This window comes from Hyperolius riggenbachi, chromosome 10 (genome assembly GCF_040937935.1).
Source record: "Hyperolius riggenbachi isolate aHypRig1 chromosome 10, aHypRig1.pri, whole genome shotgun sequence".
Taxonomy (NCBI): Eukaryota; Metazoa; Chordata; class Amphibia; order Anura; family Hyperoliidae; genus Hyperolius; species Hyperolius riggenbachi.
The window spans coordinates 199140747-199212835 of NC_090655.1; the positions used below are offsets into that span (position 1 = coordinate 199140747).

Genomic DNA, 72089 nt, shown 5'->3' on the forward strand with positions numbered 1-72089 from the left:
CACTACCATTAGGTTTGCTACTAAAAGTGACATTTACCGCATTTAAAAGTATACGTTTTTTCTTCGAAACTTTAAAATCGATTTTCTCAAAAACTATAAGGTCTTTTTGGATTGTTGAAATTGTTTTTTCCTCTTATTCTTAATGATCTCCTTAACATATCCTGCAAATTTAGGGTTTCTAGCATGTAAGGTGGATTTGCTATCAACCATTAAAGTCGGCAGGTTTTTAAATGTGTATATTTTTACTTTGAAACTTTAAAATTGATTTTCTCAAAAACTATAAGGCCGATTTGAAAAAAAATGTTTTCCTCTTGTAGCCACTGGGGGCCCCTACAAGCTCTGGAGCCCTGGGGCAGCTGCCTCCTTTGCCTCTATGGTAGCGCTGGCCCTGATGGGGGCACATCAGGACCTACTAAGAAGTAAACTCGCTCTAGCCTGTATATCTTACCAAGTGGTGGGCAGCACAGTGGCATAGTGAATAGCACTCTCACCTTGCAGCGCTGCGTCCCCGGTTCGAATCCCAGCCAGGGTCCCATCTGCATGGAGTTTGTATATTCTCCCTGTGTATGTGTGGGTTTCCTCTGGGCACTCCAGTTTCTTCCCACATCCCAAAAACATACATATAAGCTAGACTGGCGCTTTGAGTCCACCAGGATATAAATGTTATTTGTCTTGTCTTGTCTTGACAACAACGGACACATTACTATGGTACAGATTAGATTGTGAGCTCCTCTGAGGGATCAGTTAGAGACATGACTATATATACTCTGTAAAGTGCTGTGGAAGATGATGTATTAGCAATAATAGTGGGATGGGAGGAAGGCAGCACTAATGTAGCACCAGTTGGTCTCTCTACACACAGGAGAAGCAGTCTGGATAAAGCAGACAGCAAGAGATTGACAGAGGTGACAAACATTCAGTCACCTCTCTTGTAAACAAAGACTCTACACAAAAGGCTTTCCTTAGACAATTCTCAGCACCCCATGGGGGAAAGCAGTGGCTGCACAGATCTTCCATCTGCTGAAGTATTCCAGCTCAGGGAGGGTTAAATGTTTACTGAAAGGACCATCACCTCTGGAGAAAGAACAGATATTTCTCATCAACAAGATGTGTGGGCTCAGAGGAGAGGGCAGATAAAGAGAGAGGATGTGTCCATACCAAATCAAATCAATGTTATTGATAAGGTGTGAAAATATCACCTAGGAGAGAACTGAGGAGAAAAAGTGAATTGACTAAGGGCCAATTTATCTGAAATGAGTGGACTCTGTAGATCTTCAAGTATGTGATTTACCAATGTGCAGAGGTGTAACTAGAAATCACTGGGCCCCCCTGCAAAACTTTGTATGGGGCCCCCCTACCCCCCACCCCAGTTATAGGTGCCCGCCCCTAATATAGCCAGGTATAGCTGCCCCAGTATAGCCAGGCATAGGTGCCCTCAGTATAGCCAGGTATAGGTGCCCTCAGTAAAGCCAGGTATAGGTGTGCTCAGTATAGCTAGGTATAGGTGTCCTCAGTATAGCTAGGCATGTTTGCCCCCAGTATAGCTAGGCATGGGTGCCCACAGTATAGCTAGGTATGGGTGCCCACAGTATAACCAGGCATGGGTGCCCCCAGTATATCTAGGTATGGGTGCCCTCAGTGTAGCTAGGTATAGGTGCCCTCAGTGTAGCCAAGAATGGGTGCCCACAGTATAGCCAGGCTTGGGTGCCCACAGTTTAGCCAGGAGGGGACGCAGCGCATGAAGGGGGAGCGATGCCCACACACAGTGGCAGGGAGAAGGACCACTCCCCCCTCTCTCCCCTTGGGCTCCCCCATCAGCGCTTCCTCCTCTGGCATTAACTAGCAACAACAGCGGCAGTGTAAAGGGAACGCGGACTTCTGTGTTCCACGCCGGAGGTTCTTCTCTGTTACAGCGCCCGATGACACTATTTCTTGTTTATCAGGAAGTAGCGTCATCGGGCGTTGATACAGAGAAGATCCACGTTCCCTTTACACTGCTGCTGTTGTTGCTAGTTAATGCCGGAAGAGGAAGCACTGATGGGGGAGCCCAAGGTAAGAGAGGGGGGAGTGGCCCCCCTACCCGCCGCTGTGTGTGGGTATCGCTCCACCTTCATGCAATGCTTCCCCTCCTGGCTCCTGCCCCTGGGCCCCCCGTGGCTGCATCCCTTGCAGCCCCTATTGTTACGCCACTGCCAATGTGACACTTTAATATTTAATTACCATGTACTTGTTTTCAATGCCCCTTGAGTAGCGATTACTTTACCTCATTGTTACCTTTAAATCTGTTCATCAAAAACATTTATGATATTAAAATGCAATTTGATGTGGCAAAGTGCATATATTTAACAGCATAGATAAAGAGGAATTTGCACATAATTATGAGCAACATGAGGAGTTTTTACTTTTTTTAAAAAAAAAAAGCTGCAATTATTTTAAAAATCAATACAGAACTACAAAGGCTACTTTTTAAATCCTCTGGACATTGTATAGGTAACAAACATTATTTTTTACTGGCTACAGAATTTCAAGCACTGTTTCAGTTATAAGCCCTGCCCCTCGTTCTAAATCCTACCCTTGAAGAATACCCCCAGTATAGGAGAGCCGGTCATGGCAGACTGAGAGACAAAATAATATAATAGATTTATACATACTTGGGGCTTCCTACAGCCCCATCCGCATGGATCGCTCCAACGATGCCATCCTCAGCCTTTTCTGTCGCTGACACCGGGTCCCGTAACCTCGGCCAGTCGACGCAAGTGCAGTGCGCTCCCTCTGTACTGCGCAGGCGCATGCATAAGGCAGGCACCGGAGAGACGGAGGGAGTAAAACTGGCTGAGACTGGCCGAAGTTACGGGACCCGGTACCAGCGACAGAAAAGGCTGAGGACAGGGGCGTGGGTGGGAGTGATCCAACGGATGGGGCTGGAGAAAGCCCCAGGTATGTATAAATCTATTATATTATTTCGTCTCTGAGTCTCTTTAAAGTGAACCCAGGGTGAAAATAAACTGATGAGATAAACAATTGTATTTATTCTCCTACTCCTAAAAATGACCTTTTTTGATATCCCATGGTTTTATTTTATATTTAATATTCCGATAATTTGTATAGCGCTTTTCTCCTGTTGGACTCAAAGCGCTCAAGAGCTGCAGCCACTGGTACGCGCTCAGGAGGCCACCCTGCAGTGTTAGGGAGTCTTGCCTTGAACTCCTTACTGAATAGGTACTGGCCCTAGCCAGGATCAAACCCTGGTCGCCCATGTCAAAGGCAGTGCCCTTAACCAGTACTCTATTCAGACATTTACAAAGTAGATTGAATGTTTTATTGTCTGTGCTCAAAGGCAGTCAATTAAGGGTCTCAGAACTGTTGACATTTTTCTGCCCGCATAAGTTGTATTCTGCCAGGAAAGCTTTTATACCTGTAGTCTGCTTATCAGTGAGGTTTACTAAATTCCTGACAAGGTACCAACAAGACAGAAGCTGTCACTTGCATGCCTGAAAATGAACTCTTTCAGGCAGCAAAAAAATAAAACAAGAGAAACAGCCTGGTTATAAATATGTTTTGCGCTGTACATACACGTTTATCTCATCGCGTCACCTGTTGCCTCGGGTACACTTTAATCTTAATCATGGTCTTAACGATGGAAGATTGTGGGAGTCTCAGGGTTAATTACCTACCCGATTGGCTGTAATTCTTACTCAGGTGACGCTCTGCCCCCCCCCCCCCCCCCCTCAGCGATGCAGTCGTGGCCATATTTCCAAAGTCTTCAGATGCTCGTTGGAAACCTCCACCTGCATTGCCATGGCCCGCCCCCTGCATGCAGATGGGAGTGGCCAGAGCCTTTGGCAGAAATCTGCCATGGCTGCATTTCCGAGGGGGTTGTAGCACTCACCTGAATAAATGAATGAATGAATTATGGCCTTTCGGGTAATTAATTAACCCTGAGACACTCCCCCCCCCCCCCCCCCAATCTCTTCCTGAGTCCGGCATCATTAAAATAGATCATGACATAATAGATCTTTTACCCTGGAGGTACTCTTTAATTATTGTAGCCACCACATCCCAAACAGTTTATAGGAGATAGAGCAGTGAAGCCAGTCCTACATCAGCTCTAAAATCAAGGCCAATACCGGGGAGGTGAGGAGGCGAGGTCAAATATCATCTAATATCATGTAACTCCCAGAGGGCACCACATGACCCAAGAGGAGCATCTTGTCTTATTGTAGCAACAACCAGGTTTGTTAATGATCAAAGTCTTCTCAATAGTATTCAGGAGCGCAGATCATCTTCATTGCCGCTTTCAGCCCCATGGTTGAGTTGGCTTATATATGCAGATAAATGGGAGCTTCTGGGTACAGCTCAGCTGGTTCCAAAAAGTATCGCCTAAAAAGAGAAAGGATTTAAATAATACGTACACACCTTGGAAGGGAATTGAAACTGTGGGCCAACCTGTGAAAACTTTTAGAAAGAAAGGATGCCTTACAAACATAAAGGACAAATGAAAGTGGCTTTCCCCTTCAGTTCCCTAAATTAAAGAAACCGTGAGGATACATCTGAGCAGGCTTATTGTAGCCAAAATGCTGCCTCACTAGCCCTTCTACTTGTGAGGAGGCTGCTGGGAGAGTGCCTGGATACAATGCATGTGTGGCGTCACATTGGAGAACAGCCAGAATTGCCAGAATTTTTGTGTGGGGGAGGGCCCAGCACCTATCAGTCAGAATAAGAGAATGAAGGGAGACAGAGATACAGGGATACAGAGCTACAGACATGGATAGGTAGTTTCACCACAGCAGCAATAAGGAAGCGAAGCAGGAAAAAAGGATGAAGTAATGCTCTCTGCAAATATGCCTCCCCCTTCTTTGCCGCAAATGGCGGCTTTTATAATGGCCGCAATATATGGCAATCAAGGTACATTTCTAGTGTTAGTGATTAGAAATATCTGCGTTGGGTCTTGTGGAAATGCAAATAGCAGCATTGCATTTCTGCATTGCAATGCCGCTATTTGCATTTCCGCTATGCAATGACGCTATTCCGGAATGAAATACCGCTATTTGCATTTCTGCAAGCTTTTCCATAATGCAATGCTGCTATTCCGCAATGCAATGCCGCTATTTGCCTTCCCGCAAGCCCCGGCGCCCAGGATTATTTCAACTCACTGCCGCTAATCGGACCCCTCCAGGCACAGAAATTTACCGTACCTAGATTGCCACACATAGCGGCTTTGCAGTAGAGGGGGAGGAAAGCTTTAGGGGTGTTTAGGGTTAGGCGCCACCAGGGGTGTTTAGGGTAAGGCATCATCAGGGAGGGTCTTAAGGTTAGGCACCACTGGGTGGGGGAGGCTTAGGGGTTAGGAACCACCATGGGTGGTCTTAGGGTTATGCATCAATAGAGGGAGGGTTCTGAGTGAGAGTAGGGTTAGGTTTAGCTATAGTATTGCTAAATATTACCCATATTTTACCATTAAAATTCAGTAGTAGAATATTGGTAAATTTATTCTATTATTCTAGAAATTATTTCTACTTGCAGCAAACTCCTACCACCTTTTTAGCAGGTGCCTTTTTTACATGTATGCAGAAGGAAGATGGGGTAGAACCTTTAAAGGTGATTAGATTTTTCATATTGGCACTATAGTCAAATTTCCCCTGTACTCCAATAAATTAACCATACTATAAGAACTTGCAGAGACAAACAATAATTTGCTGGATAGCTGCTGAAAATGATATACAGTGGGTTAGGGGTCTAGTCCTGGAAAAAGAAGTGAGTGGACTCACCCTAAAAATCTAGCGCGGCGCGCCAAAAAATGGGCGTGGTCAAGCATAGCGTGGGCGTGGTCATGGGTGGGGCCAAATATACATGGCCTTAGCAGTGGTATAAAAGGTTTGCCAGGGGAAGTTTGAGCTCTGTCGTAGTGTATCCCCAAAAAGTAGATGTAATCTGACAGCATTTCACCAAAAATACACATAATCTGGCAGAGGTTCCTCCAAAATACAGATAATATGGCAGTGGTTCCCCCAAAATAGACAATGTGGCAGCAGCAGTTCCCCCAACATACACATAATCTGGAAGCAGTTCCCCAAAATACGCGAAACCTAGCAGTGGATCATCCAAAATACACGTAACACCCAAAATACATGTAATCTGGCAGTAGTGGTCCCCCAACATACACAATCTGGCAGCGGTTCCCCAAAATACACGTAATCTGGCATCAGCGGTTCCCCAAAAATACAGATCTGACAGCAGTTCTGCCAAAATAGGTACCCCCAGTATAGCTAGCCAGGTCTATAGGTGTCCCCAGTATAAGTAGCCATGTGTATAGTTGTCCACTGAATAGGTGGCCAGATGTAGAGATGTCACCAGAATAGGTAGCCAGGTGTATAGATGTCTCCAGAATAGGTAGCCAGGTCTATAGGTGTCCCCAGTATAGCCAGGTGTCCCCAGTATATGTAACCAGGTGTTCAGGTGTCCCCAGTATAGCCAGGTGTATAGGTGCCCCCAGTATAGCCAGGTGTATAGGTGTCCCCAGTATAGCCAGGTGTATAGGTGTCCTCAGTATATGTAGCCAGGTGTATATGTGCCCAGTATATGTAGCCAGGTGTATATGTGCCCAGTATATGTAGCCAGGTGTATATGTGCCCAATATATGTAGCCAGGTGTATAGTGGCCCCAGTATATGTAGCCAGGTGTATAGTGGCCCCAGTATATGTAGCCAGGTGTATAGTGGCCCCAGTATATGTAGCCAGGTGTATAGTGGCCCCAGTATATGTAGCCAGGTGTATATGTCCCCAGTATATGTAGTCAGATGTATAGGTGTCCCCAGTATATGTAGCCAGGTGTATATGTCCCCAGTATATGTAGTCAGATGTATAGGTGTCCCCAGTATATGTAGCCAGGTCTATAGGTGTCCCCAGTATATGTAGCCAGGTGTATAGGTGTCCCCAGTATATGTAGCCAGGTCTATAGGTATCCCCAGTATATGTAGCCAGGTGTATATGTCCCCAGTATATGTAGCCAGGTGTATATGTCCCCAGTATATGTAGTCAGGTGTATAGGTGTCCCCAGTATATGTAGCCAGGTGTATAGTGGCCCCAGTATATGTAGCCAGGTGTATAGTGGCCCCAGTATATGTAGCCAGGTGTATAGTGGCCCCAGTATATGTAGCCAGGTGTATAGTGGCCCCAATACATGTAGCCAGGTGTATAGTGGCCCCAGTATATGTAGCCAGGTGTATAGTGGCCCCAGTATATGTAGCCAGGTGTATAGTGGCCCCAGTATATGTAGCCAGGTGTATAGTGGCCCCAGTATATGTAGCCAGGTGTATAGTGGCCCCAATATATGTAGCCAGGTGTATAGTGGCCCCAGTATATGTAGCCAGGTGTATAGTGGTCCCAGTATATGTAGCCAGGTGTATAGAGGCCCCAGTATATGTAGCCAGGTGTATAGTGGCCCCAATATATGTAGCCAGGTGTATAGTTACCCCAGTATATGTAGCCAGGTGTATAGTGGCCCCAGTATATGTAGCCAGGTGTATAGTGGGCCAGTATATGTAGCCAGGTGTATAGTGGCCCCAGTATATGTAGCCAGGTGAATAGGTGTCCCCCCCAGCTGGAGGGGAGCAGCACAGCAGAGAGGAGTATTGTGCGCAGCGTGGGGAAGGGCGGACGTCCCCCCCCCCCCCTCACCTTGGGGCTCCTCTCCGTGGCTCTCCCCTCCATAAAGAATGTGGCGGCGGTGGCTGGCGGCGGTGACTGGCAGCGGCATCAGTGGGCGGAACTTACCTCCTCCAGCGTTCCGGCAAGTGGACGCTGTTCGTGCAGCTACTCTGGTCTAGTGAAGACCAGAGTAGCTGCACGAACAGCGTCAACCCAGAACGCTGGAGGAGGTAGGTAAGTCCCGCCCACTGATGCCGCTGCCAGTCACCGCCGCCGCATTCTTTATGGAGGTGAGAGCCACGGAGAGGAGCCCCAAGGTCAGGGAGGGGGGGGAAACGTCCACCCTTCCCCACGCTGCGCACAATGCTCCTCTCTGCTGTGCTGCTCCCCTCCAGGGTGCTAGGGGGGACGGCGTCCACTGTCCAAAAAAAGTGGGTGAACGCCGTCCCCCCGCGTTCACGCAGGACTCGACCCCTGGGTTGCAAAAGTATTCGGCCCTCTTGAAGTTTTCCACATTTTGTCATATTACTGCCACAAACATGAATCAATTTTATTAGAATACCACATGAAAGACCAACACAAAGTGGTGTACACATGACAAGACAAGACAAATAACATTTATATCACGCTTTTCTCCTGGCAGACTCAAAGCGCCAGAGCTGCAGCCACTAGGACGCGCTCTATAGGCAGTAGCAGTGTTAGGGAGACTTGCCTAAGGTCTCCTACTGAATAGATGCTGGCTTACTGAACAAGCAGAGCCGAGATTCGAACCCAGGTCTCTTGCGTCAGAGGCAGAGCCCTTAACCATCACACCATCCAGCCACATGAGAAGTGGAATGAAAATCATACATGATTCCAAACATTTTTTACAAATAAATAACTGCAAAATGGTGTGTCCATAATTATTCGGCCACCTTTGATCTGAGTGCAGTCAGTTGCCTATAGACATTGCCTGATGAGTGCTAATGACTAAATAGAGTGCACCTGTGTGTAATCTAATGTCAGTAAAAATACAGCTGCTCTGTGAGGGCCTCAGAGGTTGTCTAAGAGAATATTGGGAGCAACAACACCGTGAAGTCCAAAGAACACAAAAGACAGGTCAGGGATCAAGTTATCGAGAAATTTAAAGCAGGCTTAGGCTACAAAAAAGATTTCCAAAGCCTTGAACATCCCACGGAGCACTGTTCAAGCGATCATTCAGAAATGGAAGGAGTATGTCACAACTGTACACCTACCAAGACAAGGCCATCCACCTAAACTCACAGGCCGAACAAGGAGAGCGCTGATCAGAAATGCAGTCAAGAGGCCCATGGTGACTCTGGACGAGCTGCAGAGATCTACAGCTCAGGTGGGAGACTCTGTCCATAGGACAACTATTAGTCATGCACTGTACAAAGTTGGCCTTTATGGAAGAGTGGCAAGAAGGAAGGCATTGTTAACAGAAAGTATAAGAAGTCCCGTTTGCAGTTTGCCACAAGCCATGTGGGGGACACAGCAACCATGTGGAAGAAGGTGCTCTGGTCAGATGAGACCAAAATGGAACTTTTTGGCTAAAATGCAAAACGCTATGTGTGGCGGAAAACGAACACTGCACATCACTCTGAACACACCATCCCCACTGTCAAATATAGTGGTTGCAGCATCATGCTCGGGGGGTGCATCTCTTCAGCAGGGCAGGGAAGCTGGTCAGAGTTTATGGGAAGATGGATGGAGCCAAATACAGGGCAAACTTGGAAGAAAACTTCTTGAAGACTACAAAAGACTTGAGACTGGGGCGTAGGTTCACTTTCCAGCAGGACAATGACCCTAAACATAAAGCCAGGGCAACAATGGAATGGTTTAAAACAAAACATATCTACGTGTTAGAATGGCCCAGTCAAAGTCCAGATCTAAATCCAATCGAGAATCTGTGGCAAGATCTGAAAAATGCTGTTCACAAACGCTGTCCATCTAATCTGACTGAGCTGGAGCTGTTTTGCAAAGAAGAATGGGCAAGGATTTCAGTCTCTAGATGTGCAAAGCTGGTAGAGACATTCCCTAAAAGACTGGCAGCTGTAATTGCAGCAAAAGGTGGTTCTCCAAAGTATTGAGTCAGGGCAGGGGGCCGAATAATTACGCACACCCCACTTTGCAGTTATTTATTTGTAAAAAAAAATGTTTGGAATGATGTATGATTTTCGATCTACTTCTCACATGTACACCACTTTGTATTGGTCTTTCACGTGGAATTCCAATAAAATTGATGCATGTTTGTGGCAGTAATATGACAAAATGTGGAAAACTTCAAGGGGGCCGAATACTTTTGCAACCCACTGTAAGACTGTGCTTCACTTTGCTGAGAAGTTTATTAGCTATGTTCTTCACTGTTGCACAGCTTCCCAGATTGTCCTTTGATCACCAGTTGTGGTTGACACGTGTGACCAAACATAGCAAAAATGTTTTCTTTTTGCAGAATTCAATATCACTATAAACAGAGAAAAGACAGTTTTCCTCATTGTAAGAATGCTCTGAACTGTATTTGGTGTAATATCTCTATTGCAATGTCAGCTCCTAGGCCTGTTGTACTCTATGCTGGGGAATTTGTGATTTTTACACAGATGACATTACTTTGGCACAAAAGCAAATAGAATAACTGTGGGTGAGAAAAATCAGGGAAACAATTATGTTATTCTATTCTTTAATTTAGCTTTAAAGTGAAGCCAAGCTCTTGCAAAGAACAGACTGAAAAATGTTCACTCCACATAAAAATGTTGTGAAAATCAGCTGCACTGAGTTGTGTTTATTTAGCTACAGTTCAGTGTAACAAGTGTGTAATCAGTAGGCATGACTCACAGTGCCTCAGAGCTTTTCATACTGTGCTTAATCTTTTAGCGCAGAGAGGAAGTTCTGACCTCAGATCCACTTTAAGCAGTGGCGTAGCATTAGGGGGTGCAGAGGTTGCAACCGCATTGGGGCCCTTGGGCTAGAGGGGCCCTAATGGGCCCACCCTTAACAACAGTTTTAGCTCTTTATTGGTCCTTTGCTGATAATATTCACTTCTATAGATGCTTTGAATAGTAGTGATCATTAACACACTGTTTCCCATCCTCTTCTTGCACCTCTGACACTAAGGTTTTCCTTGATTGATTTTGGTGTGTCGTATGAATTGTAATATATAGAGTGCTTGGGGGGGCCCAATGTAAACCTTGCACTGGGGCCCACAGCTTCTTAGCTATGCCATTGACTGTCAGTATTCTTTTTAACCACTTCATGGCATATGCTGAAGGTTTCAAATGCACAAGTGCATGTATGTGCGCTTTAGTGGAATAGTTGGATTTTATAAACGTCCTACTTACAGTAAAAGTGCAGAAATAGGACATTTATAAACCTTCCTTTTGCATGAAGTTGTCGATGTGAACAATGCGCACACACACACACACACACACACACACACACACACACACACACACACACACACACACACACACACACACACACACACACACACACACACACACCACACAGACACACATACACACACACACACACACACACACACACACACACACACACACACACACACACACACACACCTTCCACAGATAAAACTTGTTTTGACTTGGAGTTGATGTGAGTTTTTTATGAACAGTACAGTATGTACAGTTATAAGGCAAATATTTACCTCCAAGTTTGAGGCTCAGGCATAGTTTCCCCCCAAATATTTTGTTAAGGATGTTGCCCGGTAATTTCAGAAATTTGAGTGGTGACCCATCAGCCCAAGAGTTTGAACCCTAAGAAGAAATAACAACAAGCAAATAAAATTAGAGATAATTATGATGTTAACAGTAACAGACCCTATACATAGATTTTGTTTGTTTAAATGGTATTCATCAGAAACTTAGTGAAGGTGAACATTATTTCCAGTCCTTCCTACATCAAAATATACATCAGGACAAGTACCATACCTTTTTTCAAGAAGACTAAGCCTGAACTTGAGTTTTAAGTCAAGTTTTTAGTGTAAAGGATATCTGCACTTTTAAATGCAATCCCTGTTTACAAGAGCCAATGCTGCAGATAAACTGATGTACCAGGCCTGCAACTGCAAGAATCTTTGTTTATGCCCACCCACTCCTACTCCTTCTGTCACTAGGGATCATCATTGGTAGACAGCACACAGGCTCATCCAGCGAAGCCTATCAGGAATTTCTGCATTAGAAACTGAAGAAGTCTTAGAAGACAAAAATCAGGAAAAGAAAATACTCAGCCTGGAGAATATTCATGGTGTCTTGTGAAGTGTCTTCCCCCAGCTGTCTCCCTTTCTAATCTACTGCGCCTCCAGGGTCCCAGGAGAGTAGCGTCCCCTGCGTGAAGCGCTCTCACCTCTCCAGTTGACATGCTCCGAGTCCTCCTTGGGTTGTGTCCAATCAGGGGCGTAACTAGAAATCACCGGAACACACACAGAAATCCGACAGACGAGTGTGCTCCCAGCCTTAACTAATTACACTCACTCTGACCACCTCTTATGGAGCAGAACTGCAGCATCACTGCAGTACACAGCACTTGGTGAGGGGTAGAGAGGTTGGGAGTTATGCGCTGTACACAAGACCTTGCTGCACACTGAATAGGGACTGTCTACAAATCTTTGTATGATGCGTTATCAGTGGCTGAGAAGATGCAGTCATTAGAACAATTGTGCAGGCAGCAGAAAGTTTTTCTCTCCGTGCTCTTAGTTGTCAGTCTCTCAGGACAGGAAAAATAAACTTCTCCCCCATAGGGCCCCCTGCAGCTTCTGGCCCCCCTGCATCTGCATCCCTCGCAGGGTCTTTTGTTACGCCCCCTGTGTCCAATCTCCTGGCTTGTATTGTCGCTGGCATCCCCTCTTCGTGACCCCTGTGCATGTTTGCCCCGAGGGTGCCAGTGATGATGCAAGTTACAAGCCAGGAGATGGGACACAACCAGGGAGGACTCAAAGCATGCTAGCTGAACAGGTGAGGGTGCTCTGCTGCGGTTATGCTCCGCAGGGGCCTCAGGTGTCACTGTAACCTTGGACAGGAAGCAGAGATAACCCATGTATTATTTGGGCCATAAGATGTACAGACTCCCCTTGTCCCCTACACACAAACAAATTTGGGGTTGAGGGAAATACGGCAATTTTATGAAGGCCATAAACTGTAAACATGACATTAGTTATACCAACTTTAACCACTTCCCCGCCTGGGTAAAGTATATCTAAGCCCCTTTAAACTTCACTTCCCCACCTGGAGTGTAGATATATGTACCCCCGCCACTGTCCACGCTCCCCCTCGCTCCTGCGCATGCACAAGCGCTCCTTCACGTTTCCGCCTGCTCGCCTGGAGATCAATATATATGAATTCATTGATATATGTCCCCAAAGCAATGATCGGCGGCTTCTAAGAGAAGCCGCATGATCATTGTGAAAAAAAAAAAGTTTCCCAGTGCATTTCCTGTAAGTGTACATAGTATGCTTACAGGGCACATTAAAAAAATGACTGAGGCCATCTTGTTGCAAAATAGTAAAATCACATCAATACACTTTTTTTTTACATTGCAAGCATTTTTTTTTTCATTTAATGTTAACTATTTCCCTCCCACACTCTCCCCAAGGTAATAAAAAAAATGTTTTATAATTTAAAAAAAATGCCAATAAAAAATACATAAATAGTTATCTTAAGGACTGAACTTTTTTAATACGTATGTCAAGAGGGTATATTATTGTTATTTTTAAAATTATGGGCTTGTAAATAGTGATGGACGCAAAACGGAAAATAAAATATATAATATAAAATATTGGCACCAGACATTGTGATAGGGACATAATTTAAATGGTGTAATAACCGGTACAAACGGGCAAATAAATTACGTGGATTTTAATTACAGTAGCATGAATTATTTAAAAACTATAACGGCCGAAAACTGAAAAATAATGATTTTTTTCCAATTTTTTTTCTTATTTGCCTATTAAACATTTAGAATAAAATAATTCTTGGCATAATGTACCAACCAAAGAGAGCCTAATTGGTGGTGAAGAAAACAAAATATAATTCATTTCATTGTGATAAGTAGTGATAAAGTTATAGGCGAATGAATGTAAGGAGCGCTGAAACGTGAAAATTGCTCTGGTGCTCAAGGGGTAAAACCCCTCAGTTGGGAAGTGGTTAAAACTAAGTCATGGTTTTGTCTCTAATACTATTCAAATTTTATGGGTACCCGTCAAGGATGCCCATTTTTTTCCTAAGTTTTTTTTTACTGGGCTAGAGCCTTCCTATACTACCCTTTAAAAATGGAATACATTTGGGGACTTAAACTGTATAGAATGCATAAAAAAATATTTTCAATAAAAAGAAGGCATTTTGTACTTTGGCAGAAATGATTTAGCCATTGTATAAAATGCATGGATTTTAAATCATGCCTATAACACACGTCCGTTATATATACCTTATGCAAGCATAATGCTTATAACACACGCACGTGTTATACATACCTTATGCAAAGACTGTGTAAAAGCCTTTAAAATGTGAGAATGTTAATCCCAAAGAACACAGATATGAGAAGTCCTCGTTCAAGCAATATCATAATTCTGAAATAAAATACCGTATTTGTCGCCGTATAAGACGCACTTTTTCTCCCCCAAAAATGGGGAGAAAAAGTCCCTGCGTCTTATACGGCAAAGGCAGGGAATCCCCAACTTAATAACGCCCGCCGTTCCGAACCGCCGAACCGCCGCCATGTTGGGGATTCCCTCCCTGCCTTCCCCATGCCAGGCCGAGTCTCCTGCCCCCCCCCCCCCCCTCCCCCAGATGGAAGTGTCAATAGTGGCGGCAACTTACCTTTGGCAGGCTCCTGCGCTGATCCTAGATCATTGCGCTGCCCCCCGCTAGCCTCCTCTGCCTCCCCCTGCTTTTCTGGTCCCCCCGGGTGAAGGAATAAGTAGCGGTAGCTTACCTCCGCAGTGCGCCCGCGATGACTGCAGACGTCCGTCTTCCAGGCACTTCTCGCTCTAGTGACCGGCTTTGAACAGCGTGTCATCAGTTCAAGCCGGTCACTAGAGCGAGAAGTGCCTGGAAGACGGACGTCTGCAGTCATCGCGGGCGCACTGCGGAGGTAAGCTACCGCTACTTATTCCTTCACCCGGGGGGGGCAGAAAAGCAGGGGGGAGGCTGAGGAGGCTAGCGGGGGGCAGCGCAATGATCTAGGATCAGCGCAGGAGCCTGCCAAAGGTAAGTTGCCGCTGCTATTGACACTTCCATCCGGGGGGGCCAGGAGACGCAGGTGGGAGGGAGGAAGGCTGGGGGGGGGGGGGAGAGGACATATGGGGGGCACAGGAGGACATATGGGGGGCACAGGAGGACATATGGGCGGCACAGGAGCACACATATGGGGGCACATTAGGGCACACAGGACACATGGGGGGCAAATGAGGACATATGGGGGGCACAGGAGCACACATATGGGGGCACATTAGGGCACACAGGACACATGGGGGGCACATGAGGACATATAGGGGCACAGGAGCACACAGGAGGACACATGGGGAGGCACAGAAGTACACATGGGGGGCACATGAGGACACGGGGGGCACATGAGAACACACAGGAGGACACATGGGGGGCACAGAAGGACACGTGGGGGGGCACATGAGGACACAGGACACATGGGGGGCACAGAAGGACACATGGGGGGCACATTAGGACACGCAGGAGGACACATGGGAGGCACAGAAGGACACATGGGGCACAGGAGGACACATGGGGGGCACATTAGGACACGCAGGAGGACACATGGGAGGCACAGAAGGACACAAGGGGCACAGGAGGACACATGGGGGCACAGGAGGACACATGGGGGCACAGGAGGACACAAGGGAGGCACAGAAGGACACACAGAAGGACACATGAGGATATGGGGGGCACAGGAGCACACACGAGGACACACAGAAGTACATGTACAAGACGCTCCTGGAATATGGACGCACCAGGTTTAGGGCCTGTTCAGACTATCTGCGTATGAAGAATGCGTTTAAAATCAAAGAAACGCAAGTTGAAAAACGCATGTGTTTTTCTTGCGTTCTAATGCGTATTCTATTGCGTTTTGCACACACACGTGACCCAGGGAAAAAAAAAGAATTATGGGAACCGCAGAGGAAAACGGACGCTAAGAATGCAATAGTACGCGTTTTTGATACGCGTCCATAGACTTTCATTGCGTCCGTTTCTATGCATATCGCACAGAACTGCGTGCAGCAATGCGGATGAGAAACGTATGCGTCTCATACGCATACATGTGAACTAGCCCATTCAAATGCATTAGGAGCCGTTCCTATGCGTTTTTGGTACCCAGACACGTTCCCTGAAAACGTTCAGGAACGTGCATAGTCTGAACAGGCCCTATTTTTTTTTCCCCTGGTTTTTGCCCTCTAAACCTGGGTGCGTCTTATATTCCGGAGCATCTTATACGGCGCGAAATACGGTAATAACCCATTTGAATCCTTACTAAAGAAGTCCTCTGGTGGTTATAATGCACGGAACCATTCCCTTTGGCAGCCTAGTTGCTGAGAGTTTACCTTCTCACTGTTGGCTCCAGTCCAGAAGTTATCATCACGGGATCCTTTTGACTCAGCAAGAGCGATGAGGAACTTGTTGTGCATTTCACTCTGGACACTGGTGAGATGGGCACGACTGAACAGAGACTGGCAGTGAGTCTAGATGGAGGGAAATTTAAAGTCACACAGGCGTTGACATACTCCATACTATTATAAGCTGTAGTATTTATCATTATAACCTCTTTAGGACCGTACGGTTCTGGGCTCTTAACCTCCCTGGTGGAATGATTCCTTCAGATTCTAGGGTCTAAAAGTGGTATACATTTTTCATGTGCTTTTAGACCCTAAAAGCATTAAAAAATCATACCACAAGAGAGTCTGCAGCAGCCCCAGCACTTACTCACCTCCCTGGGCTCCAACACTGCAGTTTTCTCTCCGTCCTCCGGGTGGCGCTGTAACCCTATAGTGAGGTTGCTGGCTGTCGTCATGATAACAGACAGCAATCTCACCGGGGGAAGCAGAGCCTCGGAGGAGAGGAAGACAAATGGCGGCCGACATCGGGATCCCCCAGGGGGTGAGTTGAAACGCCCGCTGCGCGCATTGCTCTGCATAGAACCTCTGGCGGCTACCCCAAGTGTAGGTTGCGGTTACCGCTTTGAGCAGAAGTTTTCCGCCCAACTGTAGCTCTGGGTTACCGCCAAAGAGATTAAAGAGGAACTCCAGTTAAAATAATGTAATAAAAAAAGTGCTTCATTTTTACAATAATTATGTATAAATGATTTAGTTAGTGTTTGCCAATTGTAAAATCTTTTAAATCCCTGATTTACATTCTGACATTTATTACAAGGTGACATTTTTACTGTTGGCAGGTGATGTAGCTGCTGCATGCTTTTTTAGCAGTTGGAAACAGCTATAAACAGCTATTTCCCACAATGCAGCAAGGTTCACAGACAGGAAACTGCCAAGAGTACTTACTTTTCTTGTTTCTTGTGGGAGGGGTTTCACCACAATATCAGCCATACAGCGCCCCCTGATGGTCTGTTTGTGAAAAGGAATAGATTTCTCATGTAAAAGGGGGTATCAGCTACTGATTGGGATAAAGTTCAATTCTTGGTCGGAGTTTCTCTTTAAGGACCAGAGCTGTCCTTATCCTTTTTTAGCCTGTGATTACTGTGATTGGCTCACAGTAATCAGGGGGTCAGGAGCCAATGAAATTGTAGTGACTGCCAACACACTTGATATAGCTAAACAAAAGTGCTATTTGTTTGGCTACATCAAGTGTGTTTCCACTACGATTGGCATGAGGAAGTGGGCTTAGAACCACAAAACGCATAGCCAATGTACTGTATAATAAATGTCATTATTAAAGTGAGCCACCACTTACCCTTTATTTTTAGTTGTTTTTAACTCAGTTTTATAATCTCAGCAACCCCCCCCCCCCACACACACACACACACACACACACACAATCTAGTCACAGTATTGAAAAACTTGTTGATCAAAATTGAAGGTGTGTACCAAACTTAAAGAGATCCCGAGGTGGCCTCATATAGGTGGATCAGGTAGCCGCCATCCATGCCACTCTCCACCGCTCCTGAGGCCCGCACTTTCCCACTTTCACTTTGGTGACCTCTGGGTCGCGGCACTGGAATGAGAAAGATCTCTCTCTCCCAGCTTGCAGGGGGGCGGGGGGCGGCCAGGGAGCGATAGCTGCCCAATGGCAGCTCTGGAAAGCCTGCAGGAATGTCCCTGGTGGACAATTTGAGCAGGGAATCCCTCTCCTCCCATTACCCTCCGAGAGAGTGACAAACATTTTCGCTAATTTTGAGGGGCTATAGTGCAGTGGGGGGATTCAAGATCAGCTAAAAAATAAAGACTATAGACACAACACCGGTAATAATGTTGTCAGAGAAAAACACGTTACACAGAACCATGGGCCCTTCAACGAGCCCACTAACGGGTGCCGTTGTTTTAATACATATGGATATGGCTTAAAGTGTACCAGAGCTGTGAATAAAATCAGATTTGATACTTACCCGCGGCTTCCTCCTGCTGCATAAACACATCTGTGTCCCACACCATCCTCCCGCGGTCTACCGTTCAGCCGTGATCAGTCCCGGTAACAGGCTCAGTCGGGTCCAGTATGTGTCTTCTGTGCATGCGTAGAACTCCGGCGCATGTGCAGTAGACCCAGACTGATGCGACTGGGTGTACTGATAGACCTAGGGCTTGATTCACTAAAGGCAGCCATACACTGGTCCATTTGCCATCAGATGGACCAACAGATAGAACACTCGCTGATCAAATCTGATCAGAGAGGGATCGTATGGCTGCCTTTACTGCAAACAGATTGTGAATCAATTCGCCAGCTATACATTACCTGCTCCTGCTGACACGAGTCCCCGCTGTCACCGCTGCTCCTTCTCCTGCTGGGCTCCAGGTTCCGGCTGGCTTCACTTCTTTCTGTCCGTGGAAGTTTAAACAGTAGAGGGCGCTCTACTGTTTAAACTTCCAGCCGGAACAGGAAGTTCAGTGAAGCCAGCCGGACTCGGAGCCCAGCGCGGAGAAGAAGACAGTGGAGAGAGCGGGGACACGCGACGGCGGAACAAGTAATGTATTGCAGCTAGCGTTGAGCAAAATCTTTCGCACGGACGGATCGATGGGAACGATTAATTTCGGACGGAAATCTATCGTTCTGTCAGCTTTTGCGCAACGATTTCGCAGCAGATTCGATCACAGTGATCGAATCTGCTGTATATCGGCAGGAAAATCGTTAGGTGTATGGGCTCCTTTAGACAAATAGCATGCCTTATCAAAGTTAGCACACCTTATCCAAGTTAACATGCCTTATCAGAGTAGCACAGCAAGCGCTACAAACCCGCAGAGGCTCAGGGCAGGACAAGTGGAGCTCTCGTCATTGCCAATTAGCAGGCATAAGTTCACTATGCTACTCTGATAAGGCGTGTTAACTTTGATAAGGCGTGTTATCTCTGATAAGACATGCTATTAGTGAATCAAGCCCTAGGTCTACCAGGTGTTTTAATTTGTAGCATTACACATTGTTTCCACTATTTTGTTTCATCTGTCCCAGCCTCTTTACCTGCAATGAACATCCAGTGGTCCTGTGCACAACTCAGATAAATATGTAAGGTTATACATGCAACATTCACAACACCTGTAAAATCTTGTAAAATGGTTGCACCTTCCCCAGGAATGCTGCACAGTTTTGCCTGATCACCTATTTATTATCCCACATCTCTATAAAAATCTGACAAGCTTATTAAAAGGCAAAGCAAAGTGCAGCGAAAAAAAAACAGCCCATAACAACCAATCCAATCTAACCTCTCCCAGGTTTACAGCAGTCATTGCACTATGAGGTGAGTGAATCATGCTGGTCACGGCACTCTGCACAATGCTAAAATCGCATAACCTTTCACAAGAAACGGTTTCTCTAACATGTTGGAAAATATCTTACTTTTGAACTGTTTGCAATGTGTAGTTTAGATGAATTCTATTTTTTTCCCCTAGTTGAACTTGATGGCCAAGGCGCAAAATAACTGCCCATGAACTGAGAAAAGTCAAGCGTGCAGCTGCCAAGATGCCACTTGCCACCAGTTTGGCCATATTTCAGAGCTGCAACATCACTGGAGTGCCCAAAAGCACAAGGTGTGCAATACTCAGAGACATGGCCAAGGTAAGAAAGGCTGAAAGACGACCACCACTGAACAAGACACACAAGCTGAAATGTCAAGACTGGGCCAAGAAATATCTCAAGACTGATTTTTGTAAGGTTTTATGGACTGATGAAATGAGAGTGAGTCTTGATGGGCCGGATGGATGGGCCCGTGGCTGGATTGGTAAAGGGCAGAGAGCTCCAGTCCGACTCAGACGCCAGCAAGGTGGAGGTGGAGTACTGGTTTGGGCTGGTATCATCAAAGATGAGCTTGTGGGGCCTTTTCAAGTTGAGGATGGAGTCAAGCTCAACTCCCAGTTTCTGGAAGACACCTTCTTCAAGCAGTGGTACAGGAAGAAGTCTGCATCCTTCAAGAAAAACATGATTTTCATGCAGGACAATGCTCCATCACACGTGTCCAAGTACTCCACAGCGTGGCTGGCAAGAAAGGGTATAAAAGAAGAAAAACTAATGACATGGCCTCCTTGTTCACCAGATCTAAACCCCATTGAGAACCTGTGGTCCATCATAAAATATGAGATTTACAAGGAGGGAAAACAGTACACCTCTCTGAACAGTGTCTGGGAGGCTGTTGTTGCTGCTGCACGCAATGTTGATGGTGAACAGATCAAAACATTGACAGAATCCATGAATAAAAACTACACACATCTGATTTTTCTTTCAAACAACAAGATTTGACTTTATTCGAGACCTAATAAAGTAAAAGATTTGAAAAGGGAAGAACTTCTAGTACCAAGAGAAAGGCAGGATGAGGTGGGGGGTAGAAACAAGCGAATTGTTAGCACCTTCTCACAGGAGTCAGAAGAAATAAAGAAGATCCTGAACAAGCACTGGACGGTCCTCCAATTGGACCCTCAATTGAAAGAGATCCTCCCAAAAAGGCCCCTGGTTACTTACAGGAGAGGAAGGAATATTGGAGACTAATTGGTTCATTCCTTCCTACCGATAACAAATAGGCCAATTAAAAAGACATGGTTGGAGAGGCCATTGAAGGGGATGTATAAATGTGGCCGGTGTAAAGCCTGTCCAAATGTGAAAATATGTAAGAACTTTGTGGCCCCCAAGGATGAGAAACTGTACCAAATTTTGGATTTCTTTAATTGTGATACAGAAGGGGTGGTGTATGGTATAGAATGCCCCTGCCCAAAACTGTATATTGGTGAAACAACAAGACAGGTGAAACAAAGAATCCTAGAGCACCTGGGAAACATAAGGACTCCCGAAAGATATTCCGGTATCGAGACACTTTAGAGAGGTTCATGATGGTAATGTAAATTGTGTAAAATTCTTTGTTTTGCAACAATGGAAGATGGGACCAAGAGGTGGCAATCTAGATTTAAAACTACGCCAATTGGAGGCTAAATGGATATACCGTCTGGGAACCATGAGTCCCAGGGGACTCAATGAAGGTTTTACTTATACCCCATTTATATAAAGGTCCCCTATTAATTCATGATACCTCCTTTCTCCTTCTCTTAAAATAAAATAAATGAGTCTCCCTCCCCCCCACCCGGCCCTGAGGGACCGTTGGAAGGAGTGTAATCTGCATATTTCCCCCTCACTCAGCATTCATTTGCCCCACAATATCTTTCTTTCCTTGTAATTAAGGATTGTTATAGGGTTTTGAGATGTATCTATAAATACCTAATCATCTTATGAGATTTATTACAATTAGTTGACTCTTATTTCTTCCTGCTAGAAGATAGTGACAATTGATAGCTTTGAGGTGTATAGAGTGTTGACATAAACCTGGTGAAGCAAAGTTTATTTGTATTCCAAGATATACTCCCTTGCACCTGTTATAATATTATATTAATCATAAAGGTTATCTGGCTTTCTGTTATAAATGTAACACTATCTAAATATAGAATAATCAGCAGGCTTAATGGCACTGGGTATCTGTGAATAATATCCCAAGCTAACTGTAATATTGTAGAATGATTAATAATGAAAAATTATGAGGATGAAGAATTTTTGGGTGAATAGAGAAATATTAACATACTTCCATGTCAAACAGTGCGCACTGTGGATAGATGCACCCCTCAGACGTGTATTAGAGAAAGCGGAAGAGATTGCGTCTGAGAGGCTGACATGGAGACATACAAACACACAGGAGATACTCACTTCCCAAACAGTTCTCTGCTGCTTATATAAAGCCTGCAGGCTGCTTGTAAGCCAATCAAGCCTTACAAGCAGCCTGCAGGCTTTATATAAGCAGCAGAGAACTGTTTGGGAAGTGAGTATCTCCTGTGTGGCTGACATGGAGACAGGCGGATAATACGCGCTACTCCGCAGACGTGTATTCAATGAATGCGGAAGAACCGACTGTTTACCCTCACTATGGTAACAGGGACACGCTGAGAGGTTGCCATGGAGATAGGTGGAAACTACGCGCTACTCCGCAGACATGTATCTAATGAATGCGGAAGAACTGGCTGCTTACCGTCACTATGGTAATAGTGACACGCTCTGAGATCACGCCCCCGTACATCGGAGGCAATGGGGAATGTACTACGAGGCGGGTTTCCTCATGACGTAATGGGAGGGGAGGCATGGATGACGTTGGGTCACATGCTCTGTTCTGGACCAATAGGGAGGCCCCAATGTAATCCTATGGAGATCCTCGCCGAGGACGGCGTTCTGAGAGATTTATGCCGTTTTGGGACACCTCTTTGGAACTATTAGTTGTAGAAGAAGGTATATTATTCATAGTGAACTTTGTGGATGTACAAGGTTCGCAGAAATAAGGTATTTTTAACTACAGGGAGAAGATAGAGTACCCAATAGGATTCAGGGGATCTTGATTGATGACCATTTGGACCAATGGAAACCCTAATGGTTGGTGGGAGGCACCAAAAGATATGACTCCACCCACTCCCATGGACATATAAGGGAGATGAGCAACACTGCTCATTTGATAGCTGACTTTGCTTGAGAGAACATCTCTCATTTGTTATTTTCCTTGACAATGTTGTTGTAAATAGCTGTGTGTCTCTACTATAATGCACTTTGCACCCTAGCACTTTAATTATATATGCCCTGACGACGGCTCTATTTTTATGAGCCGAAACATGTCGGTTTTGGTGGAGGGCTTTTCTTTATTTAGGTAGAAATTACTCAGCAAAATTAGTGTTTGGCGGGAGGCAGTAACCCTGGGTGGCAAATCAACACATAATGCCCTCTGGGTTAAAAATGTATTTAACTGCCAAGCGAAACAATTGAAAAATTGGTAAAAAGGAAAAATAGAAAATAATGATATGTTATATATATAGTACATTTTAATAAATATGAAGTAAAAGTTACGTTTTATTAGGTCTCGAATAAAGAATCCATGGATGGCAGGCTTTTGAGTGTCCTTGCAAAGAAAGGTGGCTATATTGGTCACTGATTTGTTTTTGTTTTGTTTTTGAATGTCAGAAATGTATATTTGTGAATGTTGAGATGTTATATTGGTTTTACTGGTAAAAATAAATAATTGAAATGGGTATATATTTGTTTTTTGTTAAGTTGCCTAATAATTATGCACAGTAATAGTCACCTGCACACACAAATATCCCCCTAAAATAGCTAAAACTAAAAACAAACTAAAAACTACTTTCAAAAATATTCAGCTTTGATATTAATGAGTTTTTTGGGTTCATTGAGAACATGGTTGTTGTTCAATAATAAAATTATTTCTCAAAAATACAACTTGCCTAATAATTCTGCACTCCCTGTATACTACCTATACTGGGGGCAACTATACTACCTACAGTGGGGCAACTATACTAGGTACCTATACTGAGTAAGCTATACTGGCTACCTATACAGGGGCTACAATATTGGCTACCTATACTGGGGCAACTATACCTGGCTACCTTATACGGGGCCCCTATACCTGGCTACCTACCTACCTATACCAAGGGTGAAAAGTTTCAGGTGCTGTGCGATCAATCCAAATCAGGCGGGGCGCATCCTCACAAGTTTGCCTCAGGCAGCAAAAAGTCTGGTAACCATTATAGTCAAGATTTACCTCAGCATCTTTCCAGGCCAGTTGTTTGGAGACATAGATGTGACAGTAGTCAAGGTAGGAGATCCATCCATCTTTACATGGGCCCTGACAGAAATAATTGGGGTTCAGTTCATCTGGAACAGGAGCTGGTGGTTTATTCTTATCAGGGCTTTCGTGTGAATGTGAGGATGAGTGAGAGTGACTCCCCAAGAATGGCAGGTGAAATTCAGAAGACTTAGACTTTGACTTGGAATCTTCATGGCTATTATGCTTTCCAAATAGGAAACCTACAAAAATGGATCACTTATTAGCAGCCTTTAAGAGGAGGTAGAAAAGTCTGTTTTGTCAGTGCTATACAGTATATGTATTTTTTACAGTATATTAACTGCGTCCATCTAAAAATGGTGCAGGGAGAAAAATGGCACATCGTTCTGCCGATAAATGTATCATAAATAGCGTTTTGTGATACATTTATTGCAGAACAGTGCGCCATTAAAAAATGCAGGGAGGTTTGTATAGGCAGCGTGGTTTGGGGGAGAGAGGCAGCAGGACACTGGAGGGAATAGGCATCGGTGTACAATATCCCCACATTACCTTGTCCCGGGCCGCCGATCGCTCCTTCACTTCTTCCGTTAGATTGCTGTAGTCCTGCTGCCAGCCAATCACCATGTGGGGACTGAAACCACATGGTGATTGGCTGGCTGCAGGACTACAGCAAAGTAACGGAAGAAGTGAAGGAGCGATCGGCAGCCCGGGACAAGGTAATGTATGGATGTTGCACAGCGATGCCTATTCCCTCCAGTGTCCCGCTGCCTCTCTCCCCCCCGACCCCCTCTGCCCTCTGCATTTTTTAAGACTTATAACGCTATTTAGCGCTATAAGTGTAAGGCACACTGCCTGCGCCATTTTTTAACACTTATAACGCTAAATAGTGTTATATAATGTAAGTCTATGATGCGCCATTTTCATTCCCCTGGCGCTGTGCGCCATTTTTATCTGTCACGATATTAACTAGCATTACATACTTGAAACAGAAGGTACTATGAAAATTAATACTGTTGCTTTGTAAGCCAAAGATGTATCTAGAGTCGCTAGTGTACAGTACACCTTTATCCCTAAATGGCACTGAATCACTTAAGCCGCGTACACACCTTTGATGGATGTTGCCCGTCAGGGATCCGGACCTGATACCCTTGGCGACATCGCTGGGCCGGGTTGCGCACACGCGGGATAGCTGTGTAGCTGATAGCTGTGAAGTGCTTCTTCACTCACTGTGACCAGAGATGGATTAAGATGTAATGGGGCCCTAGGCAAGGAAATAGACATGGGGACCCCTTGTGGTCCTTTTGCTAAGCTGAAGTGAAGAAGGAAGCAGGTGGGCCCCTTGAAACCAACTAGGCCCCAAACACCTGCCTACCTTCTTTCCCCTCAGGAGAGGAGTAGACGCTTTGTGTACCGCACCTCCCTTGTGGCTGCATCTCCCTCCGTTCTAAGTAACTTCTCCGGTGTCAGCGGCGGCATATTATTCAAGCTGGGAGGGCGCCCTTTGACCCTCACGCTGACACCTCGCAGTACGCGTTGCCGGCTCTGCGCTGGCGCTCTCCTCTTGTCATAATCATGTGCGCCTGGAATGCATCAGCCTGGCGCACATGATGACATAAGGAGAGCGCCAGCGCAGAGCCGGAAACGCGTACTGCGAGGTGTCAGCGTGAGGGTCAAAACACCAGAGAATTTACTTAGAACGGAGGGGGACACAGCCACAAGGGAGGTGCGGTAAGAGACCACACACCTCCCCTTACACAAAGCGTCCCAGCTAGGTCTTATTTACCGGGGTAGGTCTTATATTTCAAGCATTCTGGAAATATTACCTGGGCCTTATTTTCGGGGTAGTTCATCATACCACAATATAGTATCTGTTTCCAGAGGAAAGCAAATTACCCTACCTGTATGTTTTTAAACTGTGGCAGAAAGCTAAAATCCAGATACTAATCTTTTACCGGTTAGATGTTAGAGAAGGCCTCAGCAGAAATAATGTTTAAAGGACCTCTGTCGCGAAAATCTTAAAATTTAAAATACATGTTAGCATATGCAAATAAGAAGTACGTTTCTTCCCGAGTTAAATGAGCCATAAATTACTTTTCTCCTACGTTGCTGTCACTTACAGTAAGTAGTAGAATTCTGACATTACCGACAGTTTTTGGACTAACCCATCTTCTCATAGGGGGTTCTTAGGGTTTTCTTTATTTTTAAAAGTACTTAGTGAATGGCGGTTGCTCCGTCCAACTGCCAAAAAAAGTGTATGGTGAGCAGGGAGGCTGGCCAGCATCATTGTATAAATCCTTTTCAGGGAATGTCTTTATAAATAATAAAGGCCATGCTGAGAATCCCCCATGAAGAGATGGACTAACCAAAACCTGTCGGTAATGTCAGATTTCTACTACCTACTGTAAGTGACAGCAACATAGTAGAAAAAAAGTCATTTATGGCTCATTTTACTCTGGAAGAAATGTACTTCTTATTTGTATGTGTTTTAAATTTTAAGATTTTCGCGACAGTTCCTCTTTAACACTGCTGCAACTGCTTACTTTGTGCTGCTCGATGCAGTTCAAAGCTATGCAGAGTCTCTATTGCATGCAGAAAATCGCCATGTGATCCTTCTCTCTATATTATTTTTTCATCAACTTTTTACTTTTTTAAAGTCAATAACCACTTTAGCTATAATACGTTAGTTATTTGGTGGCGTTTCCATTAATCAATATATGTCGTTTAACAAAAGTCATCTAAATAAAAAAAATAAAAAAAAGTCCACACTTTTATTAAAATGCTACTGGCTGTTTTTTTTTATTTTTATTAATTTATTTATTTTGACAGATTAAAATAAAATGCATCACTTTATTGTATGTACATTGCAGTATTGTTTGTTATAAGTGATCACCCATAACTGAAATACAAGGGTAAATTCTAGGTACACACTATGAGATTTTCTGGCAGATTTACTGGCAGATCGATTCTTTCCATGATGTCCGATCTGATTTCCGATCGATTTCCAATTGTTTTTCTGATCAATTTCCGAGTGATTTCGGTTCACCCCTATTGGAAATAGATCGGGAAACGATCGGAAATCTATCTGAAATCAGATCAGACATGTTGGAAATAATTGACCTAACAGTAAATCTGCCAGAAAATCTCATAGTGTGTACCTAGCATAACACTGTGTAATTTAATTTGCATCTGTCAGGTTAACCTCTTCTCTCCCTGCACTGGTTTTCACATGACTGCAGAATTCCGGTGACTGTTTGCTCATTAGCATTAAAGAGACTCTGTAACAAATTGTTTATCTTTATTTCTTCTATGCTATAAGTTCCTATGCCTTTTCTAATGTGGTCTGGCTTACTGCAGCTTTTCCTAATTGCACAGTAGCTGTGTTATCTCTGTTATATGATCTAATCTTCTCTCTATAGTCGGCACAGTCAGGCTGAGGCAGTCAGACTGGAATGTGCAGGGCTGCTTGTGATTAGCTAGAAGCTGTACACACCCCCTGCAGGCTCTGTGTGACTAACACACTCTGCTTAGCTGAGCCTATTAGAAGCTGGTTAGTTTGTTTGTAAACACTGCCTAAAACTGGCAATTACAAGCCAGGTTTGCAGCAGAGAATGGCAGAAACAGCACAGAGGGGACCAGGAGCACATAATGAATAGAATGGTATGCTTTTTATTGTAAGAATTTCAGAGTACAGATTCTCTTTAACATTCCTCCAACCCATAGGTGAGGAGTATGATGTAACTACAACCACGGGGTTAAAAACCTTGTACAAATATATGATACATGCTTAAATAAAAGAGGTAATCATGTGAAGAAATAATCAGAAGATACAGAGTGCCTACTAAAAAAAAAAATTCCTTAATTGATTAAATGAAAATGACTGTTACTTTCTGGAAAACCCTGGTAATTACCTTTCGATGTAGCATAAAGTCTACAATGGGCACATGAACTATAACACTACAATCAAGGTGAATTCTCCCAGCTCTATAGAAAACAATTATACTGTATATGATATGAAAAAACATATTTCCTACCCTGAGAATCAGGAAAAGACAGCAGGATGATCAGAATCACCACCGGTGGCATCAGAGACATTGTTAGACCTGCAGAAACACAGTGCAATGATCAGACAATCCAGTGCATCACATATGACCTTATATTCCTACCTTATGGGGAGATATGGCAATTTGTTATATATTTAGTCTTCTTAGCATTGCCATTTGCTGAGCAGAAGGAGTAGAGATTTGCTGGAAATGTTTATATTCAACTATTTTTGAAAGCCTAGTCATACTGGAAAAATTGTGATGCAAAGCAATTAAAGTGAAATTCTTCATTAGGTTTAAATAAAAATGTTAGAAATGGGCGTAACTAGATCCCCCGTGACCCCTAACCTCATGTGGGGATAAGGAGCTCCTAATCCAACATCCAAGCAGTGGCAGCAGAGCATCATACATAACCTGCTTCCACCAGGACAGGTCCTCCTTCCGATGCATGTCACATGACATGCAGAGATGGGAGCCACAAGATGATAGGCTACAAGGCCCGCTGCTGCTCTGCCTAACTGGGGGTAGCTGGAGGCTGCCTATTACTGTGGCCTGGAGGGAGGGGGGGGGGGGGGGTAATCAGTGGAATTTTACTGGGTGGACAAATTATAGCTATATGCCTGGCATAGTATAATTGCTGCACAACAGTGAACGCCAGGTAAGGCAAGACCTATCAACACAACCATCACACACACACACACACACACACACACTACCAGTACAAGACAATCACTTACAGAACTATAAATAATATACATAGTGGGTTACGAATAGTTACACATAATAGGTGATAAAAAGTGACTGGTGGTGGGTGACAAGTTGTGACAGATAGCAAGTAGTAGTATAAGTAGTGGTAGTGGTAGTAGTAGTAGTAGTAGTAGTAGTAGTAGTAGTAGTAGTAGTAGTAGTAGTAGTAGTAGTAGTAGTAGTAGTAGTAGTAGTAGTAGTAGTAGTAGTAGTAGTAGTAGTAGTAGTAGTAGCTTTTACATTGCCCTTGTTGACAGTGGGTGGATTAGCAGTAACTCTCTGGTGGTCAGTGGCCCAGATCGCTTAGCAGAGGTATCACCTCTCTCCTATGTTATCCCAGCTTCTGCCCCTCTCCTTCTCCCTATGTCTACCTTGTGCAGGGGGTGGGACCTCTTCCTGCACCTGTGGTGTCATATCCTCCCTCCTCTTCCCCCTTGCTAGGTTGTATCATCCAATTATGAGGCAAGGGGGACCACACCACTCAGGTGAGGGCATAAACAGAGCATGTCCTCACCACTAGAGTGTGCCCCAATCACAGGTCTGAATGGCCTGAGTGACTGTGCCTAGCAAAAGTCCTGCTGTACAATTCTATTTGTCATTATAATTTTTTATTAAAAATTACCTTACCTTTCTATTTCCATTTGCAGTGAACTATGAATTTCTAAGACTGACTGGAAGTTCAAATCACATTTCTTTTCAAGTGCATAGTATGTACTCTGTAGGCATTACAGACTTTAAAAATGTTTTACTTCCTTTGCTTAAAGGAATACTGTAGGGGGTCAGGGTAAAATGAGTTGAACTTACCTGAGGCTTCTAATGGTCCCCCACAGACATCCTGTGCTCGCGCAGCCAGTGTGATACTCCGGCCCTACCTCCGGTTCCCTTCTGGAATTTCAGACTTTAAAATCTGAAAACCACTTCGCCTGCATTGCCGTGTCCTCGCTCTCGCTGATGCGTACTGCGCAGGCCCAGTATGGTCTGTGCCTGCGCAGTACACTCCTGGTGACATCAGTGGGATCGAGGACACGGCAACGCAGGCACAGTGGTTTTCAGACTTTAAAGTCTGAAATTCCAGAAGGGAACCGGAGGCAGGGCCGGAGCATCAGTGAGTGGCTGTGCGGGCACAGGATGTCTGTGGGAGACCATTAGAAGCCCCAGGTAAGTTCAACTCATTTTCCCCTGACCCCCCCTACAGTATTCCTTTAAGTAATAAGCTGCACATAGAAGGGACAGTTAGATTAGTGTAGAGTAACACAGCTGTGGGGCTTATCTGAATTTCCCTGCGACTGATGTAGTCCTGCTCCACCCTACCTCATCAGCCAATAAATATAGCTGCATGGAAAAACATGAATATGATGGATGGTTTTCCTAGTGTCTCTTTAATCAAGGTAGACAACTGTAAGGCATGTAGAGAGCTGCTACATTGCAATCAATACAAAAAGAGGCTTCAATGAAACAGCAGATCAAGAGTACGGTCTGTCAGGAACCAGCCCCACGGCAAGCCTGCAGAGACAGTTCCTGACTGGGGTTTTCTCATTTCGACCACATCGAGAGGGGAAGCAGCCTTAATCAAGCTAACACAAGGCTTTCACCCCTTAGCAACACTTCACTCTGCCACCACTAGCTGCCGCTAGACACTTCGATAATTCCCACTCTGCTGTCAAATGGCCTGCACTCAGTTCAGCGTTTTCGTATTTGGGTCAGCTTCGAGCTTTAGGCCAGAATACGACAACGCCACACACCCAATGCAATCACACGGTAGCAAGACACAACCCAAGCATTACAATCAGGCACTGAACTTGTAACACACTTACACTGTGGTCTCTCTCTAGGAATGCGAGTGCTGCTAGTACATCAGAAATCAGGCTTATTAAATAACAGTGCATAAAGAAATATATACAAAATATTTACAAAAACAAAGAAAAAACTACAAAGGCACACAACAAGACAGTTTGCAAAAATAAAAACAGGAATCAAACGTTACCAGCATGAAGGTATGAACTTGGTTTTGCGGGAGGATGCAGCTGGTCAGAAACCAGGATAGTCTTAGCTTCTTGCTACCTCCGGAGAACTACAAGTTCTGAGTCTCCCAAGCTGATTTTTTATAGCAAGCAGTGTATCCTGGTGGTACAAGTCCAGATATAATTTAATTTCCTCAGATGGTTTGCACAGATCTCTTGTAATATCCTTGCTCGCTGTGATATGCAAATTTCAAAGGTTTCCTGTCCCACTTAGACTCTAGACAGTCCAATTGTATATTTCAACAACAGGTAGCTTTTTACAAGTATACAGTGTTCAAGCAATGCAGACACCTTGAAAAGGACATCAGGAGATTCAGGTCAAAAAGTTGGATCGTTATCTAATTAACTGTTTCCTTGCTGGAGGCTAGGTAGATATTTCCTAATTCAATGTTCAGGTGTCTTTGGGCTACTCAACTTAACAGGTCTATTCAACTTATCTGGTCTGTTCAAATGAGATTTACAGCCCTTTCTGAGAGGTGCAAACTTACAATGCCCAGGTGATCATTCTTTCAAAGTCAGCAGCCAGGCTGTCTCAAACAGACCTACACATACAGTGGCTTGCAAAAGTATTCGGCCCCCTTGAAGTTTTCCACATTTTGTCATATTACTGCCACAAACATGAATCAATTTTATTGGAATTCCACGTGATAGACCAATACAAAGTGGTGTACACGTGAGAAGTGGAATGAAAATCATACATGATTCCAAATTTTTTTTACAAATCAATAACTGCAAAGTGGGGTGTACGTAATTATTCAGCCCCCTTTGCTCTGAGTGCAGTCAGTTGCCCATAGACATTGCCTGATGAGTGCTAATGACTAAATAGAGTGCACCTGTGTGTAATCTAATGTCAGTACAAATACAGCTGCTCTGTGAGGGCCTCAGAGGTTGTCTAAGAGATAATTGGGAGCAACAACACCATGAAGTCCAAAGAACACACCAGACAGGTCAGGGTTAAAGTTATTGAGAAATTGAAAGCAGGCTTAGGCTACAAAAAGCCTTCAACATCCCACGGAGCAATGTTCAAGCGATCATTCAGAAATGGAAGGAGTATGGCACAATTGTAAACCTACCAAGACAAGGCCGTCCACCTAAACTCACAGGCCGAACAAGGAGAGCGCTGATCAGAAATGCAGTCAAGAGGCCCATGGTGACTCTGGACGAACTGCCGAGATCTTCAGCTCAGGTGGGGGAATCTGTCCATAGGACAACTATTAGTCGTGCACTGCACAAAGTTGGGCTTTATGGAAGAGTGGCAAGAAGAAAGCCATTGTCAACAGAAAAGCATAAGAAGTCCCGTTTGCAGTTTGCCACAAGCCATGTGGGGGACACAGTAAACATGTGGAAGAAGGTGCTCTGGTCAGATGAGACCAAAATGGAACTTTTTGGCCAAAATGCAAAACGCTATGTGTGGCGGAAAACTAACACTGCACATCACTCAGAATGCACCATCGCCACTGTCAAATATGGTGGTGGCAGCATCATGCTCTGGTGGTGCTTCTCTACAGCAGGGACAGGGAAGCTGGTCAGAGTTGATGGGAAGATGGATGGAGCCAAATACAGTGCAATCTTGGAAGAAAACCTCTTGGAGTCTGCAAAAGACTTGAGACTGGGGCAGAGGTTCACCTTCCAGCAGGACAATGACCCTAAACATAAGGCCAGGGCAACAATGGAATGGTTTAAAACAAAACATATCTATGTGTTAGAATGGCCCAGTCAAAGTCCAGATCTAAATCCAATTGAGAATCTGTGACAAGATCTGAAAACTGCTGTTCACAAACACTGTCCATCTAATCTGACTGAGCTGGAGCTGTTTTGCAAAGAAGAATGGGCAAGGATTTCAGTCTCTAGATGTGCAAAGCTGGTAGAGACATACCCTAAAAGACTGGCAGCTGTAATTGCAGCAAAAGGTGGTTCTATAAAGTATTGACTAAGGGGGCTGAATAATTACGCACACCCCACTGTGCAGCTATTTTTTTGTAAAAAATGTTTGGAATCATGTATGATTTTCGTTCCACTTCTCACATGTACACCACTTTGTATTGGTCTTTCACGTGGAAATAAAATTGATTCAGGTTTGTGGCAGTAATGTGACAAAATGTGGAAAACTTCAAGGGGCCCGAATACTTTTGCAAGCCACTGTATGACATAGTACACAGCAGACATAAAATGAAAAAATGTGGCTTCCACAAGATACACATTCAAAAATGTCTGCTGTATTATTACAATCACACGGTCAACCAATACAAAACACAGGCTTCTAACAACTTACAGGAAATAAAAAAACTAATATATCTTGATCAGTTTACTGACTGTACACTAATGGCAAAAGTCTTAAGGTTGCCATACACTGGCCCGATTCCCGGCCGTTTCGACAGCAGATTCGATCCTGGGATCGAATCTGCTGCCAATCGTTCGCGGTAAACGCCGCCGACGATCCGATTTCCTCCCGAAATCGGATCGGTCCGTCGATCGCGCCGTGCGGGAAATTACCCTCGATCGCCCGCGGGTAAAGTGCGCGTCGCTAGCGGCGGCCGATCCGATGAAAAATACATTACCTGATGCGGGCTCCCGGGCGTCTTCTCCGCATCTTCTCAGCGCTGCACCCGCTCCATCCCGGCGCTTCCTGGGTCACTGCAGTGACCCAGGAAGTTCAAATAGAGGGCGCTCTATTTGAACTTCCTGGTCATGAAGTGACACAGGAAGCGCCGAGATGGAGCAAGAACAGAGCGGTGCAGCGTGGAGAAGATGCCCGGGAGCCAGCGTCAGGTAATGTATGCGCGGGGGGAGGACAGGCGGCAGGAGCAGCTGAACAGATTGTGATCGGTTTCAGGCTGAAATCGATTCACAATCTGTTTGCAGTAAAGGCAGCCATACGATCCCTATCTGATCAGATTCGATCAGATAGGGATCTGTCAGCTGGTCGATCTGATGGCACATCGACCAGTGTATGGCTGCCTTTAAGAAAACCCCTGCACCACATTAGCTGGGGCAGGGGTGCTTATCTGATCACTCCACTATAAGGGCTATTAGCATCACAATCCCCCACTCATCCTTATTTGAACTCACTGGCCCAGGGAGTGTCTAGAAAACTTAATGACCAGCAGCAGTTGGTATCTAGTACTTTTGTGAGCTACAGAAGACTCTACCCGCATGATCATTGCCAGGCTTCTCCAACCATTGTTGAAGGCCAAAGCAAGCTTCTAAATAGAGATAAGAGCCTCACCATTTGTCTTTGCAGCCTCAACTTATCATAGAACGTCAGTGCTCTGGACAGCAATCTCAGCACTTACCAGCTGAGAGGGAGCTTCATAGGGCAATGCTAACCCGATCCTAAACCTTTATCAAAAACCACAGTTTTATACATGCCACCACCACGTGTTTTTACATCGAACAATCCAAATGGTATGTCAAATCAGCAGAATAGCTGCAGTTCTGTCCTATGATAGCAATACTGATGTCTTTTAGTAAAGATAATCAAGAGTTGCAGAGCACAGTACTACTAAAGAAGAAACTTAAGTTTCAAAAGCTTGGAAGAAAACATGTGTACAGTTGTCTGAATTTGTTGGGTTAATACTCTACGACTAACCCTGAACCATACCTCATTTGCTCAGTCAGGCTGAATACAGGTGAGGAAGATAACACATTTATAAGTAATGTACAATCTGTGTGTGTCCCTCCAAACACCTCCCTTTCCACCACCATCTCAATAGATGAAAACAGATAAATAGAGGATAACGAAGGTTTGAGAGCGCTACAATGGCTTTGCAATGGAGCCCTGTCCCATATCCAATTAAACGCGCTATAAAATGCAAAGAGGCAGCTACATACCTGCAAGTCTTGTCCCGCTGCCTTCTAAAGTAACCTGTAGGATGTTTATATAGCTCCCCAACTGGTTGAAGGTGCAGTAAATTGTCAGTGCTGTGATTTATGCTGTTTGACTTCATATTCCGAATAAGTGAGCAGCTATGGATTAACACACCCACTGTGCAAACTCAACTGTGTGACAAATCACCCCTCACCCAGGTCACTGAGTGTCGGCATGTGGTGGAGCCTCTGCCTGTGACAGTGATCATTTTGCCACAAGAGTTTTTACTGTTTTTATGTCATATTGCACAATCAATACAGTATGAAAGAACCATAAAACTTTCCATTCTCCCACCTGAGCACAGCTTCTATTTGGTTCTGCGATATTCATTCAGCATTTAGTACAACCTGATTACTGAACATTACAGAGGATCTGTAGTGAAAATAACATAATGAATACAATTGCTTATATTTTTACAATATTTATGTATAAATTATTTAGTCAGCGTTTGCCCATTGTAAAATCTTTTCTCACTCCGATTTACATTCTGAAATTTATCACAGGTGGCGACATATTTAGCCCTGGTGGGTGCGGCTCTGCGGATTGCTTGGTTACTGAACGTTCCGAAGCCGAAGCGAAGTACAAAATATATGCTTCTTTAGTAATAGTCAAATATTACAATTGGTGGGTGGCTCAACAATGTCACCACTAACCCGTCGGAAGGTGTATAGGTGTACTGAGTCGACTGATTGAGATCCACTTTGAACAGTTCTGGGGGGGGGGGGGGGGGGGAGAACGGGACGACAACACACTGAAGGTGGCCACACGCCATACAATTTTTTAAATATCTGTTCAATTTAAGAATTGCAATCAATTTTTCTGACTGATTGTAACATTTCAAAAATATGACCAATGTACCACACACCTATGTTCAATTTTTCCCCCAATTATGATAAAAATGATTGGAAACTCTGACAAAATTGCTAGGGTGTGTATATTAATAAATTGACAATCCAACACATACCATACAATCTTCAGAAAGATTGAAGAAAAATATCTGGCAGTCCGGATCGATTAAAATCGAAGAAAACGGGAAATCCGATCGGATTTTTCAGTCGAATGAAAAAAAAGCTTTCGATTTTTTCGTGAGATACGATCGTTTTTATCGAATTACTGTAAAATCGGATCATTTTATTGTATCGTGTGTGGCCACCTTGAGACTTCTTTCCTTCTTTACTTTCTCGCTTTCTTTTTTTTCATTATCTTAGCTATTCTCCTCTTTTTCTCATACTTCTATGGCTCTGAATCTAGTGTCCATGGAACATATGATATTTTTGTTATGTTGAACCATTAACGACAATCAATATGCTACATAATGTGGCCTGAAATGTAGAAAAAAATAATAAAAGACTAGGAAGCAGAAGACAGAAGAATAGAAGAATCCGAGGAACAGAGGAATAAGGAAGAAAAAATAAGTACATTAAAAATGCTGAAGAGCAATAGAAGTATCCAAAAGAATACAGTATGGTGCCACAGGATGGAAGATGTAAATATGCACAGGCCACTAGTTGTTAATATCACCCTTATAAACCCTTATTCATTGTTGTCTTTGTGAACAAAAAGGGAGTGGAAGCGTGCCCCCCAAAAATATAAATACAGTAATAAAGCCTTACATAAATAACAGGAAAAAAGAGAGCACCCCCCAAACCTATTTAAATCCAACCAAGCTATGAATACTAGTAAACAAAATTGTCTTATGTATTTGTACAGTATATATTCTATAGAGAAATAAATGCGATTCTGATTCTGAAATGAATCCGAGGGCCAGGATTCCAACATGCTTCTTCGAGACAAAGTTGGTAATTAACATCACTCAGTAAATTCCAGTGTAATAAAAGGTCAGCCCAGAGAGCAGCTAACAGGTACAGGGCTCCCATTTCAAAAATAAATACACAAAACTTATTAGGAGCACTAACACGATTTAGAAAGATAACAATGTAAACTAGTTTGGAACTTAGGTATAAAATAGAGATGTCTAGATTTTAGGTCATAGAAACCATTTTGTATTTTGCCATGGTAAAAAGTCGAATCAATATTAACCCTTGCACTCAAAGCTTACACTTGCAACAACTAATATAACACACAGCAAAAAAAACAACAACAACAACAAAATAATAATAATTATATGGAGGATCTTGGTTCTCCCAAAGTGCTGCAGCATTTTTCAAAATAAAGAAAACCCACCTATGGTTTATAAGGTGCACAATAAATAAATAAATAAAATTGTTGATTACCATCCAGTCTGATTTCTACTTCAAGAAGGTGGAACCCTCTCAATTTCTTTATACACTAGTATTGTAAGCCGACAGCTGTATATAATAATAGTAATAATAATAATTCCTATATTTGTATAGCGCTTTTCTCCTGTTGGACTCAAAGCGCTTGTGAGGCAGCCACAAGAGCACACTCAGTAGGCAGTAGCAGTGTTAAGGAGACTTGCCCAAGAACTTCTTACTGAATAGGTGCTGGCTTACTGAACAAGCAGAGCCGAAATTTGAACCATGGTCTCCTGTGTCAGAGGCAGAGCCCTTAAAGGAAACCAGAGACGAAAAAAAAAGTTTTATACATACCTGGGGCTTCCTTCAGCCCCATGCGCACAAATCGCTCCTACGCCACCGTCCTCCGCTGTCTGCAGCTCCGGTATCAGGTCCCGTGAATTCTGCCAGTCACATCCAATCTGCGCAAGAGAAGAGCGCCCTCTACGTATCTCTCCGGCGGCTGACTTCCTCTTGTGCAGACTGGCCACGACTGGCAGAACTCACAGGGACCTGATACCGGAGCTGCAGGCAGCGGAGGACGGCGGCATGGGAGCGATCCATGCACATGGGGCTGGAGGAAGCCCTAGGTATGTATAAAACTGCATGCCCCTGCAGGCTCTGTGTGTGCACTTTCTTTATTCCTCACAGACAGTTTGTGAGGCTGAGGGGGGAGGGAGCTGTTGCCTGTCACATGCAGAGATGATATATATATATATATATATATATATATATATATATATAATTTTTTTTTTTTTGTAAACGCTGCCAAAACTGGTGATTAAAAGCCAGGATCACGGCAGGGAGCGGCGTAAACGACAAATAGGGACCCAAGAGATCACAGTAATGAAGGAGAACTAATGATGATGGGGTGCACCAGTGTCGTCTGAATTATACAACTGTGTCATTTGTTCCTGAATTCTTTCTGGTATAAGTGGCTAAAGTTGTGGCTGGGGCGTGACTAAGGGTGTGGCAGGGGTGTGTATTAAAGTGTCCCTCTTTCTTATCTCAAAACGTTGGGAGGTGTGCTATTATCGAGTTACTCTACTCTTTACGCTCTGACGAGACTACATTAGATTGGGCTCCCAATATCCCTTTGTGTTTTCTTTCCAAAGCATAAAACTTGAAATTCAGACTGGGAGCGACTGGGGTTCTACACCTTTATATAAAGGGAACACACACATACATGCATCCGACCAGCCAGTCAAGGAGTTACAAACTCTCTCTTATAGTATCCCTTATACTCAAAGCTTACACTCGCAGCAATGCCTAATATACAGCAATACAAAATGCCATTCTCAAAATAATGCCAACCCTTCTTAGGATTGGTCCACTCATATCAGCATACAAGCATGTAAGCAAATAGACAATTTATGCACACAACTTGAAATGTAGACCGGGAAAATCTTTAAAAGTCATATATTGTACTGTTCTCTGTTTGCCTTGTGTTTAGCACACTCAGCACATTTCTTGTGGAGAGAGATAACAGTGGAAATGGAAAACCATCAATGAGAAATAATATTAATATAACAAGCTGGCAAGAACATTATTCTCCTCAAAGAGGCCAGTTACTTATCATTCAGATGTTTCTCAAAAAAATTCCACCTAGAACTACACATCCTATGAACTATAAGTAAAGTCACTTTATTAGGCTTTCCAGTCTCCAGGGACATTCCTGCTAGCATGGGACCCTGAACAAAAATTAACATTCTTCACCCCTGCCTGCAACTCCCAGACCCCCAATAAGGTTTCACCCTAACTTACACCCACCCCAGCTTTAGTTGGTATTGTCCCCCAGGACGCAGAGCTGGCTGATGGACCCCCAGGTTTCTCCTCAAGCTAATAGTGGTCGCCTGGGGCCCATGCAGAGTACTTGCAGTGAAGCAAAATCACCTGTCCAGGCAGTGCTGTCCTTACTGTGTCCTTCCATTTCCATCCTTGCGGATGCCTATTCTCAGTGACCTCATGGAACATGCAGCCAGGTCATGGAGAGCAGGTGCCGGTGTTTGGACATGGAGACAGAGGAGCAGGTGTGCTGGCTGGACAGGTGAGTGCACTCCTCTGCAAGCAATCTGCAGTGAAACAGGGCCTGGGGAGCTACTATTAGCTTGGGGGGAAACCTTGGGGACCTATCAGGACTCTGGGGCCCTGGGCAATAGCATTGGTTTCATCTTATGAAGGTGCTGGCCCTGCCAGTTTCATTGATCAGGGTTCATATTGGACCCATAAATGAAGTAACAAAACATTCAATATAATAAATCAACTTTACAGGCCCTGAAAACAAAAGCATTCAAAATAAGTTGTTCAAAATTAACATCAACTTGACCTTACTCTCCTTACAATCTTTCCTTTGCACTCAAAATGTATTTTGTAAGTAATATGAGGAAACATCTGAGTAATTACTGAGCAGAATAGTTGATTGAATGATGACACTAATGTGTAAATATTTCTCCAAGGTGTGGTTCTACAACAAAAACTCATATTTCCGTAGAATTTTTACTAAATGTTTCCTGGAATTAAGTGGTTTTCATTGTCTAGTGCATTTATACTTCTCAGGTTTACTTTAAAGGACACCTGAAGTGACTTCAGAGTTACCTCAGTAGTGGGAACCCTCTAGATGGTCCAGAGGATTCCTGGATCCTCCTACAGTCCACCATTATAGATGGTGAGGCTCATTGGAGGGGGAGCTTTATAGATGGTGAGATTCATTAGAGGTGAGGCTCATTGGAGGGGGAGTTTTATAGATGGTGAGATTCATTAGAGGTGAGGCTCATTGGAGGGGGGAGTTTTATAGATGGTGAGATTCATTAGAGGTGAGGCTCATTGGAGGGGGAGCTTTATAGATGGTGAGATTCATTAGAGGTGAGGCTCATTGGAGGGGGGAGTTTTATAGATGGTGAGATTCATTAGAGGTGAGGCTCATTGGAGGGGGAGCTTTATAGATGGTGAGATTCATTAGAGGTGAGGCTCATTGGAGGGGGGAGCGTCATAGATGGTGAGATTCATTAGAGGTGAGGCTCATTGGAGGGGGGAGTTTTATCGATGGTGAGATTCATTAGAGGTGAGGCTCATTGGAGGGGGAGCTTTATAGATGGTGAGATTCATTAGAGGTGAGGCTCATTGGAGGGGGGAGTTTTATAGATGGTGAGATTCATTAGAGGTGAGGCTCATTGGAGGGGGAGCTTCATAGATGGTGAGATTCATTAGAGGTGAGGCTCATTGGAGGGGGAGCTTTATAGATGGTGAGATTCATTAGAGGTGAGGCTCATTGGAGGGGGAGTTTTATAGATGGTGAGATTCATTAGAGGTGAGGCTCATTGGAGGGGGAGCTTTATAGGTGGTGAGATTCATTAGAGGTGATAGAGGTGAGGCTCATTGGAGGGGGGAGCTTCATAGATGGTGAGATTCATTAGAGGTGAGGCTCATTGGAGGGGGAGCTTTATAGATGTTGAGATTCATTAGAGGTGAGGCTCATTGGAGGGGGAGTTTTATAGATGGTGACATTGATTAGAGGTGAGGCTCATTGGAGGGGAAGCTTTATAGATGGTGAGATTCATTAGAGGTGAGGCTCATTGGAGGGGGAGTTTTATAGATGGTGAGATTCATTAGAGGTGAGGCTCATTGGAGGGGGAGTTTTATAGATGGTTAGATTCATTAGAGGTGAGGCTCATTGGAGGGGGAGCTTTATAGATGGTGAGATTCATTAGAGATGAGGCTCATTGGAGGGGGGAGCTTCATAGATGGTGAGATTCATTAGAGGTGAGGCTCATTGGAGGGGGAGCTTTATAGATGGTGAGATTCATTAGAGGTGAGGCTCATTGGAGGGGGAGTTTTATAGATGGTGAGATTCATTAGAGGTGAGGCTCATTGGAGGGGGAGAGTAACGATCGGTGTCAGCACACAGAGAGAATCTGATTATTGGTGATCTGCAGTATCACCAAGAATACAGATATATACCTGATTATTGATGATCTGCAGAATCACCGATAATCCAAGTATAACTAACCTCTGGACACCTATATAGGCTATCATTCATAAAGGTGCAGTCGGTAGTGCGGGAAAACACCGTTTTTCTCCGCAAGCGGTACTTAAGACTTCAGGGTGGTCATTCATAAAAAAGTTGCCTATTGCGATACAAGGGTGGAGGTTTTCTGGAGGAAGCTGGCGGTAGCGTGGCGGAAGACATGCGGAAACATAAAAGCTGCCCGATTCCCTCCGTGCGCTGCTCTGTCTGATGCTGCTTGGGAGGTCCGTCCCATTCATTTACAAGTAATCCGCCCGCCTATCGCTACTGTCGAGCTAGCGGTATTTTCCGTCCGCATACCGCTTGCTCTAATCTTTATGAATGGACATGTTTGTTACTTTTTCTAGATTAATCTAGAAAAACTCCGCACAAGGCGGAAATGTATCGCTCTTCACGGGAATGTCAGCTTTTCATGCAGAAAGAGCCTTTATGAATGGGGATTTTGCTCAGGGTTCGGTAAAGTCAGCGGTATTAAGCATTTCCGCATGCGGAAATGCTTTATGAATGATAGCCATAGTGTGTGTGTTTGGTGCAACAGTAATGACTTTGAGTTGGACCACCTGAGGAGCAGGTGGTCTTTGGCAGTATGGGCGATACCGCCCTCTGGGAAGTGCAAAAACCTTCCAGCAGCCTGAGACCTCCAAAGAGGTGGAGCCCCAGGCTGAAAGTAGGAAGGACCTAAGAGTGAGTGACACCTGAAAGGTGGATGTCACTAGCAGGTCTGGAGACTATCTCTTAAAGGAGAGAGATAGCTCTCAAGGTCGGGCAAGCCAGGTCGGCAACACACGGACAGACAAGGTACAAAGACAGAAGGCTGATTCGGTATCCAAAGGCAGGCAGGGTTGGCAACAGATAATCAGATATGCGGAGGTACCGAATCGGAAAGCAGAGGGATAGTCAGAAATGCAATAGGTCTTAACAGATATCAAAACAATGCCTAGTCTTGGGTGTGAGGTCCGTGGTCTCTACACCCTGGAACTAGTCTAGAGTATAATATGATGGTACACAGTATCCCTAGTCTTGGGTGTGAGGTCCGTGGTCTCGACACCCTGGAACTAGTCTGGAGTATAATACAAAGATAACACAGAGTCCCTAATCTTGGGTGTGAGGTCCGTGGTCTTGACACCCTGGAACTAGTCTGGAGTATAATACAAAGATAACACAGAGTCCCTAATCTTGGGTGTGAGGTCCGTGGTCTCAACACCCTGGAACTAGTCTGAAGTATAACACAATGATAACACAGAGTCCCTAATCTTGAATCTAAGGCCCAGTTTGGGTGACAGTTGTCTCAGAGCCCAATGTCGTGTGGACACCCAGACCAAATCCCCTGGAGAAAATTTCCACTTTACAGACCGTCTCTCATCTGCCCGTTTTATCTGAGGTAGAACGGTCTTAGGCTCAAAACCCCTGTATTGAGCGTCTGCTTTCGAATTTTTACTACCTGGTATGTGCGTAAGAGGTGACCGTGAGGGACAGAACCCGTCAGAAAAATCCGCACACTGCACTGCCACTCTCCCGACCTGTGTCGTGGTAGTACCAACCTCAACTCTCCCCAAACAATGCCGATGACAATGAGCTGACCATTTCAGTAGCTGTCCTGAAGCCCAGTCAATCTGCGGAGAATGGAGTTGTAACCAGGGCATACCAAGAACAACGGTAGAGTTTACCATTGGCAGGACCAGGAACTGTAATTTCTGTTTATGCAATGCCCCTAAACAACACGACAATAAGGGGGTTTGGAAAAGAGATTGACCACTCTGCAACGGAGAGTCATCGACTGCAGTGACCAGAATCTGCCGGTCCAGTGGGAACAAGGGTATCCCCAATTTTTTTACGAAATCGTAATCAATGAGGTTCGCTGCAGAACCGGAGTCCACAACGGCTTCTGCAGAACTAGTCTGACCCTCCCATGTAATAGAGCAGGGAAGGAGCAGACAATCATTGTTTAGAAGTAAAGACTGCTCGCCTATGGTGTTGACCAACCCCAGGCGGCAGCATTCTCCTGGCCCCTCAGCACCATATAGATCACGTTTTCTTGGCCTTCTGTGACTCTTCTTCACCTGACTCAGCCCTGAATATCCGATTTGCCTCGGCTCGTCAGAGGGTGACGAAGATCGAGAAGAGTTGTCTGAGACAGACTTTATAGCATTCCTACTACGAATCTGTTTCTGGTAGCGCAAACGGCGATCTATCTGCACGGTCAAAGAAATTGCCTCATCTAAAGATTTGGGCTCAGGATGTCCTACCATTACGTTATGGATTGCATCCGACAATCCTGCCAAAAAACAGTCTAATAGAGCATATGTTCCCCATCTAGCTGAGACAGCCCACTTCCTAAACTCAGCGGCGTAAACCTCTACCGATTTACGACCCTGTCTGAGCATCTTAAGCTTCCTCTCAGCAGTAGACGAAATATCCGGGTCATCGTATATAATGGCCATGGCCCCAAAAAATTCCTGAACTGAGGACAACGCCTCATGTTCTGCAGGAAGGCTATATGCCCATGTTTGGGAATCACCTGACAATAGGGTCTTTATAAATGTTACCCTCTGAGACTCAGTTCCTGACAAGGTAGGCCTCAATTCAAAATAAGACAACACACGATTCCTGAAATTCTGAAAATCAGATATATGGCCAGAAAACTTTTCAGGTATGGACATACGAAGGTCCGTGACTGGAGGGGATCGCACTGTATTTATAGTAAATTGAAGTTCCTGAATAGCCCCAGACAGTTGTGTAATCTGGTTTTGTTGGTTAATAATCACCCCGGAAAGAGCATTGACCACGGTGGTCAGGACTTCAACATGACTACTTAGTGCGTCTGTCACAGGAGCCCTAGTGGCTGACCGCATGTACTTCAGGTACTTGTCCAGGTCAGTGTCCATCAGCTTTTGTAATGCCTGCTGCATTAGCGGATCAGTACAAACGGACAGTCCAGTACTGGCCGGTTCCAGGCGAGTACTTTCAGAAACTCTGGGATTGGGGACCACACTGACATTCTCCTGCGTAACTGTTGATGCAGGGCCCTCAGGATGCACAACCTCTGTACGCCTAGGATCTTCAACCTCTGGTTCCCCTCGATTGTCAGATGGGCTGGTATCCACCTCAGCGGACACTCCCGGCTCCCGCAGTTGCTGGGTATCCCATCTGGACAAGTCTGCTATCAGGTCCTGTTGTTTCCTGCGGCCGACGTCAATGCCTCTCGCTTGGCAAAGATTTTGCAGGTCCGACAGGCACATGTTCTGGTAGTTCCCGGACATTTCCATGCCAAATAAAATAAAACTTTTGGGGAGGGGTACTGGCTACACAGTCTCTCTGTATATATAAAAAATATATTGCCTTCCAGCTACACCAACGAATTAGTTCGTTTCTGGATAGCGCTATCTTAGATACTTTTCAGCACAACACAGGTCCCAACCGCTGCCTAACACTGTCACAGGAGCCCTAGTGGCTGACCGCACTTAGCTTTCTAAACGGTGCCAGCGCACAGATCGTGCGAACTCTGGTCGCAGTCAATGCGCAGGAACCGTTAAGAATTAGCCGCAGACAACTCAGAAGGGAGCCTGTGAGACACGGGTGATTACAACTTCACCCACTGGTTCAGAGTAAACTGCCACCACCGCGGTTACCATGGGACCGTGGAGCCCACTAACTGACTGACTAGTCCTGCGAATAAAACGGTTAAACACACGGTATTCTGTCTAGCCAACAACAAACAAACAAACAGTAGCGTATCTTCAGAGACCCGGGATCAGTTCTGTGTGTGCTGATAAGCAGGGTAGCGGACAGTGAATGACTTGGAGAAAGTCGTTTATTCACACAATATAAATAATTAATATATACAGACAATTATTAAAATCAACAATTATTAAAACAGTAATAGCCAGTATAAAAAATAAAACAAGGGAGAAAAATACTTAGTTCCTGGAAAGATGTCCTTTTTGTGGGAAAAACAGAGTCCTGGGTTTCAATCAATGTTCAGAGTTCAGACCAGGTGGATGCCAGCATATCCTCAAGCTGGCACCGATGAGTTCAAGATGTTTTCAGGGTGGAGGACACTGAGTTTGGGTCCTCTGCCATTCTTATGCCCCTGATTCAGTAGGAGGGAGTGAGGGCGGGGAGCCACACACCCCCTTAAAAGATGAGATGAGCCCTCCCCTTGTCCTTGGGACCAGAAATCATATCTACCCATATATGGGCTCTATCTCACAGAACCGTACAGGTCAGGGCAGATTTACTAATATTTTCAGGTCTGCCTCGATTTACTCAGCGCCCTGATACCAGACATGAGGGGTGGGACCCCTGTGGTATCATCAGGGCACTTTCAAACTGCCTAACTGGCAGTCCTTACCGCAGAATGTTCTGAAACTTCCTCAGAACCAGCATCGGGACTCATGCTACACTTCCCCCACGTTTGGCGAAGCTGCCATCTCAGGAACCCCAGAAATATGACAGATCTGGGAAGTTATGGATTATGCTATGAGACTCAGGTTTATTCAGGATGTGTTCTAGCTACTAACAGCTGACTTCCCTTTGATCTTTACCAGAGAGCAAGGTGTCAAGACCTCCCGAGGATTCGTAGCCTGCCTGGCTGCACCTAGGCATCCTGATCACCCTTTGGTTAATTAACATCTACATGAGATCAGCTAGGCGTCACCTGGTTCCCAGAACAGAAAGGGGAATTGTGCCTTCCACAGGAATATGTCCAAGCTAATTAACACCTCCCCCCAGGCTTTCACTTCAGCTAAGACAGATCCCCCAGCTGTTCCTAGGCAGAGGGATACTACACATCAAATCTTGGTTCTATTGATCTAAAGCGCAATCGATGCAGGGAATCAAGTGCGATCGTTCTTTTCTTCACGGGTGGTTCCAGGACGCGCCTGCGGCCCCGCAACCGTCCGTGACAGCCCTCCCCCTTGTCTGCGGCTTAGCCACACATCCGCAAGATGTGTGGCGGCGCCGCTAACCTGGGCCTCGAGTTGCCGGTACGGCGGGAAAACCTATTGGAGCCTGTGGCTCGGTTCCCCGGGAACGGTCGCGGTCTGCTACCCTCAGGGTTGACCCGACATGGACCGTTCTGGACAGGGCGTTTGCGCCACTGCAGTCGGACGTGGTGTCTGCCGGGACTGCTGACAACGGGCAGTGGGTTGGTTAGGTCAACAGCCAGCCCACGCAGGGTTCCCCTGCTAAGTGGCTGTGGACCTAAGGGAACCCCGCGGGAATCCCTGGACCTTCCCAGCTCCTGACAGACGGCACATGCCCTGCAGTAGTTTGCTACATCCCTGTTCATCCGGGGCCAATAAAACTGGTTCCAAATACCGGCAAGTGTCTTGCGGACACCCGAGTGCCCTGTCAGAGGATTACCATGTGCGGATTTCAGCACATGTCCCCTGAACGCACTCGGGACCACAAGCCATTTGGTATTCTACCTGTAGGGGGCTGTACAGACTCACTGTACAGTCTCCCACCTTCCCAGTACACCTTGAAAGCGGCCCCGTCTGCGAGGGGCTCAGCGGCTTGCTGCCTGAGCACCTCCAGGCTTGGGTCACGTTGTAGTGCGGCTGAGAATACGGCGCTGTCAGTTTCAGCCAACTGGCTCATCTCACACGAGGCCAGCGGCTGAAAGGTCTCATCCCTGCGGTCAGAGGAGGGGGAGGAGGCCGGAACCCCCTCCATCTGTTCTGAGCTCGGGTTCGGAGCAGTGCAGCTGCGCGGTACTGCTAGCACAGGTACACTGTCAGAATGGCACAGACGGACATTACTCAAATCATCATTGCATGCAGTAATGACATTGACAGGTATAGACATTTTTTCATTACAGACCGGTTGTACAGTAAACTCAGGTACAGTTACAGCATCATCACAACAGACAGTCTGTACATCAAACTCAGGTGCCTTTGAAGCAGGCACTATTGAACCGGGTACCCTTGAACTGGGCACATTCAACCCGCCTCCCCCTGGTGCTCCCCCAAGTGTATAAAGTACCTGGTGGTGGGTGGAGAGTCCGTCTCCTTCCGTGAGCGACAAGGCGGTCGTGGCAGGTTCATAGTAGGACACAAGCTTGCCCAAATCAGTCCCCAGCAACACAGGGACTGGGAGATCCTTCATAACCCCAACAACCCTTTCGTCGATCCCTAATCCCCAATCCGGCTTCACTGTCGCGTGGGCTATGTGAAAAAGGGTGCCCTCTACTCCAGTAAGGGCAAGGGATCGGCTGGAGCTGATGCTCTCCTTTGGCACAAGGTGTGAGTGAACTAACGTGATGTCAGCTCCGGTGTCTCGAAATCCGGTGACAACTTTGCCGTTCACTCTAACAAGTTGCTGCTGGTCGGTTCGGTCGCGGATTTCCTTTCCGCGGGCAAACAGGACAAAATCTGATGATCCAGGCTGTGGTTCGCTGGCGGGTTGCCTCTGCTGTGGGTGAGGTGCAGGTGATGCAGATGATCCAGGTGCTGGTTGTCAAGAACCGGCCCGCGGCACGCCTGCGTATACGGTTCCCGACTGCGGGTTTGACCAGATTAAGCGGGGAACAGCCTTATTTAAGCTACAAACAAGGCTGGAACCCCTCAAACACTTCCCACTGCCACCACTAGCGTTGCTAGACACGTTCACTCAGCTATCGAGTGCTCAATACGCAATCTGCGTTTTCGTATTTGGGTCAGCTTTGCGCTTAGGCCAAATACAGCTTATCCCAACATACATCCAAAGACTAAAAACTGCCAAACCTGTAGTGACCACAGTTAAGAAATGGACTAGTGAAGCTGTAGAAAAACTGCAGAGCTGCTTTGATTTAACTGACTGGAATTTATTTAAAGAATCCTCCAGTGACCTAAATGAATACACTGACGCTGTGACATCATATACTACCTTTTGTGAAGAGTCCTGCATCCCCACAAAAAAGTGCACCAGGTACAATAACGATAAACCCTGGTTCACATCACATCTTAGGAAGCTGCGCCTCGATAAAGAAAGGGCATATCGTACAGGCGATAAAGTCCTCTACAAAGCTGCGAAATACAAACTGCAGAGAGCCATTACCGACGCAAAAAAAGATTATTCTCAAAAACTTGAGGAAAATTTTTCTAACGCCGACTCATCCACAATATGGAAATCTCTACATGAAATTACCAGCTACAGGAAGAAATCTCCTCCCCCCTCACTACATAACCTGCAGCTTGCAGATGAACTGAATACATTTTATTGCAGGTTTGACACTACTAACAAAAGCCAAACACAACAAGTCAATTTGCATCTCTGCCACAGGCAAACTGAACACTCTTCCTGCCAGCCAACGTCTCCACCCCCTGCGGTGCCTCAGCAACTACACAACACAGGAGGCCAGACACAATCTGCTAACCTGTCCCCAGATGTGCATGCTCTAACAATATGCCAATCAGATGTAAATAGACTCTTTAAAAAACAAAACACCAGGAAAGCAATGGGACCAGACGCTGTGTCTGCGAAATGCTTGAATCTCTGTGCCGACCAATTAGCGCCTGTATTTACAGACATATTCAAAGCATCTCTAGAACTCTCAATTGTTCCTGCCTGTTTTAAATGCGCAACTATTGTACCAATTCAAAAAAAAAAAAAAAACCTACATGTTTAAATGATTACAGGCCTGTTGCCCTGACATCACTGGTCATGAAAGCATTTGAAAAACTGATAATGACTTATCTGAAATCCATCACAGATCCCCTGCTGGACTCTTTGCAATTTGCCTACAGACCTAACAGATCCGCAGACGATGCCGTGAACATGTGTATGCATTATGTACTACAGCATTTAGATAACCCAGGAACCTACACCAGGATTTTATTTATAGATTTCAGCTCTGCATTTAATACCATAATTCCATCACTGCTGCACAGCAAGCTCTCCCAGCTACACATACCTGAATCCCTCTGCAAATGGATAACCGACTTCTTAACCGACAGAAGACAGCGTGTTAGACTTGGTAAACTCACATCAAGCTCTCTGACAGTCAGTACTGGTGCACCCCAGGGCTGTGTGCTTTCCCCACTGCTTTACTCACTTTACACCAATGACTGCATCTCCACAGATCCATCTGTTAAGGTTCTGAAGTTTGCAGACGACACAACAGTTGTTGGTCTCATTCAAAACGGGGATGAGTCTGCATACAGGCATGTGGTGGGACAGCTTTCCTCCTGGTGCAGCAGCAACAACTTAGAACTAAATGCTCTCAAAACCATGGAGATGATAATAGACTTTAGGAGATCTCCCCCCCAGCACCTCCCCTTAACCATAAATGGATCCACAATAACCCAAGTAGAGTCATTCAAGTTTCTTGGGTCCACGATCTCAAATGACTTAAAATGGGACAACAACACTGCCACTATTGTCAAGAAAGCACAACAGAGAATGTACCATCTGCGGCAGCTGAAAAAGTTTGGCCTACCTCAAAATCTAATGGTGCAGTTCTACACTGCAATCATCGAATCCACCATAACATCATCCATGACTGTATGGTTCAGCTCCTGCTCAGCATTAGAAAAGGGGAGGCTGCAGCGCATCATCCGATCAGCGGAAAGGATAATTGGCTGTAGCTTACCTTCCCTGCAGGATCTTTACACTAGCAGGTGCAGAAAGAGAGCGACCAAAATTGCCTCTGACCCCTCTCACCCAACTCACTCCATCTTCCAGCGCATGCCTTCAGGAGTAAGATTCCGGTCAATCGCTACCAAAACCTCCAGACACAGGAACAGTTTTTTTCCTCAAGCGGTAGCCATACTTAATGCTGAACCACGTTAGAGCTGCTAGGACTGAAAGTAATCAGCACAGAACTAAACATGAACAATTCTCACATTGCTTACTGCCACTATACTTATAATGTCCTTAACTTGTAATATTCACACTGTCTGTCCTTGTATTGTTTTTTTGTTTGTGTTTGTTAAGCAACTGCCAAGACAAATTCCTTGTAGGTGCAAACTTACTTGGCGAAAAATAAATTGATTCTGATTCTGATACGGGAACGCCACGCACCCACACACACACACAGTTGCAATCTTACACTGTCGTGAAGCAAAGACCCACTAACAGTCGTTCCGAACGATACTGTTAGCCACTCTGCTGTCGCTACTCGCACTGGCGTTGTTCGTACGTTGGGTCAGCTGCGCGCTTAGGCCAACGTATGACAAACGCCCCCACACACAATGCAATTACAATTTCATACGGTAGTGTTGCTCAAGCGTACAATTAGGCATGAACTAATACACGGTTACACTTCAGTCTCTTCTAGGCTATGAGTGTTAGTTTAGTACGGCAGAAGTCAAACTTATTAAATAATAATTTAATATTCTAGAAAAACATAGAACAGTGCAGAACTTAATATATACAAAAAGATTACAAAAAACAAAGTAAAAATAGTTACCAGATAAAAGTTACAAAGATAACAGGTTACAAAGATACAACACCAAGCAATTTGCTTACCAAAAATACAGGAATCCAGATAGAAGAACCTTGGACTTTGGTGGACGGACACAATTCTGGTTAGACCAGGAGTTCACTAGCTTGGGCCAGGAGACCGGCTGCCACTACCGTCAGAAGAGAACTGATTTGAGGTAGATGTCCCCTGGTTTTTATAATGAAATATTCGCCTCGAGGCTGTAAGCCTGTGTGGACGGGGGGAAGCTAGATTTAATTACATCCTCAGTCATAATTGGATCTCCAGAGATCTAACATCCACCTGCGAAAAATGTACAATAGCCCACATACATGAAAAGATTTCCCTAGTCCACGTTACAGGTGACAACCCCATTGTTGACAGTACTTCCTAGCTGATCAAAGATAAGGAGGTTGCACCTCCACCAATAATTCAATTTCCACAGGTAGAAAATGGTATCAAAAGGACTTCACCCCTTTCCTCAAGACTCTTAGCAGGCTTTCCTTGTATAATGGGACAATAGCTGACACCAGACTCAAAAGCCATGCCGACCAGCCTATTCTTCCTCAATTGGCCGCTAATTAGCAGTACACACAGTTTCCCCTGCTGGACAATGGGGCAGAGGTAATGGACATCTACATACCGAATTACATTAGACTTTAGTTTACTCTGGCCAGGTGACCAATTACACCCAAGCCCAATACACATCTGAGGTTTTACCCAGTAGACAGAAAAATGAAAATATTATCCTTACATCATAAGCACCCCAATATATTCCTGACACGCCCCCTCTTCCAGACGGCGCCGGCAAATGATTCTAAAGAATCGTCCTGCCAAAGCCGACACTGACGGCCGGGCCTGGGGGGGTAATTCCTTAGCTCCAAGCTACAGGACTGGAAAGCTAGGTCAGGTTGCTGCAATGTGTCATTGCCCCTGACAACCTGACGTAACCAACCAGGGGAATGAGGGTTAGTGACAACTGTGAATTCGCGACCATAGAGACAGTGCTGCAGCTGGGGGAGGGTTCCAACCGTCGCTACACGCACTTTCTCTATAGTGGCAGGAGCTATCTCTCTGTCCCTTTGGGGAACGATTCTCTGCCGGGCTGCCTCCTCCACTTCGGACAGCTCCGAGGGAATAACTTCCCAGAACCCTCTCAGCCCGCCCCTCCCAGCTGGTGACGTGCTGGTTAGCCCCCTGAGCTCTTCCAGGGTGCTGTCAAATCGAACAGCCCCAGAGAGCTCAGTGCTGCCTGTCACACATTCCAGGAAGGCTGCAGACGGAGAGGCCCCTGGGTCCTCAGAGCCAGGTTCCGAAGTGGATGTGGCTGACCCAGCAACATTTGCCACTTCGGTGGACAGTCCCTCTGCTGTAGACTCGCTAGCGCTGCGGGTTACCACGGTAGCCGAGGGAGCGCACACCTTACACATATCATAAACCACATCACCTTTGGTCTTGAAACCATCTGAAGGGGAAGGATCTGGCCTGGTGCCATCTGCCCCTTCAGTGGACAGTCCACCTGCTGCAGCCCAGCGAGCGCCGCTGGTTCCTCCTGCAGCTGACGGAGTGTCCACATGACACACAGCATTATCAGCCCTACATATATTGTCATTTGGGACATCACATAAAACATCAACATTATCTGTATCTTTACACACATTGCTACTCAGCACTTCACAAGTAGCATCAACAGTTCTTGCATCGATCGCCTCGATAGTCCGTGTGTCATAAATGACATTATCAATTTCTGCATTCTTTGTATCAACATGTCCCACTCCAGGCCTAGGCACTGGAGACTCACTAGGGCTGGCTCCTAGCACACAGTCCATAGCCCCTGGGGCCTCACCAGCACTCCCCATTTGCACAGCATTATCAGACAGTACCTTGCAAGAGTCCTGAACTTCTGCTGGGGATGCAGGCTCCACGGGGTTTGGAGTAGGCTCATACCGGGCCACTAACCGTCCCAGGTCAGTACCCAGCAACACGTTGGTGGGGATTTTGTCGGTTACCCCAACTTCTTTCAATCCGCTGCCGGCCCCCCAGTCCAGGTGGACCAAGGCGGTGGGTATGGCGGGGGTGACACCCCCAATTCCTCTGACAGCAATCATTTTCCCAGGTATGTACTGCTCCGGGTTCACAAGCTGGGGATGTATGAGAGTCACTTCTGCTCCAGTGTCTCTCAGCCCAGTGGCAACTGTACCCCCAACCGTGACAAGCTGCAGATTCTCTGCATAGCCAGTGGCATTCCTGGTAGCACACAATGCCGTTGGGACTTCACTGGCGTTTGAGGCCTCACTGGATTTTGGGGCCTCCCTCTTCCTCTCTGGGCAAGTCGTGCTGATATGACCCACCCTGTCACATACAAAGCATTTCCGAGTGTCAGGTTGCTTGAATCCAGGAGACAGCGGTGCTTGCCTCCTCTGGGTGCTGGGTGAAACAGGTTTAGCAATCTGTTCTCCTCTCCAGCTGGGCGTAGTAGTCCTCCGGGACTCAGGTGCTCTATGGGCGGTGTAGGCATCGGCCATTTCCGCAGCCTCATCCACTGTCTTTGGTTCTCGATCCAGCACAAACAGCCGGACCTCAACAGGACAAGTGTGGAGGAACTGGTCTTTTATTATCAGTTCCTGCAGGGCATCAAAGGGTTCAACCGACAGTCCTTTTAACCACTGCTGGAAGGCAGTGCGCAGGTTGCAAGCATGATCCAGGTAGCTGTCATTAGGACCTCGCTGCACTGTCCTGAAACGTTTGCGATACACCTCTGGCGTGAGGTGGTATCGCGCAATAATGGCTTTCTTAATCGCCTCAAAGTCTGTTTCTTCCTCCTGGGGGAGACTCACAAACGCCTCCAGGGCCTTGCCTCTCAGCCCTGGTGTGAGGTATCTTGCCCACTGCTCACGGGGCACCCCATACTGCCGACAAGTCCTTTCAAACCCCTGTAGGAAAGTGTCTATGTCAGAGTCCTTGTCCATAGCGGGGAACTTATCCAGGGGGATTCTGTGGACTCGCTCACCTTCGCGTTCTGCGGGTCCAGCAGACCGGTTCTGCTGCTGAAGTTTAGCCAGCTCCAGCTGGTGTTGCCGTTCAGCTCTTCCCTCCTCTGCCCGGAGTCGCTGTGCCGCTTGTTCCTTCTCTGCCTGTCGGTGCAGTAGGATCAGCTTTAGGCGCAGTTCAGGATCAGCCGAGTTCAGTAGCTGTAGATCAGCTTCCAGAGATGTCATCTCCGTGTTCGGTGGATCATCCAGGACATCGTCTCCACTCGCATTCTGTGGCGGGAGCGATGCCTCCTCTGGCGTGTCGTGAGCTGCATCCGCTGACGTTGAAGCACGGGCTCGCTCTGCCTCATCATGCTCCTCGAGCGCACGAACTAACTGCTCCTTAGTCTGGCCGCTCACCGTCTCGATGCCTTTGTGCTCACACAGGTTGAGTAGTATCTCTTTGTTTTGCCTTGCATAGCTGGATGCTTTCTGAGCCATCGTGTTGCAAAAAAGAAAAAGAAAAAAGGGGGGAAGGGAAAGCAAATACCAAGTGTGTATCTTTGAACCAAAAAAAAAAAAAACGTATATAGATTCTGCACTGAGTAGACTTCTGTAGGCTATTTGCTTCTAGCAAGCTTCCAGCCTTTAGTACTCAAAATAGCGAGCTAAACTGCGTACTAATGTACTAAACGATGCCACCACTGCCAGCCAATTATGTCAAGAACCGGCCCGCGGCACGCCTGCGTATACGGTTCCCGACTGCGGGTTTGACCAGATTAAGCGGGGAACAGCCTTATTTAAGCTACAAACAAGGCTGGAACCCCTCAAACACTTCCCACTGCCACCACTAGCGTTGCTAGACACGTTCACTCAGCTATCGAGTGCTCAATACGCAATCTGCGTTTTCGTATTTGGGTCAGCTTTGCGTTTAGGCCAAATACGGGAACGCCACGCACCCACACACACACACAGTTGCAATCTTACACTGTCGTGAAGCAAAGACCCACTAACAGTCGTTCAGAACGATACTGTTAGCCACTCTGCTGTCGCTACTCGCACTGGCGTTGTTCGTACGTTGGGTCAGCTGCGCGCTTAGGCCAACGTATGACAAACGCCCCCACACACAATGCAATTACAATTTCATACGGTAGTGTTGCTCAAGCGTACAATTAGGCATGAACTTATACACGGTTACACTTCAGTCTCTTCTAGGCTATGAGTGTTAGTTTAGTACGGCAGAAGTCAAACTTATTAAATAATAATTTAATATTCTAGAAAAACATAGAACAGTGCAGAACTTAATATATACAAAAAGATTACAAAAAACAAAGTAAAAATAGTTACCAGATAAAAGTTACAAAGATAACAGGTTACAAAGATACAACACCAAGCAATTTGCTTACCAAGAATACAGGAATCCAGATAGAAGAACCTTGGACTTTGGTGGACGGACACAATTCTGGTTAGACCAGGAGTTCACTAGCTTGGGCCAGGAGACTGGCTGCCACTACCGTCAGAAGAGAACTGATTTGAGGTAGATGTCCCCTGGTTTTTATAATGAAATATTCGCCTCGAGGCTGTAAGCCTGTGTGGACGGGGGGAAGCTAGATTTAATTACATCCTCAGTCATAATTGGATCTCCAGAGATCTAACATCCACCTGCGAAAAATGTACAATAGCCCACATACATGAAAAGATTCCCTAGTCCACGTTACAGGTGACAACCCCATTGTTGACAGTAATTCCTAGCTGATCAAAGATAAGGAGGTTGCACCTCCACCAATAATTCAATTTCCACAGGTAGAAAATGGTATCAAAAGGACTTCACCCCTTTCCTCAAGACTCTTAGCAGGCTTTCCTTGTATAATGGGACAATAGCTGACACCAGACTCAAAAGCCATGCCGACCAGCCTATTCTTCCTCAATTGGCCGCTAATTAGCAGTACACACAGTTTCCCCTGCTGGACAATGGGGCAGAGGTAATGGACATCTACATACCGAATTACATTAGACTTTAGTTTACTCTGGCCAGGTGACCAATTACACCCAAGCCCAATACACATCTGAGGTTTTACCCAGTAGACAGAAAAATGAAAATATTATCCTTACATCATAAGCACCCCAATATATTCCTGACACTGGATGGTGTCTGTCTCCACTCCGGACAGTCGAATTTCATGTGTCCGGGCTGGCGGCAGTAGTGACAGGTGACCTCTCCAGGGGCTGCAGACCTGGGTGCAGAAGCTGTGCTGGGTGGCCTTTGTGGCTGACGGCTCACAGGGGCAGGAGGGTCTGCCGAGGTATTGGGCTGACCTCCTCTCCAGCTGGATGGGACAGTTCTGCGGGTATCAGCCACCCGGGTAGTTGCAAAAGTCTCAGCAAGGTCTGCAGCGACAGTGGCTGAAGCAGGCTTGCGCTCCAACACAAATTGTCGTACATCAGCAGGGCAAATGTTCAAAAATTGTTCGAGGACTATCAAGTCCTCCAGGACGCCATAAGACCCTTTGGTGAGGCCTAGAGTCCACTGGCGGAGTGTGGTGAGCAAGCTGCTGACCACATCTCGGTACAAATCAGAAGACTTTTTCTGCCAGGCCCTGAACTTTTTGCGATAGGCTTCTGGCGTCAGCTGGTACTTAGTAATGATAGCGTCTTTTATAGCAGCATAATCATTATCCTTTTCCGCAGGCAATTCTGCGAAAGCATCAAGCGCTTTGTAGCGCAGCAAAGGTGTCAGATGTCTGGCCCACTGGTCTTGGGACAAACGATACTGACGGCAGGCTTTTTCAAAAGACCGCAAAAACAAGTCAATGTCTGTGTCCTTTTCAATATTAGCAAATTTAAATTTTGCACTTACGGGTGCTGCAGCTCCTTCAGCAGGGAGGCTGGGCGGTGAACTCCGGCTGGCCTGTTGCACTTTTGCCATGTTTGCCATGCTGTCGTTGGCGCTCCCGTTCTCGCTCAGCGGTATCCCTCTCCGCGTGGCGTTCAGCAGCAGCAGCAGCTTGCCGCTCCCGTTCCTCCCGCATTTGGCGCTCTGTCCGCGCTTCTGCAGATTGGCGCTCCTCACGCATGTACTGCAGGTACTTGTCCAGGTCAGTGTCCATCAGCTTTTGTAATGCCTGCTGCATTAGCGGATCAGTACAAACGGACAGTCCAGTACTGGCCGGTTCCAGGCGAGTACTTTCAGAAACTCTGGGATTGGGGACCACACTGACATTCTCCTGCGTAACTGTTGATGCAGGGCCCTCAGGATGCACAACCTCTGTACGCCTAGGATCTTCAGCCTCTGGTTCCCCTCGATTGTCAGATGGGCTGGTATCCACCTCAGCGGACACTCCCGGCTCCCGCAGTTGCTGGGTATCCCATCTGGACAAGTCTGCTATCAGGTCCTGTTGTTTCCTGCGCCCGACGTCAATGCCTCTCGCTTGGCAAAGATTTTGCAGGTCCGACAGGCACATGTTCTGGTAGTTCCCGGACATTTCCATGCCAAATAAAATAAAACTTTTGGGGAGGGGTACTGGCTACACAGTCTCTCTGTATATATAAAAAATATATTGCCTTCCAGCTACACCAACGAATTAGTTCGTTTCTGGATAGCGCTAGCGCTATCTTAGATACTTTTCAGCACAACACAGGTCCCAACCGCTGCCTAACACTGTCACAGGAGCCCTAGTGGCTGACCGCACTTAGCTTTCTAAACGGTGCCAGCGCACAGATCGTGCGAACTCTGGTCGCAGTCAATGCGCAGGAACCGTTAAGAATTAGCCGCAGACAACTCAGAAGGGAGCCTGTGAGACACGGGTGATTACAACTTCACCCACTGGTTCAGAGTAAACTGCCACCACCGCGGTTACCATGGGACCGTGGAGCCCACTAACTGACTGACTAGTCCTGCGAATAAAACGGTTAAACACACGGTATTCTGTCTAGCCAACAACAAACAAACAGTAGCGTATCTTCAGAGACCCGAGATCAGTTCTGTGTGTGCTGATAAGCAGGGTAGCGGACAGTGAATGACTTGGAGAAAGTCATTTATTCACACAATATAAATAATTGATATATACAGACAATTATTAAAATCAACAATTATTAAAACAGTAATAGCCAGTATAAAAAATAAAAGAAGGGAGAAAAATACTTAGTTCCTGGAAAGATGTCCTTTTTGTGGGAAAAACAGAGTCCTGGGTTTCAATCAATGTTCAGAGTTCAGACCAGGTGGATGCCAGCATATCCTGAAGCTGGTACCGATGAGTTCAAGATGTTTTCAGGGTGGAGGACACTGAGTTTGGGTCCTCTGCCATTCTTATGCCCCTGATTCAGTAGGAGGGAGTGAGGGCGGGGAGCCACACACCCCCTTAGAAGATGAGATGAGCCCTCCCCTTGTCCTTGGGACCAGAAATCATATCTACCCATATATGGGCTCTATCTCACAGAACCGTACAGGTCAGGGCAGATTTACTAATATTTTCAGGTCTGCCTCGATTTACCCAGCGCCCTGATACCAGACATGAGGGGTAGGACCCCTGTGGTATCATCAGGGCACTTTCAAACTGCCTAACTGGCAGTCCTTACCGCAGAATGTTCTGAAACTTCCTCAGAACCAGCATCTGGACTCATGCTACACTTCCCCCACGTTTGGCGAAGCTGCCATCTCAGGAACCCCATAAATATGACAGATCTGGGAAGTTATGGATTATGCTATGAGACTCAGGTTTATTCAGGATGTGTTCTAGCTACTAACAGCTGACTTCCCTTTGATCTTTACCAGAGAGCAAGGTGTCAAGACCTCCTGAGGATTCGTAGCCTGCCTGGCTGCACCTAGGCATCCTGATTAGTGTTGGGCGAACAGTGTTCGCCACTGTTCGGGTTCTGCAGAACATCACCCTGTTCGGGTGATGTTCGAGTTCGGCCGAACACCTGACGGTGCTCGGCCAAACCGTTCGGCCATATGGCCGAACTAAGAGCGCATGGCCGAACGTTCCCCGAACGTTCGGCTAGCGCTGTGATTGGCCGAACGGGTCACGTGGTTCGGACCCGAACGCGCTCTGATTGGCCGAACGGTCACGTGGTTCGGGTAAATAAATACCCGAACCACGTCATATCTCCGCCATTTGTCTGTGGGTTTAGCTTTGGGTAGGCAGGCAGGGTAGTTCGCGCTCCAGCCACGCTAGCCAGGGTCCCCCCTGTCATTGTGTCACTGCTGGGAACAGTAGTACACCGCTTGCTCAGCCACACTATATAGCATTCTGTTTACTGCCACTCTGTGTACCTCGCTCAGCCACACTATATAGCATTCTGTTTACTGCCACTCTGTGTCTGCTGGGAATAGTAGTACACCGCTTGCTCAGCCACACTATATAGCATTCTGTTTACTGCCACTCTGTGTACCTCGCTCAGCCACACTATATAGCATTCTGTTTACTGCCACTCTGTGTCTGCTGGGAATAGTGGTACACCGCTCGCTCAGCCACACTATATAGCATTCTGTTCACTGTTCTGTGTCTGCTTGGAATAGTGGTACACCGCTCGCTCAGCCACACTATATAGCATTCTGTTTACTGTTCTGTGTCTGCTGGGAATAGTGGTACACCGCTCGCTCAGCCACACTATATAGCATTCTGTTTACTGTTCTGTGTCTGCTGGGAATAGTGGTACACCGCTCGCTCAGCCACACTATATAGCATTCTGTGCACTGTTCTGTGTCTGCTGGGAATAGTGGTACACCGCTCGCTCAGCCACACTATATAGCATTCTGTTCACTGTTCTGTGTCTGCTGGGAATAGTGGTACACCGCTCGCTCAGCCACACTATATAGCATTCTGTTTACTGTTCTGTGTCTGCTGGGAATAGTGGTACACCGCTCGCTCATCCACACTATATAGCATTCTGTTCACTGTTCTGTGTCTGCTGGGAATAGTGGTACACCGCCCGCTCAGCCACACTATATAGCATTCTGTTCACTGTTCTGTGTCTGCTGGGAATAGTGGTACACCGCTCGCTCAGCCACACTATATAGCATTCTGTTCACTGTTCTGTGTCTGCTGGGAACAGTAGTACACCGCTCGCTCAGCCAGAGTATATAGCATTGTGTTTACTGCCACTCTGTGTACACCGCTCAGCCAGACTATATACCATTGTTTACTGACACTCTGTGTACACCGCTCAGCCAGACTATATACCATTGTTTACTGACACTCTGTGTACACCGCTCAGCCAGACTATATACCATTGTTTACTGCCACTCTGATTCTGCTGGGAACAGTAGTACACCGCTCGCTCAGCCAGACTATATAGCATTGTGTTTACTGCCACTCTGTGTACACCGCTCAGCCAGACTATATACCATTGTTTACTGACACTCTGTGTACACCGCTCAGCCAGACTATATACCATTGTTTACTGACACTCTGTGTACACCGCTCAGCCAGACTATATACCATTGTTTACTGCCACTCTGATTCTGCTGGGAACAGTAGTACACCGCTCGCTCAGCCAGACTATATACCATTGTTTACTGACACTATATAGCAGACTATATAGCATTGTGTGTACACCGCTCAGCCAGACTATATACCATTGTTTACTGACACTCTGTGTACACCGCTCAGCCAGACTATATACCATTGTTTACTGCCACTCTGATTCTGCTGGGAACAGTAGTACACCGCTCGCTCAGCCAGACTATATACCATTGTTTACTGACACTCTGTGTACACCGCTCAGCCAGACTATATACCATTGTTTACTGCCACTCTGATTCTGCTGGGAACAGTAGTACACCGCTCGCTCAGCCAGACTATATAGCATTGTGTTTACTGCCACTCTGTGTACACCGCTCAGCCACACTATATAGCATTGCGTACTCTGCCAGTCAGTGTGTATATTGCTGGGATCAGTAATACTCCACTCACCGTCAACCACTATATGAGCTCAACATGAGTTCCCCAGAGACCTCCGCTGTGAGCAGCACTCCCAACAACAGCAACAGCCAACGCCCCACGCAAGCTATAACATCCACCCCAGCAGCCAGTGGTCAGCAGCAGCCCTCCCCGGAGGAGAACGTTGTGTCCATCAGTCCGTCGCCAGAGCGATTAATGAGGGCTGCCATTGAGGAGATGATGGGGCCTGATGTGGAGGAGGAGGTCTGGCTCAGGCCAGCATCCCAAGTTAATGTTGAGGACGATGAGGGGTCTGTGTCTGGGGATGTTGGGGTGGCAGAGGTGGTGGGTGGGTCAGACTCAGGAGAAGAGTTGTATGATGAGGATGATGATCGGGACCATCTGTATGTGCCTCAGAGTCCGACCCCGGAAAACATGTTGTATCGTGTGTTTAGGTACTAAAATCTGCGTTCCCTCCCAGTAGTGTTGGGCGAACAGTGTTTGCCACTGTTCGGGTTCTGCAGAACATCACCCTGTTCGGGGTGACTATATAGCAGACTATATAGCATTGTGTTTAATGCCACTCTGTGTACACGGCTCAGCCACACTATATAGCATTGTGTTTACTTCCACTCTGTGTCTGCTGGGAACAGTAGTACACCGCTCACCCGCCACTGTATAGCATTGTGCTCTGTGTCACTGCTGACAATAGTGGTACACCGCTCACCCACCACTGTATAGCATTTCTGTACTGCCACTGTACTGCTGCCAGTCAGCGTGTACTTTAAGGATAAGTGAAATGAGGAAGAAATCCGGTGAAAGAGGGAGGGGCAAGGGAAGAGGTGTTTCCCCTGACGGTTCACGTACAGGCCACAGGGGAGCACCCAAGAAAACCCACTCAATACTGCCCATGTTGTCCAGGACAACAACCCTCACAGATCCAAAAGAACAGGACCAGATAATTACTTGGATGACCTCTCAAGCGTCCAGCAGTGGGTTAAGCAGCACCAGCACATCACGCACGAGGTCCGAGTCCTCAGCCAGTTAAAGTCTGGGCTTTCTTTGAAGACTGCACTGAGGATGTTACCATGGCGATTTGCAAGGTGTGCAAGACCCGCCTGAGCAGGGGGAAAAGTATTAACAACCTCTCCACCACCAGCATGAGCCGCCACATTCTATCCAAACATCCCACTCTGTGGGCAAACGCGGCAGGACAGGGTACCACCAGCAACACTGCCTCCCTTGGGTTCACCAGACTCACCACCAGACCCGCCTCAGCAGCAGCAGTAGCCCAGCCATTGCGTGGTTCACAACATTCACAAACATCAGACGATGCTGACACTGTCACTTTCCGGACTAGTGCTCTTGAGGTCTCCCAGTGTTCATCAAACACAACAACCAACAGCCCTTCGGTGTGCAGCGCTACGGTTGAGTTGTCTGTCTCTGAGATGTTTGAGCACAAGAGGAAATTGCCAGCAAATGACCCCCGGGCCGTGGCAGTAACAGCCAGCCAGCATAGCCAAGCTTCTGGCCTGCGAAATGCTGCCATATCGAGTGGTGGAGACAAACAGCTTCAAGGGCATGATGTCAGTGGCCATCCCACGTTACGTTGTTCCCAGCCGCTACCACTTTGCGCGCTCTGCAGTGCCTGAGTTGCATGAGCACGTGGTCAGCTAAATAACCCGAAGCTTGAAGAATGCCGTTGCCTGCAAGGTTCACCTCACCACTGACACCTGGACGAGTGCGTTCGGCCAGGGTCGATACATCTCCCTTACCGCGCACTGGGTGAACCTTGTGGAGCCTGGCAGCGATTCCTCACCTGCTACGGCGCGGGTGTTGCCCACGCCGCAAACAGCTGGATAACAACAGCAGCACCTACCTCTCTGACTCCTTCTCCTCCAACGCATCTCAAAGCTGTACCTCATCCGGAAATGCTAACCCAGCACCAGCAGCAGTAGGATCGTGGAAGCAGTGCAGCACAGCTGTTGGCATGCGTCAGCAAGCGTTGCTGAAGCTGATCTGCCTTGGGGATAAGCAGCACACAGGGGAGGAAATTTGGAGGGGAATAAAGGAACAGACGGATTTGTGGCTGGCACCGCTGGACCTGAAACCGGGCATGAAGCTAGACACCTGGCACGAACTGGCAATGTACGCAATAGAGGTGCTGGCTTGCCCGGCAGCCAGCGTTATGTCGGAACGCTGTTTCAGTGCTGCCGGAGGCATCATCACAGATCGGCGTATCCGCCTCTCCACAGAAAATGCAGACCGTCTGACTCAAATTAAAATGAATCAATCCTGGATTGGAAACGACTACGCAACACTCCTGGACCCCAACCAAGTAACATGACCGATGAACATCTGGGATGGTTTAGCGTTTCCGGTCCCTGTTTATTGAACCTCTCATCTGTATTACATTTATGACTGCATGGCGGCAAAAAGCATTGCTGCTATATCCGCACGCTTTTTGTCCTCATGCAAGGCCTGGGTTGTTGTGTCTCACAAAGCGTGGCCTTCTCCTCCTGCGCCTCCTCCTGTTCCATCACGTGTGCTGCTGCTGCTGCTGCTGCTGCTGCTGCTGGGTTACCGTTGCCGGTCCCTGTTTATGGAACCTCTTATCTTTATTACATTTATGACTACATGGCGGTACAAAGCATGCTATCCGCACGCTTTTTGTCCTCATGCAAGGCCTGGGTTGTTGTGTCTCACAAAGCGTGGCCTTCTCCTCCTGCGCCTCCTCCTGTTCCATCACGTGTGCTGCTGCTGCTGCTGCTGCTGCTGGGTTACCGTTGCCGGTCCCTGTTTATGGAACCTCTTATCTTTATTACATTTATGACTACATGGCGGTACAAAGCATGCTATCCGCACGCTTTTTGTCCTCATGCAAGGCCTGGGTTGTTGTGTCTCACAAAGCGTGGCCTTCTCCTCCTGCGCCTCCTCCTGTTCCATCACGTGTGCTGCTGCTGCTGCTGCTGCTGGGTTAGCGTTGCCGCGTGGTCCCTGTTTATTGAACCTCTTATCTTTATTACATTTATGACTACATGGCGGTACAAAGCATGCTATCCGCACGCTTTTTGTCCTCATGCAAGGCCTGGGTTGTTGTGTCTCACAAAGCGTGGCCTTCTCCTCCTGCGCCTCCTCCTGTTCCATCACGTGTGCTGCTGCTGGGTTAGCGTTGCCGCGTGGTCCCTGTTTATTGAACCACTTATCTTTATTACATTTATGACTGCATGGTGGTACAAAGCATGCTATCCGCACGCTTCTTGTCCTCATGCAAGGCCTGGGTTGTTGTGTCTCAAAGCGTGGCCTTCTCCTCCTGCGCCACCCTCCTCCTGTTCCATCACGTGTGCTGCTGCTGGGTTAGCATTACCGGTCCCTTTTCCTGGAACCTCTTATATGTATTACATTTATGACTGCATGCCGACAAAAAGCATGTTACCTGTGCAAAGAAAACAGACATTTCCCGCATTTAAAAGACAGTTTTCCCTTTGAAACTTTAAAATCGATTTTCTCAAAAACTATAAGCTCTTTTTGCTAAATTTTTTTTTCCTCTTGTACCCACTCCCAAGGTGCACATACCCTGTAAATTTGGGGTATGTAGCATGTAAGGAGGCTTTACAAACCACAAAAGTTCGGGTCCCCATTGACTTCCATTATGTTCGGAGTTCGGGTCGAACACCCGAACATCGCGGCCATGTTCGGCCTGTTCGGCCCGAACCCGAACATCTAGATGTTCGCCCAACACTAATCCTGATCACCCTTTGGTTAATTAACATCTACATGAGATCAGCTAGGTGTCACCTGCTTCCCAGAACAGAAAGGGGAATTGTGCCTTCCACAGGAATATGTCCAAGCTAATTAACACCTCCCCCCCAGGCTTTCACTTCAGCTAAGACAGATCCCCCAGCTGTTCCTAGGCAGAGGGATACTACACATCAAATCTTGGTTCTATTGATCTAAAGCGCAATCGATGCAGGGAATCGAGTGCGATCGTTCTTTTCTTCACGGGCGGTTCCAGGACGCGCCTGCGGCCCCGCAACCGTCCGTGACAGCGTCCATTTAGTTTTGGTCTGCCGTTCTGTAACGATCGGTGTCAGCACACAGAGAGAATCTGTTTATTGGTGATCTGCAGTATCACCAAGAATACAGATATATACCTGATTATTGATGATCTGCAGAATCACCGATAATCCAAGTATAACTAACCACTGGACACCTATATAGTGTGAGTGTTTAGTGCAACAGTAATGACTTTGAGTTGGACCACCCGAGGAGAAGGTGGTCATTGGCAGTATGGGCGATACCGCCCTCTGGGAAGTGCAAAAACCTTCCAACGGCCTGAGACCTCCAAAGAGGTGGAGCCCCAGGCTGAAAGTAGGAAGGACCTGAGAGTGAGTGACACCTGAAAGGTGGATGTCACTAGCAGGTCTGGAGACTATCTCTTAAAGGAGAGAGATAGCTCTCAAGGTCGGGCAAGCCAGGTCGGCAACACACGGATAGACAAGGTACAAAGTCAGAAGGCTGATTTGGTATCCAAAGGCAGGCAGGGTTGGCAACAGATAATCAGATATGCGAAGGTACCGAATCAGAAAGCAGAGGGATAGTCAGAAATGCAATAGGTCATAACAGATATCAAAACAATGCCTAGTCTTGGATGTGAGGTCCGTGGTCTCGACACCCTGGAACTAGTCTGGAGTATAATACAAAGATAACACAGAGTCCCTAATCTTGGGTGTGAGATCCATGGTCTCAACACCCTGGAACTAGTCTGAAGTATAACACAATGATAACACAGAGTCCCTAATCTTGGGTGTGAGGTCCGTGGTCTTAACACCCTGGAACTAGTCTGAAGTATAACAGAATGATAACACAGAGTTCCTAATCTTGGGTGTGAGGTCTGTGGACTCCACACCCTGGAACTAATCTGAAGTATAACACAATGATACACAGAAGTAATCTGAATCAGTGTGAATTCCCAAGTCCTCCTGGTTCTAACACACTGTAGGATCTGACTAAGGTCTGAGTACTTTCACGTAAGTGTTCGCAACGGCAGACAACCTGAGACTGACCAGCAGTAACTATAGAGCAGCGCTCTCCGGCGCCACCCATCAGTGATCAACCAATAGTTACTTGCTCTGAGGTCAGCTGACCAACCTGGTCAGCTGATCGCTCCTTGGTTGTCATAAAGGTTCTGCCTCTCAGCGTATTCCTCAATCCGTGTGAACTAACAGACCCAGCCACATCAGACGCACGCTGCTGTGTGCAAACCGCTGCACTGGACGCGGAATCAGCCGCCTTGCTGTCAGTACACGCGGCGGCTTTTCCGCGTTCTATTACAGGGAGCTTTATAGATGTGAGATTCATTAGAGGTGAGGCTCATTGAAGGGGGGAGTTTTATAGATGGTTAGATTCATTGGAGGGGGAGCTTCATAGATGGTGAGGCTCATTGAAGGGGATTTTCAAGGGGTAAAGAAATTGAGTATTGAACATATGTTTCATGAAGGCAGATGGAAGAGTACATTGTTTAATAAGTGCATCCACAGAGCCCCTTTAGCTCACTCTGATTCCTGATGCAGGGAAACCAGTTCACTTACCAGTCCAGCCTATGCTTTCAATCTCTTAAGCCCCGTAAACATGCATGATTAAAGTTGGCTGAGGCGGGTGATAAAGACTGCCTCAGCTGATAATAAGGGGTTTGTACACTAGCCCAGACCTACTACCTGCAAACGATGCGCCAGGTGGATCAACTTGGCCGAGCAATGGCCAACTGCATTGTGCACACCGCTCCCTCACCTGCTACATGACGATGCACACATGACCATCTGTCATCCCTCCGCCACTCTGCACAGCAACAGAACACGTTATCAGCAATACAGCTGACTTTGTATCTGTACAGCACAGCCCAGCAATGTAGCCCAAGGGGATTGGGTTCCGATCCCTAACTGGCAATATTAGTCACAGTTGTCTACGCACCTAAAAGGACCACTATTGCGAAAAAAGTAGGCATTTAAAATCTGACAGAACTGACAGGTTTTGGGCCAGTCCATCTCCTCATAGCGGATTCCCAGAGTTTCCTTTGTTTTCAACAGCATTTCCTGAACAGCAGTTTAACTACTAACATAGTAAGATACCAGCCAGCCTCCCTACTCACTTGCACACTATTTTATCAGTTAGGCAGGGGTCACACTTGTCTTTCAGTTTCTACACTTTTCAGAAAACTGAAAGACAAGTGTGACCTCTACCTTAAAACAGCTAATGTAATTTACAGAGAAAACTGACAAATTGCGCAAGATGTCTTGTTTTTTTTCTGCGCGCGAAATCTACATTCAAGTGTGACCTAGCTCATTGATTAACATGAGTTCTCAGTTGAAAACAGTTTTTCTGTGCAGAAAACGCGCACGAAAGCCGACAAGTGTGACCCCTGCCTCAGACTTTGCAACTGCTGTTCAGGAAATGCTGTTGAAAACAAAGAAAACCCTGAGAATCCCCCATGAGGAGAGGGACTGGCCCAAAACCTGTCAGTTCTGTCTGAATTTAACTGCCTTCTTTTTCACGATAGTGGTCCTTTAACCTGTTGCCGACCGCGTCACGCCGATGGGCGTGGCCGCGGCTGCAGCCCCAGGACTGCCTAACGCTGATTGCCGTAATGTCCTGGGGCCAGCTAATGCAGGAGAATGCGCGTAGGCTGCGCATCTCCTGCTTGGGGGGAGGAGCTCCGCCCCGCCTTCAGTCTCCGAGCGGCTATTGCCGCTCGGGAGGTCTATGTGCATGTACAGCTCAGCGATCGGCAGCAGCGCTGTACTGGGGACAGCCGTGTCACACGGCTGTCCCCCTGGGGGACAAGAGAGCGATCGGCTCTCATAGGCAGACACTGTAAATGGCAGGCTGTGGGGAGGGAGGTAAGAAAATTAACCTCCTTGTCGGTTATCCCAAGCTCAGCTCGGGGTAACCTGCGTAGGAGGATTTCTCAGGCCCCCCTACTTCATCCTTCTGCTGTTTTATTTTTGTGTGTATGCGACACTCCACAGCCCACAGGCACCCACCCAGAGCTGTGCCCAGTGTCCACTATAATTGTGTGTCACATTAGACACAAATATAGTACTCCAGTGCCTATGGTATTACTTTATTGTGTTTGAACTATTGCATATCTCTGTGTGTGATACTACACAGCCCATTGACACCCAGAGCTGTGTCCACTATAATTGTGTGTCACATTAGACAAAATCATAGTACTACTCTAGTACCTCTGTTATCACTGTATTGTTCAATCTCAAAATTAGCTGCGCTGCCCAGTTATTAGTAAACCACCTACTAATAAAATTGTATATACATCACAGAAAAATCAATAAATCACATAAAGTCCAATAGGTGCGCTGTGGTTCCTCCTGTTGAAAGTAAATGTTCTTCCGGTGCTATGCACTCCACTGCACGCTTCTCCAAAAACCTACTGTATATAAAACATCTCCACATAGCGTGATACTGTATGACCAATAAATTATCTTATACTCCACAGTGCTGGTGCGGGTGACGATCGTGTTCACACGTGATCCCCACTACCCTAGAGGTCAAAAAGGCTCACCAGATGTAGACCACCGTGATTCAAGTGGTAATGTTACATCAATATATATGCATCACTCAGGACATCAGTGACCATATCCAATTTCAATAAAAATTGCCTTTAATAAAAAACATATGACAACATCATCGCGCAGCATGTCAGTCAAAAAGTTAAAACACACTGCGCCTCTCGCGCACTTAGGTAACTTAAAAGCTCCCAATAGGGATAGGATTAGCGTGTCATAGCGGCAAGTCCCTTCGGCATCAGATGCGCTCAATTTCCACCAGCCGTTCGCGGCATCCCGCTCTCCCGGCTCACGCACCTCCAGACTTCCACGTTCCAACCCATGTGACCTACGTCAGGCGTACTGGCTCCGCCCTACCCGTTTCGTCACCAGGACTCATCAGGGCACAGTATCACGCTATGTGGAGATGTTTTATATACTGTAGGTTTATGGAGTATTACTGTATTGTGTTTGAAGTATTGCATATCTCTGTGTGTGATACTACACAGCCCACTGACACCCAGAGCTGTGCCCACTCCTATAATTGTGTGCCATATTAGACACAATTAGAGTACTACTCTAGTGCATCTATTATCACTGTATTGTGTTTGAACTATTGCATATCTCTGTGTCTACACAGCCCAGTGACACCCAGAGCTGTGCCCACTACTGCTATTGTTGTTGCCACATTCAGTTGCAGGCATAGTGGACTCTCCACTGAATTACTTTTCACTTATTGCAGGCACAGTACCCCAAATAAAAACAATCATAGGAAGAGGCAGGACACCTCGCAAGTGTCCCCAAGGTCGTGCTGCTGTGATTTCCTGTAGCCCTGGAAGAATGCACAGTGTTCAGATTCAGGATGATGATGATGTACTACCCATTGTTGGTGCCTATTTGGAGGTGTCTGAGACAAATGAAGCAGTTGATGATGATGATGATGATGACGATGCATTCATGGATGTCACGTGGGTGCCTTCAAGAAGAGATGAAGAAGAGGGCGAGTTCTGATGGGGAGACAGAGAGGAGGAGGAGATGAGTTGTTGTAAGTAGCAGGGGGAGCTTGTCGCAAGGAGCTAAGGACACTGTCAGACGGCATGTATCGGCACCTGTGGTCAGCCAGCCAACACGCCCTTCAATGTCTGCTGTTGCCATCACCAGAATGCAATCATTCCAAAGCTCACCAGTGTGGCATTTTTTTGTGTGTCTGCCTCTGATAGCATAAATGCCATCTGCAACCTCTGCCAAAAAAACTGAGTTGTGGGAAGTCCAACACCCACCTAGGGACAACTGTTTTTCAAAGGCCCCTGATCGCAAAATATCAACACCAGTGGGATGCACGCATAACTAAAAGCAGCACACAAACTCAAAGCCACCCTCCTCCTCCTGGTCTAGCAGCATCTTCAGCCACGTCAACCTCTGCTGTCCTTACCCCCTCTTAACCTCCTTCCACTCCGCTGCCTCTCAACTTGAGCAGTTCCATCTCATCTTCTGCCCACAGCAGTCAGCTTTCTGTCAAGGAAGTTTTGGAGCGGAAGAAGACAATGTCACCGAGTCACCCCCTTGCCCTGCATCTGACAGCTGGCTTGTTGGACCTGTTAGCCCACCAGCTTTTACCATTCAAGCTGGTGGAGTATGAAGCCTTCAGAAAATTTGTTGCCATTGGGACACCACAGTGGAAGGTACCGGGCAGAAACTTATTTTCCAAAAAAGGCAACCACCAACCTGTACCATCATGTGGAAAGAGACAAGTTGTGGCATCTATGGCACAGTGTTGGGGCAAGGGTCCATATGATCATTGATACCTGGTCTGCAAAGCACAGTCAGGGCACGTATATCTCGTACACTGTGCATTGTGTCAACCTGTTGATGGCTGTCAAGCATGGAATGCGTGGCTGTGCGATGGAGTTGGTGACACCGCCATGACTTGCAGGCAGGCCTGCTGCCATCTCCTCTTCTCCTCCTACTCCTCCTCCATCTTCTTTGTTATCCTCCTTGTCTGAGTCCTCCTCTTCTGCTGCTGCTGCGGCTTTCTCTACAACTACTACTGCACAACCCCCCCCCCCCCCCCCCCCAGGGCCTATTCAACATCCCAGATACGATTGTGTCACGTCATCTTGGGGATGACTTGCCTGAAAGCCACACTGGACAAACACTCCCAGCCGCTCTGAACAAACAGGCGGATCTTTGGCTGACCCCACACCCACTGGAGATCGGCAAAGTTGTGTGTGACAACGTAGGCATCTGTTGGCGGCGTTAAATTTGGGCACGTTAACACATGTGCCCTGCATGGCACATGCATTGAATCTTATTGTACAATGAATTGTGTGTAAGTACCCAGGCTTACAGGAGGTCCTCCAGCAGTCCAGGAAGGTGTGTGGCCATTTGAGGCATTCCTACAAGGCTATGGCACGCTTTTCAGAGATTCAGCGGGAAAAGAACCTGCCAGTGAGGCACTTGATTTGTGATAGCCCGACTTGCTGGAATTCAACGCTGCTCATGTTTGACAGCCTGCTCCAACAAGAAAAAGCCATCAACGAGTACCTGTACAAGCACGGGCTAACACAGGCCGTGGGGATCTGGGGATTTTTTGCCATGTTACTGGAGGCTCATGCGCAATGCCTGCAGGCTCATGTGTCCGTTTGAGAGGTGACAAATGTGGTGAGTCACAACGAAGGCACCATCAGCGACCTGATCCCATATGTGTTCTTCCTGGATCATGCCCTTAGAAGAGTGCTGGATCAGGCCGTAGAGGAGCGTGACCATGAAGAGGAAGAACTGTGGGCACCATCACCACCACTACAACAAGACTTGTCGCCTACACCTGCTGTACTTTTGGCAATGCAGAGGGAGGAGTCGTCTGAGGAAGAATAGTCAGAGGAGGAAGGTGGCTTTGAGGAGAGGCGGAGGAACAACCACAGCAGGCATCCCAGAAGGCTTGAAGTCAACTTTCGGGTACTTTAGCGATGAAGCCCTGGACTATTGGGTGCATATAGGCTTGACTTGTGGCCTGAGCTCTCACAATCTGCAATCAAACTTCTCTCTTGCCCCCCTCAAGCGTCGTGTCAGAGAGGACCTTCAGCGCAACAGGAGGGATTGTCATTGAGAAGAGAAGTCGCCTAGATCAAAAAAGTGTTGATTACCTCACCTTTATTAAAATGAATGAGGCATGGATCCCAGAGGGCTACTACCTGCCTGAAGACTTGTACATCAGTCCCCACACAGCATCTCTGCACACCGCATGACTGACTAACTTCTCCGCCACCACCAACAGGGTCCAGACCAGGACTCCAGGATCCTGAATCCTGAATTATTAAGGCCACTGCTATAGCAGCGGCTGCTACAATAAATATTTTTTCTGGCATGTGTACATAGGCACTAGATCAAAGGACACCATGATGGTGTTTCAGGTAGCCTGCATTCTATTGCCTGGTGTGTCAGGTAGTCTGCATTCTATTGCTTGCCAGGCTGGCTGCCACCGTGCTGTAATTTGTAATTGTAATTTAAAAAAAAATAGATTTGAAATTTAAATAACAATGACATTTTTTTAAATAAATAACTTAGTATTTGTGGTTTTTTTTTAATAAATAACGTTTTTCATACATACCGCAACTTTATAAATATATTTTTTTAAATAAATTTGACAAATATGCTTTAAGAAAAAAAAAGGTTGTAGGCTGAGCCTGTCTGCTTCAGATGAGTGCTCATGCAGCACCCGCACATCTAAGGGCCTTATAGACCGGTTACACTCAATCTCGCATGGCTACTTGGTCGCGTAACTAGTTGGCATGGAGGAGTTCACAAATAGGCTTAAAACAAATTAAAAAAAATAGGCTGTACACTGAGCCTGTCAGTTTGTTTTCATCATATAACTCCTTTATTAACTTCCCATCCTGGCCTCTACTACACGCCACACTGGTCCGTTCAGTTGAGCGTGCATGCAACACCAGACACACACACCCAAGGCCCTTACAGACCTGTTAGTGCTCAATCTTGGTAAACACAGAGTTATTAGTGGCAGTTTGAACACAGGAACTAGCTCAAAGGACACCATGGTGGTGTCTCAGGTAGTCTGCGTTCCATTGCCTACCAGGCAGGCTGCCACCGTGCTGTAATTTGTAATAAAAAAAATAGATTTAAAATTTAAATAGCATTGAAATTTGGGTTTTTGTGATGAACAACTTTGTATTTGTGGTTTTTTTTCATAAATAACTTTAAAAATAACTTTTTAAAAATAAATTTGACAGATATGTTTTAAGAAAAAAAAAAAAGTTGTACACTGAGCCAGTCTGCTTGCTACCATTATAAAGTTCTACTAATGACTTCCCTTCCTGGCCTCTGCTACACGCCACGCTGGTCCGTTCAGCTGAGCACGCATGCAGCACCCGCACACCAAAGGGCTTT

General features: G+C 46.3%; 1 protein-coding gene across 3 annotated transcripts; it reads right to left on the minus strand.

Moving 5' to 3' along the window:
* Nucleotides 1–2318: 2318 nt before the first annotated feature.
* Nucleotides 2319–34738, minus strand: LOC137534202 (snaclec botrocetin subunit alpha-like). Of its 3 annotated transcripts, none has more exons than XM_068255603.1 (7): nucleotides 34555–34738; nucleotides 30687–30823; nucleotides 27947–28015; nucleotides 23892–24157; nucleotides 16207–16344; nucleotides 11308–11416; nucleotides 2319–4380 (listed from the first exon to the last, which is right to left on the minus strand). In XM_068255603.1, exons 3-7 carry the CDS (start codon nucleotides 28005–28007, stop codon nucleotides 4298–4300), a joined length of 657 nt encoding a protein of 218 aa, XP_068111704.1. In that variant the 5' UTR covers nucleotides 28008–28015; nucleotides 30687–30823; nucleotides 34555–34738; the 3' UTR covers nucleotides 2319–4297. The 3 variants fall into 3 exon arrangements, with proteins under 3 accessions (XP_068111704.1, XP_068111703.1, XP_068111705.1); XM_068255602.1 differs by having other exon boundaries at nucleotides 30687–31014; XM_068255604.1 differs by lacking the exon at nucleotides 30687–30823.
* Nucleotides 34739–72089: the final 37351 nt, after the last annotated feature.

Excerpts from the sequence above, each read along its gene's own strand:
- LOC137534202 (XM_068255604.1), bottom strand. The coding sequence starts at position 28,007 with ATGTCTCTGATGCCACCGGTGGTGATTCTGATCATCCTGCTGTCTTTT. Across the intron at positions 16,345-23,891 it reads TGGCCTGGAAAGATGCTGAG|ACTCACTGCCAGTCTCTGTT; the intron begins GTAAATCTTGAC and ends CCCTCCATCTAG. Across the intron at positions 4,381-11,307 it reads CCTGAGCCTCAAACTTGGAG|GCGATACTTTTTGGAACCAG; the intron begins GTAAATATTTGC and ends TTCTCTTTTTAG.